The 72,089-nt window shown below is 40.7% G+C and overlaps 3 protein-coding genes and 3 pseudogenes across 3 annotated transcripts; all 6 read left to right on the top strand.

Moving 5' to 3' along the window:
* Positions 1–19,462: 19,462 nt before the first annotated feature.
* Positions 19,463–20,422, top strand: LOC104018598 (olfactory receptor 6B1-like; annotated as a pseudogene).
* Positions 20,423–29,918: 9,496 nt separating this feature from the next.
* On the top strand, positions 29,919–30,887 carry LOC104018587 (olfactory receptor 6B1). The gene is given in 1 exon segment (XM_009471742.2): positions 29,919–30,887. A coding segment is annotated over 1 exon segment (969 nt).
* A 9,245-nt stretch (positions 30,888–40,132) lies between these two features.
* LOC104018597 (olfactory receptor 6P1-like) lies at positions 40,133–47,092 on the top strand (annotated as a pseudogene).
* Positions 47,093–52,684: 5,592 nt separating this feature from the next.
* Positions 52,685–53,641, top strand: LOC104018596 (olfactory receptor 6A2). The gene has a single exon (XM_009471750.1). The coding sequence runs from the start codon at positions 52,685–52,687 to the stop codon at positions 53,639–53,641; it is 957 nt and encodes a 318-aa protein (XP_009470025.1).
* A 9,085-nt stretch (positions 53,642–62,726) lies between these two features.
* On the top strand, positions 62,727–63,677 carry LOC104018595 (olfactory receptor 6Y1). The gene has a single exon (XM_009471748.1). It carries the CDS (start codon positions 62,727–62,729, stop codon positions 63,675–63,677), a length of 951 nt encoding a protein of 316 aa, XP_009470023.1.
* Positions 63,678–69,628: 5,951 nt separating this feature from the next.
* On the top strand, positions 69,629–70,562 carry LOC104018594 (olfactory receptor OR9H1-like; annotated as a pseudogene).
* The last annotated feature ends 1,527 nt before the right edge of the window (positions 70,563–72,089 follow it).

Below are 72,089 nucleotides of genomic sequence, written 5' to 3'. Positions count from 1 at the left end.
CCACAAGTGCTGAAGAGGTTGGCAGATGTAATTGCAAGGTCATTCTCAATAATTGATCAATCATAGAGATCAGAAGTGCTTGAGAACTGGAGGAAAGCATATGTCACTCCTATCTTCAAGAAGGACAAGAAGGGAACTACAGGCGAAGCAGCTTCATCTCAGTCCCTGGGAAGGTGATGGAGCAGTTAATCCTGGAAACCATTTCCAGGCACATGAAGGATAAGAAAATCATGAGACGTAGTCAGCATGGCTTCACCAAGAGGAAGTCATACTTGACCAACCCAATAAACTTCTATGATGAAATTACTTGTCTGATAGACAAGGAGAGAACAGTGGATATTGTCTACCTGGACTTCAGTAAGGCTTTCAGCACAGTCTCCCAAAAGATCCTCATAGAGAAGCTGATGATTTATGGCCTAAATGAGCAGTCAGTGAGGTGGACTGAAAACTCGATGAATTGCCAGGCCCAGAGGGTGGTGAACAGTGGAACGAAGTCAAGCTGGAGCCCAGAAACTGGCAGTCTCCCCCACGGATCAATACTGGGTCCATTTCTTTTCAACATCTTCATTAATGATCTGGATGATGGGGCAGAGTGTACACTCAGCAAGTTTGCAGATGACACCAAACTGGGAGGAGTGCCTGGTACACCAGAGGGTTGTGCTGCCACCCAGATGGACCTCATCAGGCTGAAGAAATGGACTGACAGGAACATCATACGGTTCAACAAGGAGAAGTGCAAAGTCCTGCACCTGTGGAAGAACAATGCCAGGCACAAATATATGCTGGCGGCCACCCAGCTGGAAAATAACTTTGCAGAAAAGGCCCTAGAGGGTCCTGGTAGACACCAAGTTGAACATGAGACAGCAATGTGCCCTTGTGGCAAAGAAGGTCAATGGTGTCCTGTGCTGCATGAAGAGGAGTGTTGCCAGCAGGTCAAGGGAGGTGATGCTTCTCATTTATTCAGTGCTGGTGAGGCCACCCCTGAAGTACTGTGTCCAGTTCTGGGATCCCCAGTACAAGAGAAACATGAACATCCTGGAGAGTGTCCAGCAAAGGACCACAAGGATGATGAAGGGACTGAAGCATCTCTCCTATGAGGTAAGGCTGAGACAACTGGGACTGTGTAGCGTAGAGAAGGGAAGGCTCAGGGAGGATCTCATCAATGTATAGAAATACCTAAAGGGAAGGTGTAAAGAATCCCAGAATCCCAGAATGGTTGAGATCAGAATGGACCTCTAGAGGTCATCTTGTCCAACCCACCTGCTCAAGCAGGGTCACCTAGAGCCAGTTTCTCAGGACCGTGCTTAGATTTTTTTTTAATATCTCTAAGAAGGGAGACTCCACAACATCCCTGGGCAACCTATTCCAGTGCTTGGTCACTCACACAGTGAAAAAGTGTTTCCTGATGTTCAGACAGAACCTCCTGTGTTTCATTTTGCCTCTGATCCTGACACTGAGCACCACTGAAAAGAGCCTGGCTCTGTCCTCTTTGCACCCTCTCTTCAGGTGAAAAGAATTGCAGCTGAATTGCACCATCTAAGAAGATGTGATTAAGTCATGTTCATTCCGGATTCTTCAGTCTTTTCCTGACTTTGAAGACAGAAGGGCATCTCATGGCATGAGCCTAGTCAGTAAGGACAATTGCCCTGGAACTTTTTGGGTGCCTAAAGCAACATTCAACACCTGTCTTTGGGCATCTGAATTACTTCCGTTTATTCTGTTATGCATTTGGATGGCTGGAAACATATCCCGTGCCCCATGCCACCGCCTCAAACACGCTCCTGGGCCTTGAAAAGCAAGTCCTATGGCGACAGGGCACCCCAGAAAGAATTGAGTCGGACAATGGGACTTATTTCCAAAACAACCTCATAGACACCTGGCCCAATGAGCATGGCGCTGAGTGGGTATATCACATTATCTACCATGCACCAGCCTCTGGGAAAATTGAATGATACAATGGACTCTTAAAGACTACACAGAGACCAATGGGTGGTGGGACATTCAAACATTGGGATACACATTTAGCAAAGGCCACCTGGTTAGTCAACACTACAGGATCTACCAGTTGAGCTGCCCATGCCCAGTCAAAACTTTTACATACTGCAGAAGGGGATACAGTCCCTGTAGTGCACATCATAAACAATATGCTGGGTGTCCTGGTTTCAGCTGGGATAGAGTTAATTTTCTTCCCAGTAGCTGGTATAGTGCTGTGTTTTGGATTTAGGATGGGAATAATGTTGATAACACACTGATGTTTCAGTTGTTGCTAAGTAGCGTTTATACTGGTCAAGGACTTTTCAGCTTCCCATGCTCTGCCAGGTACACAAGAAGCTGGGAGGGAGCTCAGCCAGGGCAGCTGACCCAGACTGGCCAAAGGGCTATTCCATACCATATGATGTCATGCTCAGTGTATAAACTGGGGGAAGTTGGCTGGGGGGCAGCAATTGCTGCTCAGGGACGGGCTGGGCATTGGTCGGTGGGTGGTGAACAATTGCATTGTGCATCAGTTTTGTATATTCTTTTATCATTATTAGTAGTAGTATTATTTCCTCTTCCTTTGCTGTCTCATTAAAACTGTCTTTATCTCAACCCACAAGTTTTGCTTTTTTTTTCCCAATTCTTTCCCCCATCCCACTGTGGGGAGGGAGGTTGAGCAAGTGGCTCTGTGGTGCTTAGTTGCCAACTGGGGTTAAACCACAACACTGCAGAATGTTTCACCCTTATTCTTCACTGACATCTTCCAACCTCTGGACAGCAGCAGTAGTAAATTCTTCAGGTTTGGCCCACCAATATTAATTCTTTATTCCGTCTGCATAAAGAAACCAGGGTGTAGCAAAGGGTGTGGAGTACAGTAAAACTTCTTTGAATTTCCAGATGAAAGAACTTGATCCATGGAAATATCAGCCCTTGGGAGTATAATTTGTGCCCATTCTCCTATCTCACCAATTTTCAAAAGTAAATTCAGAATGTCCCCTCATCTATCCACAGATGAATGGGGAAATTTCTAGTACCAGCAGTCAATAATGTGTATGTTACCTGACACATGTTGCAGCTGATTCTTCTAGAAACAGTGATCTAGGATGTGCCACAGTTGCTGTTCTTGAAAGGAGACAGGAAGGTAATTATCAGCCCTCCTACTAAGCCCTCTGCTAGGCTCTTGGAGTGAGTTACTTCTCCATCTTACCACTGAGTACCATAGGAACGATAAACTCTTTTCACATGATTTGGCCATAGTACTTCTACAGGAGTGATGGACTGATATTTCAACCAGCAATCTGGTACACGAGCTTCTCACAAATATTTTGGTACCTGCAAATTCCTTGGGCTTTTATGCCCTTGTTCACACTTCAGATTGAACTTTTCCAATTTAGAGAGAGGGAACAAAGCTGTTTCAGTCAGTATGACCCTATGTCTGCTTTTTAATGTTCCAAAGAAAAGTACCTGTATAGGTGTAAGCTGGGTCCTAGAATAGAAGCCTTCCTTGGATGATTTTGGTATTTGCCACTGTGGTGCTGAACCTAGTGGTACTGGTGAGGGGAGAACTCTTCCACCTATACCAAGATAAAGGGAGGATGGAACTCCATCTGCTGCCACCGATGTGATAGAAAACAGATGTCACAGGGGCAGGCCCTTGCTAAGTCACAGAGTTAACAGGCCATTGAACCATGTCTGGTACTAACTACTACTGGAAGAACAGATTTGAAGTTCGTATACAACCTGGCCTGAAAAAGAGCTGGGAGCAAAAGTCTGAATTGTGCAAGGAACAATGGTATCAGAATTTCTTAATTCACTGGTATAACGAGTTTGTACTACCTTGCACCCTGCCTTGATATGTTGAACCTTCTTTGGAGCAGTTTAATTTAATGTTCTATCTCCATGTCTTCTGTGTTATCCCATTACCACCTCTCTGGCCTGATTCACTCAAGTTAACATACTGCCCTGGCTTAGCTGCTCATGCTGACTCAGCACAGGTAGACCACATACAGCTACAATCCATTCTACTCTTGATAACCCATCATCTTAGCCTGCTCAATCCATTATAACCAGCTGATTTTGACTAAGCCACCTAAGGTAACTATTCTTTTGATTTGTTCCTTTTTCTCCAGGACATTTATCTGTATCAATCTCTACCTCAGTTTTGATAGACTTTCCTCCAGAAACCTGGAGATTTAAATAAGTCTCAAAAATTGTAATACTGCATTCAGTTCAGCCACCTTCATCTCATTTGACGAGCATTGGTAACAGCTGGCACTTTGGATAACACCATCAGAAGTCCAAGCTCTGGCTGTGCCTGGCTCACAGAAGAGGTGAGGAGAGGAGAGGACAACTGTGGATCCTTTTGTTTTTAGTCCAGGCCTTATCTTACTTCTGATATTTCAAGGAGAAAAATTCTCACCAGCCCCATGGGAGCTGGGCTGGCTGGCAGCCCAGATCCTGTGATAGTTGGTTACTAATGGAAACAGGAGCTCTGTAAACTGAGTTCAGCACAGATAAACCAAACATGACTTTAACAATCCTACTAGTTACCAGGTACTTCTCCATTGCCTTTCCTCAGAACTCAGTCTAGCAATTGAGTTCAAAGTCTTTGTTAATTGACGCTGTCTATTCAAAGCAGAGGTGTCATTATTGATTGTGTCAAGTCAGGCTATTCCATACTTACTAAAGTTAAAGTACAGGCAAACCTATAACAGTCTAGTTTTATAGAATTAAGAGGTATGATTTTACTTAGAGCAAAGGAATTCTTCTCATTAAAGCAAACATATTAAAGTTCATAGAAAGTGTGAAAATGTGTTCATTGATAGCATATGTGTACCTGGCCCTTGCTTGCTCTCACTGGGCCGTGCTGATGTACTCCTGAAACCGAATCATAAAATCAAAGAATAATAAATTTACAAGGTGGGGGGAGGAGTGTGTGTAGGATCCTGTTCAGCCCTTAATAGGGCTACAATTCCCAGGGAATCTTACACATAAGAAAAATGGTTATGCAGTGGGGAATCTTACACATAAGAAAAATGGTTATGCAGTGAGGATAGCCAAAGGCTAGAATAGCTTGTCCAGAAAGGAGTGGAGTCTCCATCCTTGGAGACCCAGCTGCATATGGTCCTGAGCAACCATCTCTAGTTGACCCACTTTAAGGAGGGAGGAGTGAACTAGATGACCAGAGATCCCATCCAACTCTACCCATTCTGTGATTCTATGATAGCCTTTGAAGATGTTTTCAAGGCCCTGATCACTTCTCATGAATAAAGTTATGTTCATATAATAGCACATACACTTTGCTCAACTGATCCACTCCTGTGAAAGCTCCAATATTTCCCTGTCCAATGAAAGACAGGGACTAGAAGAGATAATTATGGTCAAGCGACTTGAAATGCAGAGTGGAAATGCCTGACCTGGAGTCAGTGTAATCCTTGTCTGAAGGTATTTAGGGTTCCCTTCCCAAATCACCTGTCCATATCTATTTTTTACCCACATTACATCTGAAACTCCTTTCATCGTGTAAGGGGAATTTCATCTCCAGCCACTGAAGCTGCAGCTTGCAGGTATAGCTTGTGAATGATGGCCAATAGCTAGTATGGAGCCATGATCTGCAGCTGTTAGAGGTGTTGAAATAAAGTAGGGTCTTTATAGAATCAGGGGTGTCTGTTGCTTTCTTTAGGAATGCCTTGTGCTATGTCCCTGGAGTAACTAACTTGCAGGCTGGCCTGTTGAGGTTCACACATTTGGCCAGTGTTCTGGCCTTGTCCAGAGAGGAGCAGTGTCCTGGAAAGAGCTATAACTGGCTATCATGGATGTGAGATATATATTAGTCTCCAGAGCTGCCGTTCCAAAATAGGAGTTTCATGGGGGAAAGAGGTGATCAGTGCTCTCTAACAAAGCCTGCTGCAAGCTGCAAGAGTTCAGTGACCTGGCTGTCACTCAGGCTGCAGTCAGTTCTCTTCAATACGAAAACAAAGAGCAGTGAGCAGAAGAGGGTGGAGACTGCAAACGCCAACTGAATCCCATCTTACTGCTGCTGCTTTATTATAGACATGTGATCTTGGTGAAAGCAGCTGAGCTAATCCTTAGCACTTTATGCTGGCATCTCAGTTCATGGGATTAATGATAACTAATAGACCATGGTCTTCTAGCCCTCTTTTCCTTTCTGAGACCACAGTGATGTATTCATATCGCATCTTGATTTAGCTGTGCTGTGTACATTTATATAGTAGATTCACAGCAACAAAATTGTCTAGTTTTACAGTGTTGCCATATCCTTGACACGATTGTCTTCCAAAAACAGCTAGAGCTAGGTAGTCCTCCCAGTTCCTGAGTATTGTTCAGAACATAGTACTGCCTAGGAATCATTCTCAATAGCTCACCTGCATTTAGTGAATTATTTTTACAAAGTAAAAGAAAGTAATGTCATGACTGGCCTGTACCATCTTCAGCTGAGGAAGTCTGCCATTCTTTAATTGTTATGAATTGACAGTCTCTCAGAAGCGTGAGTCCACTTTCCCTTTGAATTTAGGATGCTATTTCCAATTTTCAGGGCTACAAATAAGTTTTTATTGCTATTGAATAGTCTCCAAAAGTGATTAAAGAAAAAGGGATAGAAAAGTCAGATTGGTTTTCTGAGTGCACTTTGAAACCTGGGCTGAGAACCTTTGGTCTAGTGGAAGGTGTCTCTGCCCATGGCAGAGGAGGGTTGGAACCAGATGATCGTTAAGGTCCCTTCCAACCCAAACCTTTCTATTATTATATGATAAGTCTTACCTTGCTTAAGTCCAGCCCTAAGGACAATTTTTCTGTATCTCTTTCTCCTCTCACAGCTAGGCTATGATACTGCTAACTATGACATAAAAAAGAATTTTCTCCTCCACCCCTGCAAGCAGCCTGTGTTGCAGTGGTTGCCATGGAGATAAGAGATTTTCCAGCTGCTCAAGCTTTATCCTCAGTACTAGATATTACAAGGAAATACAGTTCTTGTCACTGTGCATGAGGCCACTGCTAATCACAATAGCCTGCAGATTTAAAACTGTTTTAGCACCAATTGTCAGCAGGAAAAAAAAAAAAAACACAAACATGTTTGAAGGCAGTAGAGGTCATAACACTGATCTGCTAACCAGGATACAGTCCTTTCAAAATCAGCAGTCATTATATTTACCAGAAAAGAGAAGGAATGCACCTTATACCTGATAACATATTCCTCGTATTAGTTGTCATAGGAGTAAAGACAATCTAGAACACTGATACACAGAACTGTGTATTTGTACAGGAAGGCAAGAATTTCTAAGAGAGACTAGGGGAATGAGAACATGCTTTCTGCTTGGATTTGTGCATCTATTTCCTTGAACACCATAACAATACTTAAGCCCTTCCGTGGTACCTCCATCAGTATCTTCCGTGTCCCCTAAGTCAAGAATTTCATTTCTCACTCCATGATAAACCACTTCTACTGACCTCACCCTGTGGCACAGATTGCTCTAGCCCAGGATATTATGTGGAACCACTGACCAAGGATAGAAAACCACTCTGGGACAGGAGGTAATTGTGAACTGAGCACAGCAGGAAGGAGGTTTTCTCTTCAAAGTTATATTGCCTGGGCTTTTATGCCAGACTGAGCTTATTGCCTACACTTCAGCACATGCTTTGGCTCCATTGTCATAGGATCTAAGTGACAGAGATTTGCAAGGGTCAGGGCCTTCATCCCACTGAAAGTTACAAAGCACTTACCCTACTGTACTGGACCTGGCTAGGATAGAATAGGAGCTCATATGGTGCTGTGTTTTAGATGTTTGATCAAAACAGTACTGCTAACACATTAATGTTCTAGCTTTTGCTGAGCAATGTTTGCATAGCATCAAAGCCTTCTCTGTTTCTCACTCTGCCCCCATCCCCACCCCTCCCAGGGAATGGGGGCTACACAATAGGCTGGGAGTGGACACAACTGAGCAGATAATGCAAAGTAACCAAAGAGATATTCCGTACTATATAATGTCATGCTCAGACATAAAAGGGGAAAGAGAATGGTTGGTTTAGGGGGCGTTAGCCATCTTTTACTCAGAAATTGGCTGGGCATTGGTCTACCCACAGGAGGTGGTGAGTGATTGCCTTTGCATCACTTGTTTTATCTTGTTTTCTTCCCTCTTCTTCCACTCATCCTTCACTTATTAATTATTATCTATCATCTTGTTTATTTGTTTATTTGTTTTAACTTGACCCCCACGTTTTCTTGCTTTTAATCTCCATTTCTGCTTTCCCCATCCCAACGGTGTCCTGGTTTCAGCTGGGATAGAGTTAATTTTCTTCTTAGTAGCTGGTAGAGTGCTGTGGTTTGGGTTTAGGATGAGAATAATGTTGATAACACAGTAATGTTTTGGTTCTTGCTGATTAGAGTTTACACTAGTCAAGGACTTTTCAGCTTCTCGTGCTCTGCCAGGTGCACAAGAAGCTGGGAGGGAGCATAGTCAGGACAGCTGACCCAGACTGGTCAAAGAGCTATTCCATACCATATGACGTCATGCTCAGTATATAAAGCTGGGGGAAGAAGAAGGAAGGGGGGGACATTCGGAGTGATGGTGTTTGTCTTCCTGAGTCACTGTTACACGTGGTGGAGCCCTGGGGATGGCTGAACACCTGCCTGCCAATGGGAAGTAGTGAATTAATTCCTTGCTTTTCTTTGCTTATGCGTGTGGCTTTTGCTTTACCTATTAAACTGTCTTTATCTCAACCCATGAGTTTTCTCACTTTTACTCCTCCGATTCTCTCCCCCATCCCACCGGGGGGGAGTGAGCAAGCAGCTGTGTGGTGCTTAGTTGCTGGCTGGGGTTAAACCACGACAAACAGGCATGATGGAGGGGAAGTGAGTGAGTATGTGGTGCTTATCTGCTCACCACAACACTCACCAATAAAAATAAGACAAACTTCTAGCTAGCTCTACTTGAACAGTAGTAATTTACACCATGGGATATTGTGGTGGCAGAAATGCCAAAGGAGCAATATACATTCACCTAGCTAGTACTGAGGCCCCAAAAATCCTGATCATGCATTCAGATTTGTGCTCTCACAGTTTATATTCAGTTTATTAATATCAGTACATTCTGAGGCAAGGAAGTGATTTGTTGTATCAGAAAACAAGGATTACTGAAGGTGTACAAGGGAAATGGAGTCAAAGTTTCAGCCCATTTTGCTTGAGTTTTTTCTGAAAATTCTACTTGAGCTGTCTTATCCAGGTCAGGCCTGCCTACTAGTTGAGGGAAGACCATATGGGATTCACTTTGTTTACAGCTTTGATCAGCTGCTTTTGCTTCCACACAGTGTTTGTCTGTAGTCCCCAAAGGAAAGGAGCCCAGCAGTCTATGATTGCTCCTTCTGTGAAGATTAGATGGAAGATATTCCAGCTGTGAGAAATGCCACTTCTTACTGGAGAGCCCAGGGAGAAGGGGTATGGGTGTGAGGGTGGATGTGTGTACAGGGACATCCATTTACAGGCTATTGAACTTAAAAGACAATACAGTAGATAGGAGAAGTAATAAATTAGACACAGACATATGCCTACTATAATGAACAGCAGATAATGGATATAATAACAAAGCTCAAAAATAAACAGTAATAATTCAAGTGTAGCCTTGAAGACATTCAAACAGTAACTTTGTAATTCATAAGAAGGAAACAAGATTATCGCATGATTAGAATGGGTCTCACTGGTAAATGACAATTTAGTATGGGATGTTTAAAAGTTATGGGATGTTTTAGAGGATTGTGGGAATGCATGAAATTCATTGTAGGAGGTTCCGGGGAATTATCAAAGGTCAGGAGAGGCCAAGTTGAGGTGAACTGAGGAAGAAAAGTGTGTGAAGATGAAGAGAATTAAGAGAAGGATGGATAGAAAGGGCTAATAGTGTCTAAGCAGGCTGCTGGTCAGTGTACTTGCTTGGCCAGCCTTTTCCCCAGTCACTAAAATCTTTTCGAAGTACTTCTTGTATGTGTGTGAGTTTGCGGCCTAGCTTGTTTGTATGCATGTTTTTATGTGTATAAGTGACTGTTCTGCTAGTGAATTTTCAGTTGGACTAACTGGGAGGTAGGAAACTTGAATGCGAAAAGACTCAGAGCCTGTGCTGAAGACTGGATAAAAGGCCCGGGGTCTGGGACAGATATTGGAGGGACTTGAAGTCTCGGCTAGAGATCAAGAGATATCCATGTATAGAAGTATATGTGTAAGTTAAGTGAATTAGGGTATATGTATAGTCCAACAGCATATTTTAAGCTTGATTAGCAGGAAGAAGATCAGGCTTTCTCTGTTGTTCATGTTTATATGAGTGCTGCTTGTGTTTGTGTGAGTACCAGTAAAGGTAGTGTCCTCACTGTTTTGATCAATGTAGCAGCCATGCCTGTACTCAGTTTTTCTGTGCCAGTGCTCACATTTGCTATATGTGCTCTGTCGCTACTGGCTGGACCTGTGAGCAGGAAAAAGCAGCAGCCTTCTTTCTAGCAGGATGGCATAAGAGGATTTCCCGAAGTCCTTTGATCCACCAGATAAGAATATGCTTAACAGAGTGGGTGTGTGCAGTGAGAGGAGGATCGCTGTCCACCAAGATCTCCTGCTAAGCTTCAGGAGTGTGTGACTTCTGATACTAAGACTCCTCTTGTGTCAGCATTCATGATCTAAACAGGTTTGAATGTGACTTGAAACCACTCCATCAGCAGGAGAAAGCAGAAGGTGGATCCCTTATCCCACTGCAATGGCATGGCTAGTCTAGTTAGATCACTGCCCTCACTGCTCATTCCTATCTGCTCTAGCTCTCTTCACCAGAGCTTGCTTGTTGTTCACTGCCCTCTTGTGGCTCACACAGCTTTGCCAGTGCTTTTCTCAATCATCACCTGAACTGTTTCATCCACGCAGCATTTTCTGCTTTTTTTCCTGTTAAAATCACAGTCCTGGATGTGATGGACCTCACTCAGCCTATCTATCCACTTTAGCTGTACCCTAGCCCCTATATTCCCATTAAGCCTCAGCCTAGGCAGCAAGTTCAAACCTGCCCTTTTTTTCCTGCTTCGCCCTAGTTCACCCCATTATTAATTCCTCTGTTTTATGTTTTTTTTGATGGCACATTGTTCTGGACTATTTTACTCATGCTAAAAGTATATGAGCTATTTATGAGTTTGGCTTCACTCACACCATCATCATCCAGCCTGCACAGGGACACGGAGAGGGGTTTGGTCTAATTCACTCATACATGCTCTCTACTCATCACTGTGAGCGAACTAAATCAAACAGGCAGACAGCTTGTGCTTATTTTAGTTTTCTCTTAACATCAAGATGGAAAGCTTTATTTTTCTGCCATCCCAGATAATTAACGCGGATCAAGAGAAGAACTGTGGAAGACTTCTTGCCCACCCATAGTACCACGCTGTCCATATCATGGTCAATCCACCTCCCATTAGAGGAAGAAATTTTATCTTTACCTCCCAGAGACAGCAGCTGAAGATACTATCTACAGGTAGAGCAGGGAGAAGAGCCCCCTACCAGATAGCTGCTCTGCTTTGGGAAGCAGGGACAGGGGGGAAGAGAGAGGGCACCATCAAAACTGAGTTGTATGGCTCTTCTGCAATAAAGGCCACTTCTCAATAGCAGGATGAGAAGCTCCCACTGCTGTGGCTTCTGTGGTGGGTGTCATAAGCTAAGATTGAATCTGATGCAGATTGAATGACTGAAAGTTCAAATGGCAGCAATGGGCTGAGTACTGTAGGGAGGAGATGCCATACAAGTCACCCTTTATTACTGCTCTATTCTAGTACAGGCATGTTTGCCTACTGTGTGTTGACAGTTCACCCATACTGACTCATGAACATCACCTGTTCCACATCTGTTAACCCATTCAATTTTGCTGCAGTATTGTCATTATTTTTCATCTCTTTATATTAACTCCTTGCTTTGGGCTAGTTCTGCTACATTGCTTTGACAATCTCTCCCAACCTTCTGAAAGAAACAAGCAAGACATGATTACTCTTTCCCCCATGGGCAGAGTATTTCAGAAAAGTATGTTAGTGTGAATGGTTCACACCAGCTACCCCAAGAACTTGGTTTCAAAGGTCTCTCCCTGGTATGAGCTGAGATTTCGGTCAGGGTGCTGGAGTTCCTTTTACTATTGACAACTCCCACATCATCTTACCTATGGAATTAAATGCAGACCACAGAACTTAGTTCCTCCTGTTAAACACCAGAGGAGGATGACTGGCCATGATGAACCTTGTACAATAACAGATAGTAAAAGCTACCAGATTTGAAGGTGGTGCAGTGTGTGACCAGGAGTACAGATGTCAAGGAGTGAGAGAGTCCTGCAGACAGCAGAAGCTATAACATTAACCTAATCTCATTACCCTTATTTAGTCCATGCCCATTCAGCTCAGTCTTGAGTTTCAGAGCCCAAAATGCACTACAGACTGTTACTGTGAAAAAGGAGACCTGCCACTGCAGGACAGAGAATTTACACAAATATACATGGCCCATACAGAACCCCTGCTAGGTTCTAGAAATGAGTCAAAGGCCACTCTGAGCTTTCTTTTGGTCTGGATGTCATGAGCTAAGCATGCCTGAAGGTGAGCCTGAATCCTGAAGCCAGCTGGCAGTGACTAATGGTAAACATTAAGGTCATCTTATTCCACCACCCTGGTGTGGTCCACCCATATTCAACTCCTTCTTGTGTTACTGAGTTAAATCTAATCTAATGTCCATCATGATGACCAGCATCAAGCCCATGTGACATCCACCCTGGCTCAGTACCTGACCTATCCTGTCATGCTTTTTCTTGTGCCTGGTCTATTCCATCCAAGCTATCCTAGTATGCCAACCTATCCAATCCACCTTAATTTACTAATCCTGCCTGCTCTGTCTGAGTTTATACTGTATCCCAGCACTCATGCTGATCTGATGCCTAAGACTCATTCACTCACACTGCAATAATGATAAAGTCTATTCTGTTCATACAGACACAGTCTATTTTACCATGACCCACTCCCATTAACCCTCTATCCTGGCCAGGTTTAACCTTAGCACAAGGAAGTAATTTGGATGGAGCTCTGATTTTTAAAGATCAGCCAAATTTTCTTACCTTAATATGATGCGGGCTGCTAAGGCAGCACATTTGGTAGTCCTTATTCATAGTTACCAACTCAGTTCTTCTTTCTGCATTGTATGTTCAATCTGGCCCCTGAAGGTGGTGGAAAACTTGTCTCCAGTCTCCAGGTGCATTGGGCAGGGAAATTACACGGAGGGAACAGGCACGGATAAGAGAGATCTTCCAGCCCTTGGATGGGATGTTGCAAGAGACTGGGACTGTAAAACCTGTGGGGGTCTTTGTTCTTCACTGAAAAGTGGGTGTAAGACACTTGCAGTGTAATGCCTCCCGAGGTGTCGAGTTTCACATGTAAAACCGGTTTGGTGGTGGCACAGAGTCTGGCTGAGAAATCAGACAGCAACAAAGGATTAAGTCTTGCAGAGGGGAAATGCTGCAGGAAGAATCTCACGTCACTCCCCTCACCTAGTTCAACACTATTATTTCTTTGCACCGTCCTGGTCTATGCTTTCTAAAGTGATTCAAATGGGTCAGTTCATACTGAGACTGACTCTCTCTAACTCTTATAACTCATTCTGTGGCCTGTTCTGTTCACCTTAAATGATTTGATTACTTTGGCCTAACTAACTATACTAACTCAATTGACCAGAATGCTTCAGCGTCACTTCCCCACTAATCTTTATCAGGAAGGTGTCAGTATCACACAGGTTCCTCTTGTCTGGCCCATCTTCAGTAACTTTTTACTGCCCACTCCTTGGACAATCCAGGCTTGAGTATGGTATTACTTTCTTGCTCTATTTTCAAATCTGGGAAATCACTCTTAAGGAACATGGTTACGATAAAATGCATAACAGCATCAGAAGGCTGGGATTACCAAACCAGATTTGCAGAGCAAAGAGCAACACATTCATAACATATTATGAAAACTCAGACAAACGGACCCTTGTGAGAGACTTTCCCACCCACCTAAACCTTCTTCATAGCCTGGCCTATTCATGTGTCCTGAGTATATGCGTCAGGTCTAGCCATGCTATCTCATGTTCTGACTTGTGCTATTGAGCTGATTGCAGAGGCTGGATTGTCATTCACCAAGAGGCTTATTCCTGGGGCAGAGCATATGGGACTTCTTTCCACAGACTCCTTTCCCTTGTTCCACACCTCACAACTCACTGTAGAACTGGCATCCTGGAACAAATAAAGTGATACACTGTGGGGAGGGTTGATGGACTAGCCTAAAGACCTACAGCCTTTGGGGAAAGATCAGAGAGTGTTTTCTTTGTCTGCGGCAAAATTTCCCATAACTCTTAGAATGACCTAGGTAATTGTGACCCCTTTGTTTTGAAACAGCTGGGTTTGAAAGTGATCATGAAAATGGTTGAGTTTTAAAGTGACCCAGAAAGCAGAGGAAGACTGAATACTTCCATAGACAAGGACAACTGAGTTCTCGCTAATTCCATGTTCTGTCTTGATCCACCTTTGTGCCTTGACAAGTCCATTTTTGACACTGTGCTGTTCCACTTTCATATACCAGTGTTAAGTCTCAATTTCAATTTGATCCTTCAAGTCTAACCTGCCTAGAATAAAGTAAGTCACTATCCTAATCTGGCTTTAATCTTCAGGCTTCACTGTGATCTGTTTCAGCCATGATGTCCCGTACTCTATCTTAATTGGGAAATTTAACCATGGTGCCAAACTGATGTATCTAACACATTGTTCCAATTTCTTCTTATCTTAATAGCCCTATGTTCACCCTCTGTCATGGCTAGGAATTAATCTTCAAGTGAACAGATTTAGCCCTGAAAGATGCAGAAAATTCAAGATACTTATCAACCCACTGACCTCCTCTTGTCCATGTATGTTTATGTCCAGCCCTTATTCACCCATCTTAACTTAGATATATACAGTGCTTCACTTATACTCACACATTAATTTCACTCAGCCCCCACAGATTGCCTTGGGTGGAGACACTCAAACAAAATGACTAACCTCTGCTATTGCATCCCAGCCCATTTGGAGCTGCCATTACCAGTAATAGGCCCCAGGCTTACAAGAATAATATGTATCATGCCTCAGAATTTGTCAGGTCTTGTCTAGATCTGAACTTATTTTTATTTACTTTTAGTTGTATATGTGAAGTTATTTAAGAAACTGGCTGTGCCTGCAACTTGCTTTTAGATCAGAGTTGTCCCAGCTGTAACAGCAGAAATGCTGAATGATCTTGTATTTATGACTAGCCAGAGGTTTTGTCTGTTTTTTTAGAGCAAATTGTCTGGTTATTCATGAACATATTTTTATTATTGTTTTATTTATTTAAGTTTTGCTTAGCTTTGTGCATTTGCATGTTTTCAGTCCAAAAGAAATAAAACCATAACTGGAGGACTATCAGACTGAAGCAATCACATAATTAAGTTTATGAACAAAATAGAAACAAGTGCTAGCAAAAAGGCTGTTTGAACCATAAAATAACCCTGCATGCACACAAAAAAAGGAAGAATAAACCCTCTCACTGGTAACACCATGCTCTTTCTTGAGGATGGAATGAAGGATGGAATAATTCAATGTTCCTTGAGTTAGCTGTTATTTGATTGAAGAGTCAGCAACGTGCCATTGCCACATAGAAGGCTAATGGTATCCTGGGCTGCATTAGGCAAAGTATTGCCAGCGGGTCAAGGGCAGTGATACTTCCCGTCTACTCAGCACTGATCAGGCCACACCTGGAGTACTGTGTCCAGTGCTGGGCTCCCCAGTACAAGAGAGACTTGCACTGTGGTACTTGGCGGTAAAGGGGGGGTCTGTGAGGGGGAAGGGGCTGAGATCACATTCAGACTCACCCCTCTGCCAGAGAGCCAGAGACACCAGGTTTGTTCACCAAAGCAGCAGGAACTTTATTTCAACCACCGTTAATTGAGACTGGGTATCTAAGGATGAAGAAGTCCATCAACTGAAAGTGAGACACCTCCTAACCCCATAAAACTGCTGAGGAGGGGGAGTTGCTCAAGCTCCTGTGGCATGCCCAGGGATTTCTCTCTGGGAGATATTTCTGAGAAGATAGCAAAGGAGAGATGAGGAGACTCTCCTATTGCTTGAAAAACTTCTCTCCCACCCCGGTTTCAGACAATAGCTCACTTGATCGTTTAACACTAATTGTACTACAACTACCCAAGAGGCAAGGAATACTCTGCAGTGAACCTGGCTGGAGTGATTTACAGCTCCCTGAAAACTATAAGAAAAATGGCTTTGGGATTTGTGACGGATATTGATTTTGATTTGTTGAAACAACAAAAGTGACCACTCCAGTGACCAGATTCTTCTGCATATATTGGGCATTCAGGGTGTCTCTGTTGAATGTGCCTTCCCAGAAAACTGGAGCCAGCCAGGGTGTCAGCACCAGTACTTCCTGCCTCCTGCAAGGAGTTTGAGAATGAAGGTAGTCTTTAGATGGCCTATAGAATTCATGAAGATAAACACAAACTTCTTCAGCACAGATGTCTACCTTTGAGTTAATCATCCCAGACTCCCTTTGAAATCACTAAGGGTCAAGAAAGTACTGTCAGTGAAATCTGAGATATGAGTCATCTTATCCTGGAGTAGACACCTAAAATGAGTCAGATGCCTCTAACATACTTGCTTCTCTACAAAGTATCTAACTGCAAAAGAACTGGAGTAAGTTTAGAACCTGTGTTCCCAGTTCAGCCTTTGGTAACAGGAAGGTTATAGCTATAAAAGACCGTATATAGCCATACCTGACCGCTAGCTCCGCTTCACAGAGCCATGTGAATCACCCTTTATGTGATTATGAGCCAGCAGCAGAGTAGAAATGCCCTGAGTTCCAGTCCAATGTCTTATCACATAGACAGCGTTGACTTTGGAGAAAGAAAACCAAGTATCAATAGTTCTACAATAGCTGGTTAGCACATAACAAATAAAAAGCAAACAAGCAAACAAAAAACCCCCAGATGATCAACCTCTTCCACGAGGTTTAGAAAAAGGAGAGGAATTTATTCCCTCTAATTTTGTTCTTAGTTCTCTTGGGCTTTGAAGGACATTATAATGTGTGATATTTTCCATCCTGGGAAATCTTTCACTCAACGGAAGCTGCAGAAAGTCTGCAGGAACTGTATGTGCTCACAGCATTTTACAATCCAGCCTGCTTTCAAACATTCAGAGAAAAACAAAGGGGTAAGGTTCTAGCTAAATGAAAGAGAGAAACAGAAGCATAGATGCTGATCTCTTTTTGGGACAGAGCATTTAATATCTTTTTCTCTAGCTTTGTTAGAGGTCTTTCTTGTTGTCTCATCTCACCAACACTCTGAGAATACTAACATAAGTTGGGAGAGTCTTGGAAATGAGTAGTTTCCAAGAGAACGAAAGTGTGAGAGAGAAGAAAGAAGGGTTGTTTGGGAAGGAAAATGGAAGTGCATATAATAGAACAAAAGATTAGAGAGATGGAACTTTCTTATTGTACTTTATGTGCTTTTAAAAATCTTGTGACCTCCGTTGAGACATGAGGGTGACAATAGCAGCAGCAATAATATATTTCAATGGTTTTTTACATTAATATTACATTTTTTCATTGTTTTTCCCTTTAAATTTAAGCAGTATTCTAGTATGAGTTAAATATAATCTTCCCCTCACCCCCTCTCCGTATTATATGCAATGGTAGTTCTTCTGAAGATAGTGAAGATATTTATGTGGTGAAAACTGGCACTTGTATTCCACTTTCAGTGTACTAGAATATAAAAAAACATTCACCATAATTTTTACCCTGAAAAATTTCACATGACTTTAACAATTCTCAAAATTAAACATGTAAGTGATCTTTATATGTCACCTGAGAGTGATCCATTATTTGAAGGCAGGTACCTGAAATACTCTAATTAATCACCCTTTCTTATTAAATTGGTTTCAGTCAATATTCTAGGGTACTATAAGGTAGTTTGGGAATTTTTAAAGTCTATATTGGAATGTGTAAACATAATTTTTATTTTCTCTTTTTGACATCTTTTTCATTCATGCACTTTTCAGCTATGGTTTGTAGTCTATAGCATGCTGAGATCACACAGGCTAGGTTTTTTTCTTGTACTGCTTAGATCTCCACCAGCTGTACTGGAAAACAAGCTACCTGCCTTACCTGTCAGCATTTGCCACAGCTTAAATTAAACGCCACAAATCTTATGGAGGGTGCCTACACCAAGTTGCTAAAATAGGGTTGAGGAGTCCCACATACAGTACAAGCTAGGAAATGTGAAAGCCACCCTTAGAGATAAAATTATATTCTATATTCTGTCGCTTTATTATTTGGCAGCAGTTACGTACTTCTAATAAAACATGTAAGTTATGTAATTAGACTAATTCTACATGGACAATCCATATGCAAAAAAAACATCAAATTTGAAACAGATATTTTGAAACTCAAAGACAAATAAATAATGAAATCAGTAAAATACATATTTGTTTTTCTGTGGAAATTTTTATAACATTTCATAACATTAATGGTTTTTTTTCTTAATGTTTTATATGAAAAACATTTTGTGAAGGACATCATTCTAGAAAGGCAGTTGATTATTGGATATGACTGTGCAGGAATAGGTCAAAAAAGCTTGTTTGAAACCTTCACTAAGAAGGGGAAAAGAAGAAGAAGAAACATCAAACTTCAGGTATATTGTGATAAATCAAGATTAATTCTATCAGGTAATGCAGAAGAAAAATGATGGATGGGTACTGTAATTACTGTAGTCTAAGACTGTATGAAAGCTGTTGTTTGTGAGAAATGACCTGTTTTAGTCAATCAATCAATATACTAGAAATGAGAGAAATTTTAAGGTGCACAGGCCCTTCCCTATTCTGAAAGAATAAAAATAAATGCATATATCCCATAACCCTAGCAGACTTAATTAAAGTACTACATTTGAGAGAACAAACACTTATTTTCTTTTGCCTATAGCCAAGAGAAAGGGACAGAGAAAGAAAACTCAAGCCAAATTTGCATGTATTCAGCCATTTACCAAGACTGTGCTTTTATCTAGGTATCTTTTGGCATTAGCAACCATCTGGGGGGTAGCTCGGAACTGAGATGAAAAGCACATTTAATAATGTTTCCTCTTCCCTTTTACTGTCTTTTAAGTGAAGATAAGGATAAGAAGGCCTGTGAGGAAATCAGTGAAGCCTAAACATTTTCTCGGAACCAAGATCTGAATCATCAATCCTACAACGCTGTAGAACACAAAAAATTTCAGGAGAAGTTAAATAAAAAAGAATGTCAATTAAATAACTGGTGTGGGATGTCTACTTAAATTAGGTATTTTCAAGTCCAGTATGGAGAGAGTGCTTGGAGGGGATGATATAAGATGTTCCTTATTTCCTTACTTTCTCCTCCTTACATGTCCCAGGTCTTCAAGGTCATCATGATACAGGAAAATGATACCCACATCCATGAGTTCATCCTCTTGGGATTCCCTACCATCATAGAGCTGCAGGCTCTATTGTTCGTAATTTTCCTCATTGTGTATTTGTTGACTGTCCTTGAAAACATAGTCATCATCACTTTAATCAGAAGAAATCACCAAGTCCACAAGCCCATGTACTTTTTCTTAGGCCACCTATCCTTTCTAGAGGCCTAGTACATCTCAGTCACTGTTCCCAAAATGCTGGTCAACTTTCTAGTGAAGAATAAGAGCATCTCCTTCACAGGTTGCATGGCCCAGCTCCACTTCTTCCTTGCCCTGGTCAGTACTGAATGTGTCCTCCTGACTGTCATGGCCTATGACCGTTATGTGGCCATCTGTAACCCCCTGCGCTACCCAGTCATCATGAACCACAGAGTCTGTATGCAGCTGGCCATGGGCTCTTGGCTGGTTGGCTTTCTGACATCGGTGCTAAAGGTTGTCTTTATTTCCCAGCTCTCTTTCTGTGGGCCCAACGTCATCAACCACTTCTACTGTGACATCAGCCCTTTGCTCAACCTCTCTTGCACTGAGCGGTTAGTTGCAGAAATGGTGGACTTTGTCTTTGCCTTGCTTATTCTGTTGATCCCCCTCTCTGTCATCATAATTTCTTACTTGTGCATCATCAGCGCCATTTTGTGCATTCCCATGACCCAGAACAGGAAGAAAGCCTTCTCCACCTGTGTTTCTCACCTGACTGTGGTCACCATCTTCTTCTCAGCCACCCTCTTCATGTATGCCCGACCCACGAGTATTCACTCCTTGGATCTCAACAAACTGGTTTCCATAATTTATACTATAGTCACTCCAATGCTAAATCCATCCATTTACTGCCTGAGGAACCATGAAGTAAAAGACGCTTTATGGAAGGTCTTGTGTGGCATGGATCCTATCTCCAGAGTTTCTGGGTCTGATCACTAATATAATACTTGGAAGATATTCTTCCGCCTGTATTTGTCTGAATCCTATGAATGTCTAATAAGACTTTTACTTTCAAAAAATGAAGATTATGTTTTTGTTTAGACATCAGTGGTTAAGGATTGCTTTTCCTGGGTCCATCCGCATGTTAAGCAAAAATTAATGAATGCTAACACTGTGTGAATGTAAAAGAAGGTGTTTCTACTGAAGACATGACACATCATTCCTGACCAGTAGAGAAAGCAATAAACATTTTTGCCTTCTCTTAATGTATTTTTTTGGTCTGCATCAAAGAACACAATTGCATTCCGACCTTGATCCAGCTTAATGTGAAACTGGGATTCAAAGAACTTGAGGCACCAAATAAATAGATATGTCAACTTTCTTCACAGGGATTAGGATGAGAACTTCAGTATTTCAAATAATATCAGTCATTTTAGATAGCTGTCAGAGGAGAACATGAACCACCACTGAGAAGTTCCTTTTTCTCTCCATTAACTTTAAATAGAACTTTGGGAAGCAGCTTGGATTTACAGAACAAACCTTTACTTTTGGGGAAGAGCGTTAATTTACATAGTTTAATTTCCATTTTAAATGCCAAATGAGCCTCCTGATTTTCAAGTGTAATTTTCCTCTGCTCCTTCTGTATCACATGAGGAGATACAAGCACTAAGAGAAGAATCAATTATCTAAACATAGGCATCTAATAGCATTTCTGATGCCATATGGTATCCGCACAGTTTGGAAATTTGACACAGGACCTATAGGAAACCCAGCCCTCTCTAAAGTAACATTCAGAAGGAGAGGGACAAGAAGAAATTTAAGCAATTCAGCAAAGACAGATACGAAATCCTGCACCTGGGAAAGAATTACCCAACACTTCAGTATAAGTTGGGCACTCACTGACTAGGCAACAGCTCTACCAAAAAGGACCTGGAGGTCCTGGCAGACAAATTAACATGAGCCAGCAGTGTTCCCCCTGCAGTGATGAAGATCAACTGTCTCCTGGGCTATATTAGCACTAATCTACCCAGCAGGCCAAAGGAAATGATCCTTCCCCTCTATTTGTCACCTGCATATATTTGTAAGACTACATCTGCAGTACTATGTTCAGTTTGGGGCCTCCTACTACAAGAAAGACAACATGGACAGAGTCTAGCAGAGGGTTACCAGTAATGATAGAGGGTTTGGACCACATGGCGTATGAAGAGAGACAGATGGAAATAAATTTTTAAGTCTGGAAAAGAGAACGTTAAGAAGGTATTTAGTTGCAGTCTGCCACTACTTGAAGGGTATTACAGAGAAGATAGAGGCAATTCTTAGTTTTGCACACCTGAAAAGACAAAAGGCAACACAAACAAGTTGCAACAAATTAAATTCAGATTAAATAGTACAAAAAAACAAACAAGCAAACAAAATCAGAGCTATTAAGCACTGCAACAGAGTCCCAGAGAGTTTATGAAATCTCAATCCTTTGAGTTTTTCAATGCTTGACTAGACAAGTCCCTGAAAAACCTGACCTGACTGAAATATGCTTTTGACAGCAGAATGAGCTAAAAACTTCCAGAAGTGAAACTCTATCCTTCCAGCCTAAGTTTTTGTATGATTCTTTATTTGGATGTCAGGTGGAAAAGCTTGTGGTGTCTCAAATTGCAATAGAAATTGATGTTTAGGCAATTGAATCTCACTGTAGCTACCTACTGAGTAGGTTTCAACATATGATTGAGCAATACATTCAATACAATTTAGGCTATACGTTCAATGGCTTATAGACACCCATTCAAACTTACGTAGACAAATGGAGCTCACTTCTGTTCTCCACTCAGAAGCGTCTAGTGCCATTTGGCATCATAGAATCATAGACTCATAGAAACGTTTTTTAGGGACCTTTGAATATCACAAAACCACAGAATGGTTGAAGTTCGAAGGGACGTCTGGAGGTCATGTGGTCCCACCCCTATGCTCAAGCAAGGAAAAGCTAGAACTGGTTGACTAGGAACATGTCAACTAGGCCGCACCTCGAGTACTGTGTTCAGTTTTGGGCCCCTCACTACAAGAAGGACATCGAGGTGCTAGAACACGTCCAAAGAAGGGCAACGAAGCTGGTGAAGGGTCTAGAGCACAAGTCTTATGAGGAGCGGCTGAGGGAGCTGGGGTTGTTTAGTCTGGAGAAGAGGAGGCTGAGGGGAGACCATATTGCTCTCTACAACTACCTGAAAGGAGGTTGTAGCGAGGTGGAGGTCGGTCTCTTCTCCCTAGTAACGAGTGATAGGATGAGAGGAAACGGCCTCAAGCTGCACCAAGGAAAGTTTAGGTTGGATATTAGGAAAAACTTCTTCAATGGAAGGGTGGTCAGCATTGGAACAGGCTGCCCAGGGAAGTGGTTGAGTCTCCATCCCTAGAGGTATTTAAAGAATGGATAGATGTGGTGCTCGAGGACATGGTATAGTGATGGACTTGGCAGTGATAGGTTAACGGTTGGACTCAATGATCTTAAGGGTCTTTTCCAACCTTAACAATTGTATGATTCTATGATTCTATGATTCTATGATTCTATGTCCAGACAGCTTTTGAATATCTCCAGGGATGGAGACTCTACAACCTCTCTGGACGACCTGTGCCAGTGCTTGGTCACCCTCTGTGATGGGTGCGCTTGACCCCTAGCCCAGACTAGTGGTGGTTTGGTGCAGGATCTGGAAGAGGTAAAGGCCTGAGCTGTAGCCAGGCCGTGAACTCCTTGTGTTTCAATCTGTTCTCTGAAAACCCAAAAAAGAGCAGAGCGACACAGTGAGCATCAGTGCATATGAGCTTGGAACACTGATCATGTGATTAACACATGAATAACAGGTGGCTTTTCCAAGACTCATTTATCAAGGAACAAAGAAAGTTATGGGTACAAGGAGTCTCCTGCATACCTTTTCCATTGCATGTAATTTGACTACAAGCCAACCACTTTATCCTATAAATATGACAGCCTAAGTGAGCCTTCTTTGAGCTGTCCCTACTAGGCAGTGTGGCTGCATGGCGGTGATCTCCCCTTGAGCTGGGACACCTCTCAAGGCTGCTCCTCGAGGCAGAGAGACCTTTTACCAAAGACAGATCTTTGGTAAGCAACCGATATCATGCATAACCTTGTAGTATGGTAACTTTGATTTTGTCTTGGCACCTTTGATTGCATGCTGAATTGATGCTAATGAAACATTACATAAACTTTGCATGTACAATCCCTTAGACATAAACTGTTGACCAAGTCTGAGACTAAGATTGGACCTAGCCGCACTTAAGCTCCATCAGGAGTTTAGAAAGCAATGGAATCTACTCTGAACCTCATGACTTAATGTGAGGGTCTTCCTTACTTTGCAACTCTGGTCTCTCTGTGAATCATTCTAACTCGAGTGTAACTCAATTTCTGTTTGTATGATTCTTCCACTCAGTAGAGTAGAACAGAGTGAACCTTGCTATCAAACTTTGTTAAGTTGCACTTTTACAACATCATATTAAGGTCACTTTTGCTAATACCTCTGTCGGCAATTCCTTAAGCATTCTAAATCACCCATTTGTGACACCCTCATGGTAAAAAAAGTGTTTCCTCATGTTCAGGGAGAACCTTCTGTGTTTCAGTTTGTTCCCATTGCCTCTTGTCCTGTCAGTGGACACCACAGAAGAGGCTGGCTGCATCTTCTTTATACTCTTCCTTCAGAAACAGCTGTATACATTAATGAGAGCCTTCCCTTCTCCAGGCTGAACAGTCCCAGCTCTCTCAGCCTTTCCTTAGAGTAAAGATGCTGTAGCCTCTTAATAATCTTAGAGGCCCTTCACTGGACTCTTTCCAGTATATCCATGTCACTCTTGGGGAGCCCAAAACTGGGTGCAGTACTCCATGTGTGAGTATATCCATAATTTGACTTTCCTTTTGTAGCACAACTCTCACTATCTCTATACTATGCCAGCTGTGGCTTGCTGTAGCTGAGAACTGAAAACCTTCAAAGACAGAGATACTATAATCCCTCTGGGTAACTTGTTTCAGTACTGTTCTGACCTCCTAGTGAAGAAACTTCTCCTAATGGCCTATTTGCAACTACTGAGTTGCAAGTCATTATCTTTGCCCCTTTTTATAGTATCAGTCATGACCAGGAATTGTTTGTCCCCATTGTCTTTATAACTGTAGGCTTCTGTTTGACCACACCATAGCCTCCTGTGAATCACATTAAACAAGCCTAGCTGTCTCAACTTCTTTTCATAGTACATGTACTCTAGGACACATCTTAACATGTTAGTAGGCCTTAGTAAGAACCGCTCTAGTTTCTCCGCATTTTTCTTGAACTGGAGGACTCCCAAAACTGGACACAATAGTCCAAGTGGAGCCTCACCAGCCCAATAGAAAGGACAACTAACCCTTTTACTCCTGGCAACACTACTCTTCATTCTCCATGCACTGACATTATTCCAAAGATGCCTTCTTCATGAGATGCCCTTAGATGTCTAAGCACGCACATAAGGCTTTGGCCAGCAGTTAGAGGTCAACCAACATACTTTAACATATATGTCAAATGTCTCTAGATTCTAATATATAGGCAAATTAAATCAAACCGTATGTCCTAAAAGCTAAATAACTTCTATAATTCCAACTCTCCTAGGTGCTAATCCTCCACTTAATCTCACTGTATGAATATGATTTTAATCTTATGCTTTTAGCTTAAGACATCTGACTCATAAAAGACCAACTGCAAAGTGGTTTTACAAAGAGCTCACTCCAGGGACTCCTTCCACTTGGCAGTATGGACAAGACCAGATCAGGTTTTGCTCTCTTTGTGATACAAAATCTTGCAACAGTACCTCAGCAGGTCTTTGATCCTCAAGTGCCATTCTGCCATGCCCCAGGATATCTAACATTTAACCTTCTTGCTATTCGGTAAAAATACACTGAGGTGACCTGCAGTACAGTCCCCATATTTTGGGGGGATATATGGAATTGAAAAATTGCCTGACAACCATATTTATTTTAGCAGACATTTACATGAGGCAGATAAATGAAAGAAGTTATTTTAGAATCTCTATAATGAAATGGAATAATTTCATTTAGCTCTAGGGGTGGGTTTAGCTATTACACCTAATCTGTAAATATCTACTTAAGAGTTCAACTATCTCAGCATTGGCAGTTAATATAATCTGAGGTCACTAAAGTAATAAACATACCTTCATGGGTTGACAGATTTGACACAGAACTTACCGGAAACTTATAACTTCTGGAAACCCTAGTGAAAAGTACACAAAATACCACAAAATCTGAAATTAAACACCTCTCTTTAGATAACTGAATCCCCTCCTAAGTGCCTACATTTCCATTAGGGTCATAACACTTAGCTCTAGTTTTTGATTCAGGCGAAAAAGATGGATCCAGTGTCATTCAAACTGTTCAATGGTCTTCCTCATGAATTTCAGCTGCTACTCCAGATGGGAACAGATCTGCTGTAATTCTTGTGTTGTTTCTGTTAGCCTTATTTCAATGTTTCATGTATCTGAGGCCGTTACTGTTGGACTCCCAGATATTAAGGATCTTTTCCAACCTTAATGATTCTATGATTCTATGATTATATGGCATCAGAAGCTCAACAGTACACAGCTGAAAGGAGAAACTAGTCAGAGCAGTCAGTGGACTCTAGAGATCTATTCAGCTGAGTAAATGTAGGTATGGTAAGGTGATCTGTGTAGGTGTCTGAACTCCTAAGTATACACAGAAAGCCTTCTCCATCTGTGTTTCTCACCTGACTGTGGTCACCATCTTCATAACGACCCTCTTCATGTATGCCTGATCCAGGAATATACACTCCATGGATCTCAACAAACGGGTTTCCATAATTTATACAATAGTCACTCCAATGCTAAATCCATCCATTAACCATGAGGAATTAGGAGGCAAAATATACTTTTATGAAAAAGTCTTGCTGACTGCCTCAGATGTGTATGTCTGCAGGTGACATGGTGCCCATCCACAAAGGTCAAATTTGGTGTTATCTTCCAGTATGACAGGGTGAACAACAGTGCTTAGAGATGGGAGTGAGTTGAGCTCTCAGGTGACTTTGACATACCTTAGTTGCGTATTTTAATTGTCAAATCTGGTCTTTGATAAGACTTAAATTTCCTTGAAGTCAAGAGAGGTGGAGCAGCAACAATCTAAGAGTTATTAAACTTCTGCTAAGGATAGGAGTCATATTACCTAATACAGGCATCATAAAATAAGGTAATGGTCTAGATTAATTCTGGTGATATCTGCAGTCATACATACACACACACAAAACCCACCAAATCCCATATTTTTCTATAAACAGTATGAATCTCATTGTCTCAGTAAGCAAAACAGATCTTCACCTCAAATCTGAAGAATATATTCCATAAAATTCTATGGAATTTTAAATGAATCTCAGGAATTTAGATTTTAGTTTTGAGAAAGAATTCTGGGCTGTCTATTAACTCTAGTATAGGTACAGTATTAACTACTGGATGCCTCCAGCTCTCTCCATTGATTATTATATTTTATCCAGACTGCCCTAAGTCTGTTGTCTCCTGGGATCCATCTTTGACATCCATGGTGCATGGCTTTAGCCTGATGACAGGTTACATTCACATTGCATGGCACCCCAGGCTACATGGACTCCTTGTGATTCTAAGGAGTTCATTTTCCTTGGTGTTCAATTTGAAAAACCCAAATAATGACAGACTTGTACTGAACTTTTCTTAGTTATGTTTTTCCACATGATGTTAGGTGTTGTGTATCCTGTGAAGTGGTATGAAGGAATAAAGACTGATGATACAGTGCTTGAGGAATTTGCAGGCCAGAGAAATCTTGCCCATACTATCTATAGCAAACAGTAATTAAAGGAAACTAGCCATGGAGTTACATTTTGATCTGGTCTAAAGGGGAGCTATTTGGCTCTGCTACAGCTAAAAGACAAAGAGGTTATGAACTAACAAAGAATCAGGCTCTTATACAAAGACATTCCCTTACATGGACAGAGATGTCTATTCATATTTTAGGTGTGGCAGGGTAGCCTTCCTTCTCTCCACAGAAAGGTTAAGGTCTTGCCAAAGGTCTTGAGTGAGATCTGCCACACCCATACATGTTTCTGAAATGGCCATAAAACATGAATGTGTAGAAAAATTAATTCCATTTGCAGGGTGATATGCTTTATGAAAACGCAGTTAGTTGATCATAGGCACAGTAACAGATAATTAGTCCAGTACAGATTCATATTATATAGTTATATATATATATTTATATTATATAGTTTTGGCTAGCTTCCTGAGGAACCTCTGTCTGTAGCTTGTTCACAGGAAGAATCATTATTAGCTAACTGAGGAATAGTCACCTCCAGAAAATGTTTCACAGTAGCTAACTTAGGTTATTATTTTGTTTCACAAACCGCAAGTGCTGCAGAGAGAGCCTCAGAAAGCTAGAATTAGTCTTAATGAGTTTCCTTCTTGGGTACCTCAGATATACAAAGGCAAAGTAAACACTGAAATCCCATGAGTAATTACTTATATCTTATGCAGTCTTATACCGAACTGCTTTTTTATGAACAGGTAAGAAGCAATCACATCAGTATGTTTTGCAGAAGTCCCACCACTTGTTTTTTTCAATTAAATCATGAAGAAGGGTTGTCTTCCCTAAACAGCCCATGAATGGGACCACAAGCATTGCTGAAGTGGTGTGAAGGTAAGAAGAGAAGAAAGGTTTTCACTGTTCTTCTTCTTCAGGAAGAAGAATTCCTTCCTTCCCAAGGAGGAATTAATCCACTGGCATTTCAACATCTACAGCATATGTATGAACTACATTGAGCAACACATCTAGGCTTCTGAGCTGCTTGTTGACATGCACTTATAGAGTCAAAGAAGAGAGAAATAGACATGGCTATGGAATGATCCATCTGACCTATTTTAGACCTTTTCCTCTCAATGACAGCAGTATTACCTGGAAATGCCTATATATCTATATTCCCTAGAAGGAAGACAAACTGAGTGTATTGTATATTAGATAACTAAACTGATAGCTATCTAAATTTCAGCAGGTGAATTCCAGCTTCTCAATATAGTCTTCTGACGTTAAGACAGCTCAGGTATTTACTCCAGTTCAAGTGACAGAGAAATGTAAGTATTGTATTTGACTTAGGAGAATCACTATCACTCTCTTGTAATTGATTATTTAGAGATTTGACTGATGTGCAAGATGAACAATTTGAAATTTTAAACACTCAGATATCCACAGTTTTATAGGTAGGACTAATACTGGCCAAGTCAGGAGGTACTGAACACATGTACTATGGAGACAAATTGGTTAATAATGCATTTTGTGCTGACTAAGAAAAAAAGAAAAAAGTTTTGCAGCTTCTCCTTAGACCTGTGTAATTTCTCATGGTAGTAAAAGCTAACAGTAATATGGTTACAAAGTTATATGAGTTTGAACGTTACAAGTCTTCGATCATGGTTTATATTACCACTTCTGAATCTATAAAAGGTTTTAAATGAACAATATCTGGACAGGTGTTCAGTGTCAATGACTTGTTTTATGAAGATGACTGTTCTTCCATCACTGAAAACCTAGTTTATTATATGCTTTTCTCTAATAATTCTGGGGAGGGGGGAATAGGTGGTTTGTTTCTCTGCTTTTAACATGAAATAAAATATTATACTAGTGGAGCTTTAAAACAAGATGAAAATGCATTTCTTTCTTGTCTTCGATTAGATGATGGTAAGGTTAAAGGAGAGAAATGTGCATTTTCCAGTTTGAGAGGGTTTTTTTCTTTTCAGTTTTGACCTGTAGAAATTCAGAATTATATATGAAAACTAGATCATCAAATTTTAAAAAAAGGTGGATAGATAGAGAAATGGAAAAACAGGGAATGGGAGGGGAAGAGACACAGTCAGAGAAATACATTCCTCCAAAATGTAATTCATCTTCCCTGAGAGCTTTATTTAGAATAACACATATTTCTCTCTGGAAATACTTGTTTCACTTAGCGAATATCTTGAGGCTTTCTATGCTGTGAAAATGTAGTGGGGACCAAGCTCTACTCCACAGGCAGCACAGGAATGACTTGGCTTTGCAGAACTAAGTCCAGTTGCCTAAGTCAGATATCCAGTATCCTCTGCAAGTTAAAAAGAACTGGGCATCCAGCTGTTATATGGGCATTCAACACCCATGGATTTCAGTAATAATCTAGGCCACTAATTATGAACCAGATATCAAAATATTGTATTGAATTTGTTCTTATATCTTCAAAATGGTATATGATCTGAATGTAATAATGTTCTTCCTTTTCTCCCTTTCCTCATGTTTTTCCTTTTTTATCATTACCATTATTCCTTTCTTCTTTTCAACTTGCCATTTCTTCTTTTCTTCTGCAGTTCTTCTGAATATTTCTTTTATTTTAAAAATATTCCATATTTTTTCTCTTTTATTGTCTTTATTTTTTCTCTGAAGCTTGATGCTATGCCCTTTGCCATGAAGCAGGAAAACAGCACAAAATTCCAGGAATTTATCCTCTTGGGATTTCCAACTATCATGGAACTTCAGATGTTGCTCTTTGTGATATTCCTGGTGGCCTACGTGCTGACCATCTTGGAAAATATACTCATAATTATCTTGATTAAGATGAACCATCAGCTTCACAAGCCCATGTATTTCTTTCTCAGCAACCTGTCCTTCCTAGAGGCTTGGTACATCTCAGTCACTGTCCCTAAACTGCTGATGAATTTTCTTGTGGAAAGCAAGAATATATCTTTTGGAGGGTGTATGACCCAGCTTTACTTCTTCAGTTCCTTTATCTGTACTGAGTGTGTCCTCCTTGCAGTCATGGCTTATGACCGTTATGTGGCCATCTGCAATCCCCTGCACTATGCTGCCATCATGAACCACCAACTCTGCATGCAACTAGCCACATGCTCCTGGCTCATTGGCTTCTTGGCCTCCATGCTGAAAGTATTTTTCATCTCTCAGCTGTCTTTTTGTGGCTCCAATGTCATCAACCACTTCTTCTGTGACATCAGCCCCTTGCTGAACATATCATGTGCTGACATGACAATGGCTGAAATGGTGGATTTCACCCTGGCCTTGCTTATCTTGCTGGTTCCTGTCTCTGTCACGATTATCTCCTATATATGCATCATCAGCACCATCCTACGTATCCCCACAGCCCAGGGCAGGAAGAAAGCCTTCTCCACCTGTGTTTCTCACCTCACTGTAGTCATTGTCTTCTTTTCAGCCACTCTGTTCATGTATGCCCGGCCCAAGAGAATCCACCCTTTTGACTTAAACAAGCTGGTGTCAGTTGTGTACACAATTGTAACTCCTATGCTCAATCCCTTCATTTACTGTCTGAGGAACCAGGAGGTTAAAGGGGCTTTCAAAAAAACCTTCAGTGTTAGATAGACTGCCCCCAAGGTCTCTCAATCCATTGCTGCCCACCTTTAACATAGTTCCTTATAGACGAACTGTAAGTGTGAGAGTTAGAAGGAAAGCTTTTACGATTTAGGTTGTACTTAGTCTGAACTGGAATCATCATAATGCTGGTAACTCAAGAAACTGAGGTATACATATGACCACTTATCCTCAACAAGAAATCACCTTTCTACCTATTACTTTCAAATGATCTTTCTTCTCTGATGAAGACATGCACAATGAAGTTACTGGTTTGACTCACAGGCACTTCAGGGAACAAAAAGGCATGTCTAAGGATATCATACATCAATGGCTTTGAGAACACAATTTAAATGTTCTGTTAATAGCATGTGATCCGATTCCAGGCAATATCTGACAGCTAAGGTGAGATGCATGTGCCCAACTATAGAAATATGCCGAATGTTTTAAAGACCTTGGGTATTCTGCTCGATCCACAAATGTGATGTGACAAGGAAGGTTCTCTTCTGCAGTTCCTGTATCATATCTGCCTATCCAAAAGGAGAGGTCTCAGGCACTCCACAATATTACATATTCTACAAGAAGCCTGTACTTAGGAACATGAACCAGTCCTCCTGGAAGAGAGTAACGAGCAGAAGGAAAGCAAGTGTTCACAGTGGAATGAGAGAAGCCCAACTTCTTAAGGAAGGTTGAAATAAATACTCTAAATAAATTGTAGTCACTGGTCACTGTAAATAAAATAACTTTTTTTTTCCATTTTGTAGGACATTTTCATTACTTTCTGTTCTTATAAATTCTGCTGAAGTCATTATGTGTGTTTGAATATGAATGAACATACAGTTGTTTGGGAATTTTGTGTTTTAGGAGTTGGTGGCTGCATCTCTGTTGCCTTTGTCAACATCTGCACCACTAACTTAATTTACTCTAGGGAGCAATCAGTGGCCGTTTTGCTAAACATATCACAGTGTCAGATGCTGCTAAGGTTCATGGCTAGGCCCCTTTTGACCAAGCTGGTCATGCCAATGAGCAATCCCTTGACTGCAACCTACTCCAAAGGCTTTTGCACCTGTTCACCCAGGCCTTCTGCCAGTGTGTTGTGTGTGCTTTTCACTGCCACTTCTCTGTTCCACAACAGCAATGTGATCTTCCCAGTTTCCCTCATGGATCTTACTATACACTGCTTTTACGGGCTCCTTTTTTAGAGTATTTATTTATTTACTTGTTCATTTATTTATTTAGAATGACACTGTGGTCAAAACACTTCAGATGCAACTACATTGATGTCTCATTCAGTTACAAGCAAGATTCCTGCATTTCCAAACATGATGTCTTGGGATGTTCTTGCCTTCCTGTGGCCCTTCACTGGGCTGGAAATACTGTAATATTTTTAAAAGTTAATCTAAAATTTCACATTTTTTGTAATACAACCAAGAATTACCTTACAGCCTGTGATGTTTATGCTTCTACATGATACTGAGTTTCTATGCTGCATGTAATGGATGGAGAGCAGACAAAATGAGGTAAGTAAAGATGCCAAGACTGGTGCAACAGTTTTGGAGTGTTGGGCCATGTGGATAGACCAAAAGGGAGGAGATGTTTCATTTTTGCATCCAAGTCAAATGGGCTCTAAACTGATTGGAACCACAGTACCACTGCTAGGTTTTGTTTCAGGAAAGAATCAGTTTTTCCATTGCAGGCAAATCCTAACCTACATTCACTAAATAGTCAATATAGACATTATACAGAGACAGACAGACCAATAGCACTTCATAGTGAAACACAGAGAGATCCATAATAACAATGCAGACTCAACACAGTATGGGCTCAGTATGGGCTCAGTTCAGAACCATTATCTGATTCCTGATTGCCAAGCTGTGTTTAATAAATATGAAAATGACACTTGGAGGACAAGTTCAACTTCATGCTTACCTTTAAATATGCAGATAAATAATAGGGCTATCTATGCTGGACACTGAATAGGTCTCTAAACAATATGAAACTAGTGTCTAGAGATCTGTTGAGATGATTCAGTATAAAGGCAGGATCCAGTTTCCTAAACATAGCCATCTGGAGCCATTTCAGTAGAATTTGTGTATCTCGCCTTGGCCACAGTTTACAGAGACTGTATTGCCCATAGCTTCATTGACTATAATCACCTCCTAGGTACTTAAGATGGGAATTTACTCTAAAGGAGTGATCCACTACGAGCCATGTGGATATATAACATTCTAGTCCGTTAGTTCAGGGGAATAGAGATTAATCCCCAAGACAGGTCACAAAGTGCTTAAGAAGCATTATAAGCATTATAATGCTTATATATTAATGATTTATAATGCTTATAAAGCTTATTATGTCAAGTAACTTTGGCTTGTTCCTGTATCACACATACCTTAAGAACGTAAACTCATTTGTAGGCTCCCTTTTGGAACTAAGTAATTCTCTCTCAGCCAAAACTCATTAGGGTCTGCCCTGCATAGAACAGATAAAACTATTTTAATTTTGGCTCCTTCCTCTGTGGAACAACTGTGGAGTTTTTCAAAAGTTTCTGGGTATGACATGCTCTCAATTTCATACCATGAAACACCATTCTGGAAGGCTGCAGTAAAGCCTTCATATTTTTTTGAACACTTTGAACTAAGCACATTCAGGCAAAATGTAAAAATATTACTATCTTCAGAGTTCAGAGAAGAACAGTGGCTTCTTCTCAGAGGGATTTAGATCTACACCTAGCTACCCAAACTGTACTTATTCCTTTACTGATACCCTCCCTAATCCCCTGTGTTATTGCTTACTTGCCCTAATTTGCATTGGTTATACTAATTTATTCTCAAAATTTCCCAGCATACCTTCTGCCATTCCTCGTCCACTTCACAGGTAAGAGTCAAGCATGTCTGCATGTGTATGTGAATGTTTGCTAACTTCAGAATCACGGAATCATAAAACAATTTAGGTTCAAAAGGACCTCTGGAATCCTAACATCTTTTTCAAAGGAGGGCGATTTTTGAAGATCATTCAGCTTATTCAGTGTCATATGAGGTTTAATTTTTATTATCTCCAAGGAGATGAATATCTCATTGGGGATTCCACCACCAATCTGGGCCCAAGTTCCATCCTTACTGTGAAAAGAGAATTTCCTTATATCTAATTCCTGTTTCCCATGTTCCATCTTGTTCTTTATTGCCTCTAGTCCTGCCACTGAGTACCTCCAAGAAGAGGCTGTCTCCAACTTCCATACCCCTGCCCTCTCCTCCCAACTAGGGATCTGTAGACAATGAGAATTCCCTGGGACTTGACTTCTTAAGGATAAACAAGCCCTGCTCTCTCAGCCTCTCCCTGTATGTCTTGTTCTCCAGACCCTTAGCCAGCTTGGTAGTCCTTCACTAGACTCACTCTGCTCCATGTGTCACTGTCTTTTTTATCCTGGGGAAACTTAGACTGGACACAATACTGAAGACTGAGGTCTTATAAGTGTTTAATATAGAAGAAGAATCTCTTCCACCATCCCACTTGTTACAGTCTTAGAAATATAGCCCATGATGTCATTGGTTGCTTTTGCTGCTAGGGCACACTACTGACTCCTGTTCAGTTTGCTGTCAACCAGGATCCCCAGATGCTTTTCTGTAAGGTTGATTCATAGGCAGTCAGGCACCAGCCTGTCTTGTTGCAGGAAGTTTTTTTTTGTCCAGACGTAGGACGTTGCGTTTTTGTTTGCCGAACTTCCTGAGGTTCCTGTCAGCCCATTTCCCCAGCCTGTTGAAGTCCCTCTGAATAGCAGCTGTGCCATGCAACATATCCAAAACTCTCCTGATTTTATATAACCTGTGAACTAGCTGAGGGTTCATTGCATGCAATTGTCCAGGTTTTCAGTGAAAACACTAAAGTTTCAGTCAAAGGATCAGTTTCTGTGGAATGAAACTGGTTGCCAGTTGAACTTTGTACTGTTTATCACCATCTGCAGAATTCTGCAGTCTAGTCAGTTTTTCAGCCAATTTATAATTTACGTCTCCAAGATTTATCTTTCCTATGACAGGCTATGGTGAAACTTTTCTTAAAGTTAAGGTAAAAATAATGCACTGAGCTCAGCTCATTCAAGGAGCTAGTCATCCCATCACAGGCAGCTATCAGATTACTCAGGCATGCTTTGCCGTTTGGTAAATCCATGATGGCTGCTCACGGTTTTTTTGTCTTTCCTATGCCTCTGTATGCTTTCCAGGAGAATTTGCATTATAATCTCAATGTGCCAGTGGAGCTCTGTTCTGTCTTGAAATGTCTTTGTGGCTGTAGCCAGTGAAAGTATAGTGAAGATCTGGGAATGATGAAGTATAACTTGCACACAGAAGGTGAAACTTTATGCATATGCTTTTTACAGGGAGGTGAATTGGGTTAGATGTCTATTTTTCAGTCACTGAATTGGAAAAAGCATGATAGTTTGATAATGGAGGTTAGACTATATGTGCTTACAGGGAGTAGCTATGTAGAGGAAAACACTTATTGCATGTACCTACATTGCATGAGGGTGTAACCTAAGGACATAGTCAAGCTGAACGATTCCTGTGTCCAGATAATTTATAAAAACTTTAAAGAACACTGGTCCTAAAATTGAGTCCTGGGTAACCCTAGTGGTGATTGGCCACCAGCCTGATGTAACCCCATTTACTGTGACTCTTTGAGCCCAACCCATCAGCCAATTGCTCACCCAAGGTATTATGGACTTGCCTAGCTGTGCTGAACATTTTGTCCAGAAGGATACTGTGAGAGACAGTATCAAAAGCTTTGCTAAAATCCAAAACCAATCAACTGGCCTCCCTTGGCCAACTAGATGGGTGACCTTGTCATAAAAGGAAATTAAGTTGGTTAAGCAGGAATTTCCCCTCGTGAACCTGTGCTGGCTATGACCAATGACTGTTGTCGCTCAAGTGTTTTTCAATAACTCCCAGAATAACCTTCTCCATAATTTTACCATGCACTGAAGTGAGACTGACGGGCCTGTAATTACTAGGGTGTTTCTTCTTACCCTTCTTGAAAATTGAGACATTTGCCAGCTTCCAGTCAACTGTGACCTCTCCAGACTCCCAGGACCATTGAAAAATAATGGAGAGAGGTCCCACAGTAACATCAGCCAGCTCTTTCAGTACCCTGGGATGAATCCCATTGGGCCCCATAGACTTATGTGCATCCAGCTGGAGCAGCAAGTCTCAAACAAGTTCAGAGTCAGCTGGGAGTTTATCATCCTCACAGTCATGGTCTTCCAGCAGAAGGCTCTGGGGGTCCCAGGGCCCATTATTGGTGTTGAAGGCAGACGCGAAGGTGGCCTTAAACGTCTCTGTTTTGTCTACGTCCCTATTTGTGAGGTAATCAACCTCATCAAGTAATGGACCAATGTTATCTCTGATTCTCCTTTTGCTGTTAACACATTTTATAAAAGCCCTTTTTGTTGTCCTTCACAGTGCTGGCCAGCTTGAACTCTAATTGAGCTTTGGCTGCATGATTTTCTCCCTGTAGTGGTGAACAGCAACTCCGTAGTCCTCCTGTGTCACCTGTCCTTGCTTCCAATGTCCATACACTTTCCTTTTGCACCTAAGTTCTAGAAAATCCCTGCTCACCCAAGCCGGCCTTCTGCCCTGCTTGCTTGACTTCCCACGCTTTGGAATTGCCTACTCCTGCACTCTTAAGAGATGGCTCCTAAAAAGTGACCAGCATTCAAGGACACCAATACCTTAAAAAGCAGATTCCCAGGGGACCTTGCTAACTAGCTCCTTCAGCAGCCCAAAGTCTGCTCTCCCTATATCCAGGGTCGAAGTTTTGCTGGCAATTTTTCTCCTATTGCAACAATTTTAAACTCAACTACTTCATGGTCACTGTGACCAAGTCAGCCACAAATCACCACTTCACCCACAGTCCCGCTCTATTTACAAACAACAAATCTAGGAAAGCACCTTTCCTAGCCAGCTCTCTTAGTACCTGCACCAAGAAGTTATCTTCAGCATGCTTCAGGAATTTCCTGGACCTGTTTCTGTCTGCTGTATGATATTCCCAGTTGACGTCTGGGAAGTTAAAATCACCCATAAGGACAAGGGCAGTTGATCTAGAGATATTCCTTAATTCCTTGTTGAATAATTCATCGGTGTCATTGTCCTGGCTGGGTGGTCGATAGCAAACTCCCACAACAACATCAGCTTTATTTGCTTTCCCCTTCATCCTTACCAGAGGCTCTCAGCCATGTCATTGTCAACTTCAAGCACCATACAATCAAACCCGTCCCTTAAATACAGCACCACCCCCCTGCCTCGTCTGCCCTGCCTATCCCTCCCGAAGTGCCTGTAACTGTCCATCACGGCACACCAGTCACAGGACTCATCCCACCAGGTTTCACTTATCAACAGAATCATTACTGAGGGAGCTGGCAGAGGAGCTTGCCAAGCCACTCTCCATCATTTATCAGCAGTCCTGGTCAACCAGGGAGGTCCCAGGTGACTGGAAGTTAGCAAATATGATGGCCCTCTACAAGAAGGGTCGGAAGGAGGATCTGGGGAGCTACAGGCCTGTCATCCTGACCTTGGTGTCGGGGAAGGTCATGGAACAAATCATCTTGAGTGCCATTACGGAGCATGTGTGGGACAACCGGGGGATAAGGCTCAGCCAGCATGGGTTTATGAAAGGGAGATCCTGTTTCACTAACCTGGTCTCCTTCTATGACAAGGTGACCTGCTTAGTGGATGAGGGGAAGGCTGTGGATGTTGTCTACTTGGACTTTAGTAAGGCCTTTGACACTGTCTCCCACAGCATTCTCCTGGAGAAGCTGGCTGCTCACGGCTTGGATAAGTGCACTCTGCGCTCAGTTAAAAACTGGCTGGACGGCTGAGCCCAGAGAGTGGTGGTGAATGGAATCAAATCCAGTCGGCGGCTTGTCACGCATGGTGTTCCCCAGGGCTCAGTGTTGGGGCCAGTCCTGTTCAATATCTTCATTGATGATCTGGATGAGGGGATTGAGTGCACCCTCAGTAAGTTTGCAGATGGCACCAAGTTGGGTGGAAGTGTCAATCTGCTGGAGGGTAGGAAGGCCCTGCAGAGGGACCTGGACAGGCTGGATCGATGGCCAACTGTATGAGATTCAACAAGGCTCAGTGCTGGCTCCTGCGCTTTGGTCACAACAACGCCATGCAACGCTACAGGCTTGGGGAGGAGTTGCTGGAGAGCTGCCTGGCAGAAAAGGACGTGGGGATGTTGGTTGACAGCCGCCTGAACATGAGCCAGCAGTGTGCCCAGGTGGCCAAGAGGGCCAATGGCATCCTGGCTTGTATCAGGAATAGTGCGGCCAGCAGGACCAGGGAGGGGATAGTGCCCCTGTACTGGGCACTGGTGAGGCCGCACCTCAAGTACTGTGTTCAGTTTTGGGCCCCTCACTCCAAGAAGGGCATTGAGGTGCTGGAGCGTGTCCAGAGAAGGGCAATGAAGCTGGTGAAGGGTCTAGAGCACAAGTCTTATGAGGAGCGGCTGAGGGAGCTGGGGTTGTTTAGTCTGGAGAGTCTGAGTGAGGGGAGACCTTATTGCTCTCTACAACTACCTGAAAGGAGGTTGTAGCGAGGTGGGGGTCAGTCTCTTCTCCCTAGTAACAAGCGATAGGACGAGAGGAAATGGCCTCAAGCTGCGCCAGGGGAAGTTTAGGTTGGATATTAGGAAAAACTTCTTCACCGAAAGGGTATCCAGGCATTGGAATAGGCTGCCCAGGGAAGTGGTTGCGTCTCCATCCCTGGAGGTATTTCAAAGAAGGGTAGACATGGTGCTTAGGGACATGATTTAGTGGTGGACTTGGCAGTGATAGGTTAACGGTTGGACTCAATGATCTTAAGGGTCTTTTCCAACCTTAACAATTCTATGATTCTATGATTCTGTTGAGGCTGAGGGAGTAAATCCTGTGTTAGGAGTGCTAACAGAATGAGTACAGCTATAAGCGTATCTTTATTTGTGGTATCAGCTATCAGTGAAGTGGCATCAGATATCAATGATGGGAAGCTAGTTCCAGGCAAGCGTATCCTACATCTGTTCTTCTTGCATTATGGGGAGCAATGGGTTATATATAGCAGACTACTGCAGTCTCCCTTTCTACTGGGCATCAGTAATGCGGCTTCTCAGTGCTACATGTATCCCTTCTCTGCAAGTATCTTCTGTGAAGGCTATAATTTCCAGGGCATCCTTTCTCAGATTTGAGTAGCATTCAGGCGTACTATTATTTTAGGTGTTGTAGGCTATCTCACCTCGCTTCCATATACTATTTAAGAAGGAAATCCCATAAGTCCTGTACCACATCTTCCAGCGCTGTGCAGAGCTTTGAAATACATAAAGTATTTTAAATGCCATTAAGCTATTGGAGTATAATAATCACTCCCCCCAAGGCCCCTCTAAAAAACACAGATTTTGTCAGTAAGCATAATTTTTCCCATGGAAGTAATTACTTAATTATAATCCATCCTATTTTTCCAGATCAAAGAACCCTATAAACACTAGCCACCAGATCAATCCATCTGAGGTGAGAATACTATGAGGGTTGTAACGTACACAGAAGTCCATCAATGGAGCCCACACTGGAGTTGCTATTAGAATTTGAGATTGTTTGTTTCATGTCCTCTTTTAGTCTCTGGATCATATGTCAAATTTCTGATTGAAATCTTAAAAAGTGCAGACACTTCCTGGTGGGATTTGAAATTAAAAATGCAAACATACTGTGATCTGATCTCATTCCTTCTGGAGGAGGATAGGAATCACATGCATATTCATACAAAAATCTCATGAGTTTTTTAAAAAGCAGTATCTTCTCAGTATTACCATCATTGTTTACTAATGAAGCTTTTTACCTAGTATCTTTCCTTTTCACCAAATGGAATCAAAGAGTCTGCAGGCAACATCAAGCTGTTCAAGATTCAGCATGCCAGCTGGAGGTTAGTGCCTTCTCAGTGTGTATGTTGAACGGGGATTTTCAAGAGAACAGTTATGCACTAAATTGTCTTTGAAATCAACAGACTTTGGTCATTACATTTCTGTAACTTCCTGGGAAGAACCACACTCAGATGTTTCCGCTGCTAAAAGAGAATATGAGAAAGAAAATGACAAAGAAGCTACAAGATTTGTAAGCCCCCCTCAAAAGAACAAAATACCAGCTTAAATGCATAGACTTTTGCTCACTATACTTGGAAGGAAGTGATGAGAATAAGCCTACCCCTAACCTTTCATTGGGATCTTGCTGTCTCAGATGATACTAAGCATTTTGGAAATACAAATTATGCATTTTTTTCTGAGCCAGTATGAGGTAGGGCTTTGGTCACTAAAATGGAAGGACTTCTTGCATATTAGAATCCTGTCTCTTTAGACAGGATTCATCCATCTCAACTTCAGACATCTGAAATATATCTAAACTGAGCTACTCATGTTGAGATCCAGTATGAAATTTTTCTTTCATACATGCCTGTTAGTGAATGTCTCTTTTTCTTCAGTATAAGAACACAGGGTGCCTATCTCAGCTCTAGATAACAGAAATGCCTATGCCTATGCTAACTACTAATGCCAGGGTAGTTTTCCAGCTGCATGAAAAATCTTGTCCCTCACCTCCTTTCTTCTTGTCTCTGTCTTTCTTTATTTTTAAATGAGTGCAGTTAATTACATTGATCAAGATTACTTGGAGGATATATAATTGACATTGGGTATAGATTTATTATATGTTATACATATACATAATACATTTTATATATAATAGAATATAATAGATATCATATATCATATTGTTTCTATAATATATTTTTATATCTTCATATTATTTATAATCATTTACGTATAACTAATCTCCAGATTTATTCCACTGTAATCCACTGTACAGCACATGAGTCTAGTAGGGATATTTCTCCTATCTTTAGACATCTATATGTCACTGAAGATTTCCATCACACTCAATGGAGAGAAATAAATGCTTCTAGAATGTGATTCATCTTATGTCCTGGTTTCAGCTGGGATAGAGTTAATTTTCTTCCTAGTAGCTGCTATAGTGCTGTGTTTTGGATTTAGGATGAGAATAATGTTGATAACACACTGATGTTTCAGTTGTTGCTATGTAGTGCTAAGCTGTTGCTAAGTAGTGCTTACGTTGGTCAAGGACTTTTCAGCTTCCCATGCTCTGCCAGGTGCACAAGAAGCTGGGAGGGAGCACAGGCAGGACAGCTGACCCAGACTGGCCAAAGGGCTATTCCATACCGTATGATGTCATGCTCAGTATATAGAGCTGGGGGAAGAAGGAAGGGGGGGACGTTCAGCAATGGCGTTTGTCTTCCCCAGTAACAATTACGCGTGATGGAGCCCTGCTTTTCTGGAGATGGCTGAACACCTGCCTGCTGATGGGAAGTAGTGAATGAATTCCTTGTTTTGCTTTGTTTGCTTGTGCAGCTTTTGCTTTACCTATTTAACTGCTCTATTTTTATTTTACTTCAATTATTAAACTGTTCTTATCTCAACCCATGAGTTTTCTCCCTTTTACCCTTCCGATTCTCTCCCCCGTCCCACCGGGGGAGGGGAGTGAGCGAGCAGCTGTGTGGTGCTTAGTTGCTAGCTGGGGTTAAACCATGACATCTTGTCATATGACCAATAATTAAAATAAATAAGATGAATCATGTTTTATAAGTGCCTGTTTCTCACTTTTATAAGGACAACCCACTTTTACTAAGTCACATGCACGTTACCTACACCGCAAATGTTTAAAAAGATATCATTTGGGGGGGGGAAGGTTGTTCATTTGTTTTCTAAATTTACTCTCACCTCCCATATAGCTGTTATCTCCACATAAATTTTGAGAAAATCTAGACAATTAGTTTAGACCTAGACACTTAGATGAACATGGGTAGGGTCATCCAGGGAGTTGAATGACAATGCTTATATATATTCCACTAACTACTGTAACCTTAGATTCATCTATTGCTTCCCCTGCTGGCATTAATTTATTGGATTTTTATGACATTGATGAAATATAACTACAAGACTTCCCTCAGGATGTTACAGTAATGGAGACCCTTTCATGTTTTTCTTTTTGTTTTTTTTTGTTAATTCTTGTCCCTCTGGTATTTAAAGCAATCTATTTTGCCTGCCCCTTCAGTCTTTGCTATCAGAACACAAAGGGTCTCATTTTACAGAACAGGTAAGTTTTTGAATCTCCAGGTCCATATTTCTGAGTGCTCAGGCCTTCCCTGGACTATCATTATACACGCAGATGAAAACAGAATGTCATTGATTGACACAAGATTTTTTGCAAACACAGTCCAGCAAGGAAGTTGACTTGACTCTCTAATTGTTTTGATAGTCAAGCTGTTTCTTTCTTTGTATCTCATTTGCAGCCTGGAAAACAGGTATAACGGGTGAACTGTAATGGAGGTCTTTGGTTTGAACGAAGAGGAGAACAACTTAAGTGAATTAGCTGGTAACCACTAATTCATGTGCCTATAGGTGAAGGTGAGCAAAAGAAATAATGAAAATGAAACATTATGGTTATCAGATGAAGAAAATACCATAGGATTGGAGCAGCTGGGTAGAAAGAAGCAAGAGAATATGCGTTCAGGTGGAAAGGGCAGGGAAAGAGAACCTGTATCAATAGAATCATAGGATCAGAGAATGCTTTGGGATGGAAGGTACCTCTAAAGGTCATCTAGTCCATCCCCCCTGCAATTGGCAGGGACATCTTCATCTAGACCAGGTTGCTCAGAGCCCCATCCAGCCTGTTCTTGAATGTTTCCAAGGATGGGGCATCTATCACCTCTCTGGGCAACCTGTTCCAGTGTTTCACCACCCTCATTGTAAAAAATTTTTGCCTTGTGTTTAGTCTGAATCTACCCTCTTTTAGTTTAAAACCCTTACCCCTTGTCCTGTTGACGCAGACCTTGCTAACAAGACTATCTCCATCTTCCTTGTAGGCCCCATTTAAGTATTGAAAGACTGCAATAATGTTTCCCCGCAGCCTTCTCTTCTCCAGGCTGAACAACCCCAGGTCTTTCAGGCTTTCCTCATAGCAGAGGTGTTCCATCCCCCTGATTGTTTTTGTGGCCCTCCTCTGGACCCGCACCAACAGGTCCGTGTTCTTCCTGTGCTGACAACTCCAGAGCTAGATGCAGTACTCTAGGTGGGGTCTCACCAGAGCAGAGTAGAGGGGCAGAATCACCTCCCTCAACCTGCTGGCCACGATGCTTTTGATGCAGCCAAGGATACGGTTGGTTTTCTGGGCTGCAAGAGCACATTGCCAGCTCATGTCCAGTCTCTCAGTACCTCCAAGTCCTTCTCCACAGGGCTGCTTTCAATCCCTTCATCCCGCAGCCTATACTGATACTGCGGGTTGCCCCGAACCAGGTGCAGGAGCCTGCACATGGCCTTGTTGAACCTCATGAGGTTCACACAGGCCCACTTCTCAAGCTTGTCCAGGTCTGTCTGGATGGCATCCCATCCCTCAGGTGTGTCGACTGCACCACTCAGCTTGGCGTCATCTGCAAACTTGCTGAGGGTGCACTCGATCCCGCCGTCTATGTCATTGATGAAGATATTAAACAGTACTGGTACCCACTACGGACCCCTGAGGGACACCACTCATCACTGATCTCCATCTGGACATCGAGCCATGCGACCATCCAGCCAGTTTGCTATCCATCGAACAGTCCGCCCATCAAATCCATACCCTTCCAATTTAAAGAGAAGGATATTGTGGAGGACCGTGTCAAAGGCCTTACAGAAGTCCAGATAGATGACAACCGTAGCTCTTCCCTCATCCACTAATGCAGCCACTCCATCATAGAAGGCCACTAAGTTGATCAGGCAAGACTTGCCCTTGGTGAAGCCATGCTGGCTGTCTTGAATCACCTCCCTGTCCTCCATGTGCTTTAGCGTAGCTTCTCGGAGGCTCTGTTCCATGATCTTCCCAGGCACAGAGGTGAGGCTGACAGGTCGGTAGTTCCCAGGGTCCTCCTTTTTACTTTTTTAAAAATGGCTGCAAAAAATGGCCATTTTTCCAATCACCAGGGACTTCACCTGACTGCCATGACTTTTCAAATATCATGGAGAGTGGCGTGGCAACTACATCAGCCAATTTCCTCAGGACTCTCGGATGCATCTCATCGGGACCCATAGACTTACGTATGTTCAGGTTTCTCAGGTGGTTGCGAACCTGATCTTCACTTAAATTGGGAGGACCTTTGCCACCCTGATCCCCGTCAAATGGCACATTGACTCGTGAGATGTGAGAAGAGAGGTTGCCAGTGAAGACTGAGGCAAAAAAGTTGTTGAGTACCTCAGCCTTCTCCTCATGTATTGTTACCAGCTCGCTACTTTTGCTCATCAGAGGGGGTACTCTTTCTTTAACCTTCCTTTTCTGGTTGATGTACCTGTAGAAGCCACAGCATAGCAACAGGAATTGAATGATTTACCTCATTTACTCCAATTATCTAGTTATTTGATTTATATTAGGTATACAAAGGCTTCAACTATAGTCAAAAAAGGAAAGCAGGGATGTTAGCATCATATTCATCCTTGTCTTAGACTGCCATCTTATGACATAAGATTCCTCTCACTCAGTTTTAGCCATTTAAAATTAGTTGTTTCACCCTAAGCCACTAGTAATCAGAGGATACAAATAGCCAAATATGAAGGATGGCTCCTTTCTTAAGCAAGATGGTTTAGATGGTTTGGGGAACACATCTTCTGGAGAATTCCACAAATGAAATTTCTGATTTGATACATAGCAGAATAGTTGTGTGAAGGATCTTTCATATGTCTTGATCTTTATTTTTCCCTAAATTTAGTATATTAAATGATATGGTATTAGATACTATATCTACAGTTAAGATCAGTCATTATTGAAATTAACACGTGGCTAGAGCCATGAAATGAGCTCAGATTTCCTTTGTGTGATTCATCTACCTAATTTTAGGGACAGGACTCAGTTGCATAGTCATCTAGTGTCATCTTAACTCTGAGAGAGAGCTCCAGCTCCAGTTGAAGAAATGTACAGTGATATCTGCCAGCCCTATGAAAATATTTTGAAACAGAGACATATAAGACACTAGAAAGAAACATTTATACAACTAAATCTTGCACTAGATGTTAGCAAATGTATCTGTCATCATCACAACTACAAGTCTAAATTTTCATTAGAGTCAGTGGAGATGAAATCAATAATCAATTAAGTTTAAAGAATGATTAATCTGAACAAATGTAGTAGATAATTTAGTTGCTTGGAAATAGGAATTTCGTGTCATTTGAGATGCAGTAGATCATCCAGATGCACTCCACAAGGGTATAGGCATCCTCTAGGTTGTGTAACAAATCTTCCAGTTTCATGTGGAAGCCCTAGGTATTATCAGGAAACCCAAACAGTACCAGTTTGGGAAACTGAAATGAGTCCAGGATAGACATCTTCTTTTTGATGAGACAAATGACTCTATAGACTCCACTGATGGCACTGACCAGGCTTCAGCTGACTATAACAGGCACTGAGACTACTACATGTTCACCTCTACTGTAGATACCTAGAATGGTACTCAAGTGACTAGTGTAGCTTTGGATGATCTTGGGTAATTTGTTGACCTACAGCTGTCAAGCTAGGAAGATATGTGTCTTCTAAAGGTCTTGTATTATATGGCAGTCTCACACAGATGTCTCGTATCAACTTGGGTGCCTTGGGCTCCAGGCATTAAATTTTAAGTATTTAAATGCTCTACTAAAATTAAACGTGATGAATTCTCACTGTCTTAGTCTGAACTACTGATTCTAGGTTCGCTTTGTGGCTGGTGCAGATAAATAGTTATTTCCAGGACATATTCCATCTCATACTAAAGTATTTACATATTATAGACGAGACAGAACAGAACAGAACAGAAGAATCACATTTTGGTGGTGCCTCTCCCTGTCTACTTGAGTGCAAAGGGAATCTAAATGATTTTCTGAGATGTAGACCTCTATATTGTGGATGCCTAAAGTTAGATGAACCGAATCCAAAGCCAGGTCTCCTCAATATTCAGGATATTGTTAAAACTACCCTCTTGGTACATAATGCAAATTGCTCTAATATTTGCTTAATTCCTTTTGTGAGAATAAACTGAAAGTTCTTGTGTCAGTTTTGCATATCTACTCTAATACCATTACTTATAATAAATAATGATATAATATAATGTAATTGTAACAGAATAATATACTGATAATATTTTTTTTTAACAATAGAAATTAAAAAATAAAATTCAAGTGCTCAAGAATTTGTCCTCCAGGGATTCTCCACTGTTCTCAGAGAACTGCAAGTCCTACTTGTCATCACCTTCATCACTGTCTATGTATTCACACTAGCAGAGAATATGGTCATCATTATAACAATCCATATTAGCTACTGCCTCTATACCCCTATGTATTTCTTAAGCAACCTCTCTTTTCTGGAGATGTGGTATATTACAGTTATTGTGCCTAAAATGCTTAGCAGCTTATTGACAGGATGCAAGATCAGCTCTTTTGCAGGGTGCACGTCCCAGATTTTCATTGCCTTGGCCTGCACTGAGTGTCTGCTTCTGGCTGTAAAGGCTTATGACTGCTTTGTGGCTATTTGCAGCCCCTACTCTATCCAACCATCATGACTTATGAGCTCTGCTTTCTTTTAGTTGCTGGTTCTTGGATGGGAGGTTTTACCATTTCCATACTCAAGGTAGTCTCAACACACGAATTTCTGTGACTCAGTCACCAACCATTTCTTCTGTGATATATCACCCCTGTTCAACCTTGCCTGCGAGGATATGTCAATGGCAGAGACAGTGGATTTCATTCTGGCATTGATTATAATTTCTTGTACCATTGCTTGTGCTGGTAGCCTCTTACTTCTGCATAGCAGCTACTATAATGAGGATCCCTACAGCTCAGGGTAGGTGGAAAGCTATCTCAACCTGCGCTTCTCACCTGGTAGATGTTATCTTCTACCTTTTTACTCTGTTTACCTATGCCCAGCCTAAGGCTATGGGTGCCTTTGACTCCAACAAGATGGTATCAGTTCTATATACAGTTTAGTACCTTTCTGCAACCCTGTCATTTACTACCTGAGGAGCCAAGATGTCAAAGAACTACTAAGAAAAATAATAAATGGCAGAAATGTATTTAACAATAGGAATCCTGTGTCCTTAATAGAAAGGATTCATAAACCAGATGTTAATGGCACTCACAGGAGCCTTTCAGATTACCTTAGTATTGGATGCGCAGCATATAAAGTCTAAGTTTAAGGTAATTATTGAGGCTCCTTCTCCAATCAAATCTTCATGGTGGTTTCACGGTCTCCAAAGATAGGTGTGTAGAATAGATGGGGTAAATTCTCCTCAGAAATATATTTTTCTCCACATTTACTGATACAGAGGACTTGATAGTCAGGATAACTAAGGTACCTAATCATAAGCATCCGTGCTATTTTTAGATACTATAAAGTACATTGCCTGGCTTTTGTCTGCCACCATAAAAGGATGTGGGTCTCTGGTAAATCCTTCTTATATATGCTAGCCCTGTGCAGATATTTTAGATAACCTACAGCATCTGAAATGGCAGAGAATATAATTCGTTAGCTAGCTGAATTTCTCCCCTAAGTTTTATCACCTGAGACAAAATGAGTTAGCAGGTGAAAATATTCCTATTACATAACTTCTCCTTATTTCCTCTATGAGACATACTGTTTTAACTATTTTATACAGTCGTTCCCTGGGGCTGTTTTTTTCTGTTCATTGTCTATACTGGGATGCTAGGATGATTACACTCCTAATTCCCAATTATGAGATTACATGAAGTGGAATAACCTGGAGCCACTCTCTTTTGGGCTAGAAAATTGAGGTTTATCTTTGCTGTATTTATGCATCCAGAACTGAAATGTCTATAGCTAATAAATATATGGGTCTAGACTGTCTTTGAAGCAATTGACAGCAAATGAGAGCCCCCAAGGCTACAGATTTGAAAATGGAGCATTTGCCAGATGGAGCATACTGTGGAAGTGTTAATTTCTCTCTATCGAATGTTAAAGGAGGCTAGACTACTTGATTTCAAATAGATACCTATACTGTGCAATTTTATTTATGATAAATCCAGGCTATAGATGGGATTTATCTTACCTTGCTTCAGATGTCTAAAATTACCCAAGTCTAGACACTCTGAAACATTATTGAAGAAAAATAGGCAGCTCCCATGTGTGATTTACTCCATCCTTCAACAGGTATTTAAGATAAATTAGATGAATTTACCTTTGAACACTTTTGTCTCTCCCTTTTACCACACAGGAAACACAGCTGACCAGTTCAGACAACTACCTTTTAGATATCTAAATGGAGGTGAAATGAATTCCACTTTATTTGACCCTGTTTTATACAAATATAATATATACCCCCCAGTAAGCTTGGAAATCTCAAATTCCTCTCATAAATATCTATTATAATAGAGTAAAAATCATCTGGAAGTAGTGAACAATGTCAGTCTCTGTACTAGGTTGAATGGTTCTCATTATTTGTTTTCAGGGGAGGGAAGGTCCCTCTGCTCCATTTCAGTCCACTCCACCCAGTAGAAAAAAATCATGAACCATCTTAAAACTTTTTTTTTTTTTTTTTTTTGCAGAAGACCAGTTTATTTTCACTTTAATCTTCTTTGTTGACTCAGTTTTCACAGCTGTTTGACAACTCCTGCTTATTTGGATTACTCTTTCCAATGATAAAATAGTTAGCAATTTTTCCACTGTGCCTTAAACTTCAATTAAGTTCATGGGACAAGCAGTTAATACTAAACAGTAGAGTAGAGTATGCGGCAGCACCAAACAACTTCTACTACAAAATGTGTACTGTAAATTAAATATGAATCTCCATTTATTTTTCCAAATTTCTTAAATAAATATGAGAATATAGTCAAATATTAACAATGTAGATTTTTTCTCTATTTTGAAAATCATAGAATAGCATGAATACATGTATATAGAAAGCATTGAAAAAACTAATATCCTGATCACATGTACTCAGATAAAGTAACAACAACAACAACAAAGGATGTGAGTCATCAGAATATTTTTAGATGGAGGAAAAGTTCCTCACAGACAGAGCTGTCTAAGTCTAAGCTATTCATCTGGGCTGTCTCTGGAGTGCTTGTGGGAGAAAAACTCTCTTCTGTAATGATACATGTTATTCTAACAGAAGTATTTAAGTATTACTATACATTATCAATAACTTAAACACCACTTCATTCCTACATTGTGATTCCCAACTGTGATCCCAAGTCACTGCATGTATGTTTATTCGTATCTGGACAATCTTTTGGAGTGATCTAAACATTTCCAGATCTAGGGATTATGTATTTAAAAGTGCCCTCCTTTTAGGCAATGTAAATGAAAATGTGCTGGTTTGGTTTCCATTAAACTAGACTAAATTCCAGCCCTATTCCAGCAGACCTGATACCCTCAAATATCCCTACATGCAATGCATGCTATTCACATCATGCTGTAAGAAACAATATCCTGGTTGGATGAAACACAATTCTGTAATTATTTCAGGCAACTTGAGGTGGGAGAAAAGAAAGGTAATAATAAGGAAGGACTTTTTCTGAAATCCTTGGGGCATCAGAGAGTTTTAAAAGGAGATCTAGATAAAATGCTATGCACAATTTTCCTGGACATTTCATTCTAAGGGGGATTAGTCTTGAGCAAAATGAATGTAAATCCCTCTACACTCCTTGGCCTGTTTTTTGGGAATCAATCCCTTTAGAAGTGTAGAAGTAGCTAAAATTGAGCAGAATGAATGACCTATGAAGATGTTAATATCTCATTGCTGACATGTAAGATCAGTGACTAAATTCTTAACTAGGCAGCTCAGCTAAGCTTCTGAAATCTGTAGTCAGGGTTGGGATTCATCTCATCCAGCACTAACAGTACCTAACATTTATCTCCATTTGAGCTAATTGTACAACATTGTTTTGTAATGGGTCGATCCTTTCCAGACCACAAGTCAAGTAATTTGTGTCTTAACTGTTTTCTTTGGGATAAGATAAATCCCACCCAATGCTTATTTCTCTCCACTGTTTAAGACAACTAGCTTATACAGATACAATCTTATGACAGGTCTTTAGATGTGGGATAATGAATATTTTCCTTGTCATACCTGCAGTCTCAAGAAAGACAAATCCTACCAATGGCGTGTGAAGCCCCAAATCCCTTTTTCTCTGCTGAGTAAGAGAGACCTTTTTGTTATATGCCTTACATTGATTAGAAGAGAAGCCTTTGAGAAGACCTGTTTAATGAGCAGTTGTACACCTTGTTCAGCAATTTCATCAGTTTTAGTCACAAAGGTTTGAAAAAATAATTCATCAAAATCAGAAATGTTGCTTATTTGCTTAATCTAGTTCTGGCTACTGGAAGATTACCAGATGTTCTGTTTTCAGGATTGAGGTATTTTTTTTAAGCTCCATGACATATACTATTGCTAGGCTAGGGAAGAGAGAAGAAATAATTTGTTTCTTTGATTGGTCCCTTTGGAAGAACAAACCAAATGCACAGATGAAGTCTTCAGGAAAGTGAAGAAATAATAAACAGATGTTGCAGCACAGTCTCTCTGAACTTCAAACAGTCCATTCAACTTCGGTGCAAGGACTCAAATTTGTAAGTGAAATAGAAGTCTTTACTAATCTAGTATTTCTTATCACAAATATTAATAACACTTTCTTTAAGTCTGCTGAGTAGTATATTGGCTAATGAAGCTAGTAAAAAAAAATTATGGCAGAAAAGATGGGGGGTTAATTAAATCTTTTCAGTGAGAAGCCACACAGTAAATCTTATTTCTCACAGAATCTGTGAATTTTCGTGCAAAGAAAAAAAAAGTGAAGCAGTATCTTTCAACTGAAGATAATTTTTGTCAGTCTCATGCCCCTTCCCTTCCCTTCCCTTCCCTTCCCTTCCCTTCCCTTCCCTTCCCTTCCCTTCCCTTCCCTTCCCTTCCCTTCCCTTCCCTTCCCTTCCCTTCCCTTCCCTTCCCTTCCCTTCCCTTCTGAAATATAATGATTCATTCAAATTACTTTAAGAAAAAGGACCTACAGTTAAAGAAGACACTATTGCAGGCCTCTATAGTTAGACACTCAAGAATGAAATGCATTGTTAATGTTAATAGACTAGAAGAATAGGGAGTTTTGAAACATTTTTTAAGAAATTATTCATGGTATTACTGGTACAATTTTATTTCATTAACAAAAAATTTGTTCTTCAAAGCCTTTAAAAATTAAACATCAAAGTTTGGGAAATCCAACCCTGGCTTTCTTATAGTTAATAGAGAAAAACATGAAAGAACCTCAAGGTTGTTCATCCAGGTACATAATATGTCATCTGAATTTCATTTTGCTGGTGTCTCTTTTTCCCCATTGATTAGACAGCAGTGATGTGATTCAGCTCTCAGATTAAGAGTTCTTAATTTTTGTGTCTACATGTAGAAGTGTGAGATAGGAGTTAAGATTCAATTGCCTAAGTGTAGCTGTCTAGTACCCCTTGAGGTATCCTAGGTGACATCCTCCAAATATTGTTTCAGAAGGTCGTGTGCCAACTGACAAGGCACATCTTGGATAGCTTAGGCTATCTCAAATAACAGTAAATAACGATATTTAGACAACTGCATCAGTCTGCAAGCCTCTGAACTTCTACTGTTAGTGAACAGGATTGCATCAGTATTCACAAGAAAGTCAGATACAAATTTAATGTAACAAAATGGACTTGAATAAGTTGTCTCTTTTGAGATGCCCAGAAATATCTTGCCTAGCCTCCAGTTGTCATTTCAGAAGGCCAGAGGTCCCCTATAGAACCTGTGTTATGTCTACCTGAAATTAATTGATAATTCCAGTACCACATGGTATCTCAACTGGTAGTAGGCAACTATTTATGGGCAAGTGAGTCAATCCCTTAACACACAATTCAATTACTTGAAATAAGACTTAGCTCTTAGCTATCCCACCTGGCCTCCAGCTGCTATTCCAGAAGTGCACAGGGCTACTGTAAATCTTGTGTCATATCCTTCATATCCATTTGTACAGCTCAGATATCATGGGGTTTCTTAAGTGGTATTACATATCTATGCGTATCCAACTGAATCTTGCCCTTATCATAGGAAAGAGAACTTCAACACTCATTAGTTATTCAGGCTTGAACGCTGCTTATACAAGAACTGGAATATGTTATACAAAATGGAAACAAGCTGGCAAATTTCTCACAATTCTTGGAAAATATGTAGGAAGTTTTCAAATTGGATTTTGGATTAAGACCACAATTTCTGGACACATGGGCTATGGAGCAGAAAAGCTTTATTTATGCTTATTATTTTAATTATGCTAAAGTTACAGCTTGAATTCTGACCTTTATTTAAGTTTCAGCTTTACAAAATAATAATGCATTGGGCATTATTATGTAAATACTGCTATAGATGTTGATAATATTTTGTGATTTTAGAAGCATCTATGGTGACTGATTTTCTGGCAACTCTGTTCACAAATTCAAAAATAAGTTCATTGTACAATTTAGAAGATTGCAAGACATAATAACAGATAATTCCCTCTAGAAGGTCAAGGAGAAGTTAGACATTATGTCACTGAGAGAATTCAGAATTATTGTTATTTTGTTCTAAACACCATGTCTCTGAATACTTTAATAATTAATAAAACTAGTATTTACAGGAGTATCAACACTAATATTAGTTTGATAGCAGTGTGCAAGAAATGTAAAACAACTGTAGAATGAGAGAGAGAGAGAGAGAAAGGTATTCTAATGTATTATAATCACTAATAAGAAGTCACTGATGTCATTGTCTTTACAGAGGTGGATGGGAGACATGGAGGTGAGCAATCACAGCATGGTCAAAGAATTCATTCTCCTTGGATTTCCCATTGCTCCTCGCTTGCAGATTCCCTTCTTTGCAATATTTCTCATTGCATATCTCTTGGTTCTAGCAGAAAACACTATCATCATCCTGACTGTCTGGACAAACTATAAACTCCACTCTCCCATGTATTTCTTTCTGAGTAATTTGTCCTTCCTGGAGATCTGGTATGTGACAGTCACACTCCCCAAGACAATGCTGAGCTTTGTGTCAGTGAAAAAGCAAATCTCCTTCATGGGATGCATGACACAGCTGTACTTCTTCCTTAGCCTGGGCAACACTGAGTGCCTCCTCCTGGCTGTCATGGCATATGATCGCTATGTTGCCATTTGCAAGCCTTTCCATTATTCAACTATCATGAGACACACTGTCTGTGTCTACCTTACTATGGGATCTTGGTTGACTGGTTTCTTAATTTCTGGATGCAAAGTATTTTTTATCTCTCAGCTAACATACTGTGGACCCAATATAATCAACCATTTCTTCTGTGATGTTTCTCCTCTCTTGAACTTAGCCTGCACAAATATGGAAAGAGCTGCTCTTATGGATTTTGTCGCTGCCTTATTTATTCTCCTGATGCCTCTCTCTGTAGTAATCCTATCCTATACCTATATTGTTTTCACTGTTGTTCACATTTCATCTGTACAAGGTTGCCAAAAAGCCTTCTCCACCTGTGCCACCCACCTTATAGTGGTCATTGTCTTCTATACGACAAGTATTTTCATCTATGTGAGGCCGAAAACACTTCCAGTTCATGACACAAACAAAATTGTGTCTGCTCTCTACGCTGTTGTTGTTCCTCTCTTCAATCCTATCATTTACTGCCTGAGGAACCAGGAAATCAAGGATGCTTTCCAAAAGATCTTGTTCAGAAAAAGAGTGTCCTTGCAGAAACATTAGCAGGTTTAATGACAGAAAGAAGAGATTGTATAGGTAAGAAAACCATATAGAAATAGTTGCATTTTATGATTAAATCACTTAATGAAAAGCTCTGGTTTGTGCTTCAGAAGCTGAAGCAAGATAGTCCAAACGTTTTTTTCTTGAAATTCAGAAATTACTGGGAACTGATTGATACCAGTGAAACAGTCTTATGCATGATCTTCTGTCATTTTGAGCCCCACCAGTGACTTGTTTTAAGGAAAGACAAAGTTAAACGTTGTTTTAAGGGCAGGGGAGATGACCTTAGCTTTGCTTTAGCAGTCAGATCTCCTATATAATCAATAGATAAAAGTTTATACAGAAAGACAAAGTTAGGCAAGATTATCTGAATTTTTCTCTGGAGGACCTTGCATTCCTTCACTGAATATATGAGGAAACCATTCCCATTTTGTCTAGTCTAGGGTGAGAGCTATCCTAACTTTAGGAATAGAGTTACCTACATAAAGACAGAAGGAGCAAGGCCAGATTGCTATAAATTATGTGAATATGCTGTCCAAATGATATCTCCCTAGCCCAACCTGAAGCAATTGCTTCTGGGAAAAGAGGTCTCAGCTCAGATTTGAAATTCAAAGGGAGGATGCAGCACTTCAGGTCTCCAGGAATTCCTACTGTCTCTTCATGAAGCTGGAAGATGTTGTTCGTGCCTGTCAGAGGTGTATGCTGGTTGAGGATCTTTGTCAACAAATTAAGGAGGAAGTCAGCAAACTGTATGAAATCAGAAACAATAATAAAATCGATTGACAGGATCTTCTGAGACCCTGCAGATACAAGAGCATGAACCCCCAAATGCACGGAAGGAGGGAGAGCCATAGTGAGTCCATATCAGGCTGGGTAATGGAAACTTGGGTAATGGAAGCACCATGACAGTGAAGGCTGGAAGCTTGTGACTTCTGGCAAGAGAAGGAAGGCTCTTCTTCTCCCTGCAGCTACAGAATTGTTTCAGTGCCCTCAAAGTAGACAGGTGGCTGAATGCTCTATTGAGAGAAGAATCAGTGCCATCTGAGCCTGAATCACACAGCAGTACCAGAAGGATGTGGCAAGCCACAGTAATAGGGGGAAACCCGTCTGTGGGGCATAAAGGCCTGACCTGTCAACCTGAGGGGCTCTCTAGAAAGATTTGCTGCTTGCGAGTGGCTCAGTTCAGAGGATGATTTGGAGAGACTGCTTTGGTGGTTTAACCTTGGCTGGCTGCCAGATGCCCACCAAACCACTCTCTCACTCCCCGTCCTCAGCAAGACAGGGGGAGAAAATAAGATGAAAAAGTTCATGAGTTGAGGTAAAGGACAGGGAGATCGTTTACCAGCTACCCTCATGGGCAAAGCAGGCTCAACTTAGGGAAAATTAATTTAATTTATTACTAATAAAAATAGAATAGGATGGTGAGAAACAAAGACAAAACTGAAAACACTTTCTCTCTACCCCTCTTCTTCCCAAGCTCAACTTCACATCTTAATTTATGACTCTTCTACTTCCTGCTTTCCAAGTGGTGCAGTGAGATGGAGAATGGGGTTGCAGTCTGTTCATAATACTGACTCTGCCGCTCCTTCCTCATACTTTTCCCCTACTCTAGCATGGGATCCCTCCCACTAGATACAGCTCTTCACAAACTGCTCCAGCATGGGTCTTCTGCACAGTGTACAGTCCATCCGGAACAGACTGCTCCAACATGGGTCCACCATTGGCTGCAGTTCCTGCCAGGAGCTGGCTCCAGCACAGGCTCTCCGTGGGTTGCAGCTTTCTTCAGGGCACTTCCACCTGCTGCAGCCTGGGGTCCTCCATGGGCTGCAGTGTAGTTATCTGCTCCAGCATGGTCCTCCATGTGCTGCACGGGGACAACACGCTTCACCATTGTCTTCTCCATGGGTGGCAGGAGAATGCAGGTGCATGCAGCACCTCCTCCCCCTCTTTCTTCACTGACTTTAGTGTCTGCAGGGTTGTTTCCTCACATTTTTCTCACTCCTCTCTCTCAAATCTGCCACACAGTGTTTTTACCCTTTCTTAAATACATTATCACAGAGGTGCCACCAGCTTCACTGACTGGCTCAGTTTTGGGCAGCAGGGGGCCTGTTTTGGAGCTGACTGAAACTGGCTCTCTTTGACATGGGGCAGCCCCTGATGTCTTCTCACAGAAGCCACCCTGCAGGCTCCCCCACTACCAAAACCTTGCCATGTAGACCCAGCAACTGCCAAGCTTGCCCAGACTTTCCAACCTCAACAGTTCTATGATGCTATGATTCTGCAACCTCAGATACACTCCTCTCTTTAAGTGAAGTAAAAATTTAGTTTAAAATTCTTTTAATAAAAAGTTCATCTTTATTTTGACTATTTGACAACATTTGACTCTCAAGTATTGCAGATTGTGATTCTCTTCTCCCTGCTAGGTGGCCCAGAATGCCTAGATTTCATACTGCTCATCGCTCATCCTTTTTAGATTGGTCAGGCTTTGCCTGCATTGTATTTCAGGAGTTATGCTGCAAGGTCTCCCTTTGCTTTTTGTTTCATATCCCCTTCTTTTCCTTTCTTCTCCATGGGTCATTTAGCTGTGTGGAAACCTCTCTCTTTACTGCCCTCACTTGAGTTCTATGTCAAAAGGAAGCCTCCCCAATATACCAGCTGTCAAAGAGTTTTTCCTAAACAAGACAGTCCTTACTTAAATAAACACAACATAATTAGAAAAAAGTAAGCATAGAAAATAAATGTCATTTATTACATCAGAATACCAAAGTCACCACATGAATGATGGTGCTAAGATGAAGTTATTTCATCTGAGTCAAGGCCTTTTCTACTTTTCACACCACCCCACCCATGAGTGGTCTGGGGGTGCACAAGAAGTTGGGAGAGGACACAGCCAGGTAGGGATTATATATTTAGTTAATTATTTATTTTATGTTAGATGAAAATTTAAAGAAGTAGGAATTATTTACATGGTTTGGATAATGATCTTTATTCCAGGACTGACTGACTATTCTCATTTAAAAGATATTCTGGTTATGATGATATAAGAAACAGCATCAATCTTTCATCAGTATCCCAGTAGGTCTTTGATCTGCCACACTATCATGCCATGCTAGTGTCTTAAGCAGACATCTAAAACAGATCAGGTGAACTGCACTCAGAAGCTGACTTACTGTCTAGATCTACTGTATACATACCTTTTGTCTATTAGAAGAATTGAGATATAGGTAGCTCAAACACGCATGAGAAGTAGTTCTGACATAAAAGGAGCAGATGAGTTTATCTCAACATAGACTCATAGAATCATAGAATGTCCTGAGTTGGAAGGGACTCACAAGGATCATCGAGTCCAACTCCTGTACAACCAACATAGGACAACCCCAAAATCCACACCATATGTCTGAGGGCATTGTCCAAATGCTTCCTAAATATTGTCAGGCTTGGTGCCGTGACTGCATCCCAGGGGAGCCTGTTCCAGTGCTCCACCAGCCTCTGGGTGAAGAACCTTTTCCCAATATCCAACCTAAACCTCCATGGCATATCTTCCTGCCATTCCCTCAGGTTCTATCATTGGTCGCCAGGAAGAAGAGATCAGCACCTGCCCCTTCTCTTCCCCTTGTGAGGAAGCTGTAGACCACGACGAGGTCTCCCCTCAGTCTCCTCTTCTCCAGGCTGAACAGACCAAGTGACTTCAGCCGCTCCTCATACGGCTTCCCCTCTAAACCCTTCACCATCTTTGTGCCTCTCCTCTGGACACTCTCTAGGAGCTTCATATCCTTCTTATACTGTGGTGCTCAAAACTGCACACAGTACTCAAGGTGAGGCCGCACCAGTGCCGAGTAGAGCAGGACAATCACCTCCCTCGACCACCAATACAGTGCTTAATGCACCCCAGGGCATGGTTGGCCCTCCTGGCTGCCAGGGCACACTGTTGGCTCATGTTCAACTTGCTGTCAATGAGAACTCCCAGATTCCTCTCTGCAGGGCTGCTCTCCAGCCTCTCGTTCCCCAGTCTGTACGTACATCCAGGGTTGCCATGTCCCAGGTGCAAAATCCGGCACTTGCCATGGTTAAACTTCATACGGTTGGTGATTGCCCAGTGCTCTGATTTGTCCAGATCTCTCTGCAGGGCCTCTCTGCCCTCAAGAGTGTCAACGGCTCCTCCCAGTTTTGTGTCATCGGCAAACTTTGATAGCAAACCTTCAAGTCCTTCATCCAAGTCATTTATGAAGACATTGAAGAGCACTGGCCCTAAGATGGATCCCTGCGGAACCCCGCTAGTGACTGGTCGCCAGCCCACTGTAACCCCATTTACTATAATGCTCTGAGCCCGATCCGTCAGCAAATTGCCCACCCATTGCATTATGTGTTTATCCAGCTGTATGCTGGACATTTTGTCCAGGAGGATACTGTGAGAGACAGTATGGAAGGCTTTACTGAAATCCAAAAAGATTACATTGACTGGCTTCCCTTGGTCAACTAGGTGGGTAATCTTGTCATAGAAGGAAATCAAGTTTGTCAAGCAGGGCTTTCCCCTCGTGGACCCGTGCTGGCTGGGACCAATGACTGCGTTGTCTTCGAGGTGTTTTTCAATAACTCCCAGAATAATCTTCTGCATAATTTTGCCAGGCACAGAGGTGAGACTGACAGGCCTGTAGTTACCGGGGTCATCCTTGTTGCCCTTCTTGAAGACTGGGACAACATCTGCCAGCTTCCAGTCAACTGGGACCTCCTCAGATTCCCAAGAGCATTGAAAAATCATTGAGACGTCTCGCTATGACATCAGCCAGCTCTTTAAGCACCCTTGGATGAATCCCATTGGGACCCATTGACTTATAGGGATCCAGCTGGAGCAGCAAATCCCACACAAGTTTGGAATTCGTTGGGAGTTTGTCATTCTCACAGTCATGGTTTTCTAGCCCAGGGCTCTGAGGGTCCCAGGGCCCATCATCAGTGTTGAAGACCGAGGTGAAGAAAGCATTAAACATCTCTGCTTTGTCTATGTCCCTGTTTGTGAGGTGACCATGCTCGTCAAGTAATGGGCGAATGTTATTTCTGGCCTGCCTTTTGCTATTTACATATTTAAAAAGCCCTTTTTATTGTCCTTCCCAGTACTGGCCAGCTTCAGCTGTAGTTGAGCTTTGGCCATGTGTATTTCCTCCCTACAGTGGCGAACGGCATCTCTGTAGTCCTCCCATGTTGCCTGACCTTTCTTCCACTGGTCATACATTTTCTTTTTTCGTCTTAGTTCTAGCATAAGATCCCTACTCAGCCAAGCTGGCCTTCTACCTCGCCTGCTTGACTTCCGACATTTTGGAATTGCCTGCTCCTGTGCTCTTAGGAGGTGGTACTTAAAAACATAAAGAGCTATTGCCGTTTTAAATTCTTGGAATATCTCACCTGGCTACCAGCAGCCACTCAAGCAGGGAACAGGCCCCTTTAACAAACTTTTCACTTTGCTGGCACCATATAATATCTGAGATAGCCCTAGGAACATAAAATGGCAGTGGACATGCAATGCTCAGGTAACAAAGCCCATCTAGAAATGAACCTTGAAATTTAAGTTAGCACACACAAACCAGGGAGAAGTTCAGAATGAGAATAATCAAATAAATTGGCTACTGCAGAGAGGTTTGCAACACGCCACTGATCTGCACACATAGTATCTGTGTGTTTAAACATGAGTCAGAATAAAGACAAGAGACAGTCTTCTGTCACTAATGAAGAGATACATAGAAAGAAGGAATCCTGTTCCACCACCGAAAGTTTGTCATGTAAAGGTGGTTCTTGTCTCCTCTTCTTCCTTATGATGTAGTGTGATTACTGGTTTACTAGATTTGCTGTATGCATGTCTCTTCTTTTATTTTGTGAATACTAGATGCATTCAGCAGGGGACAGACGGTAACCTGCCCAGTTTAACTAAAATGATGTTTCCTTTTGACTTGCTTACATGGGGCTTTAAGATTTTCTTTGTATTCAGCCCAGTGTAGAAGGCAAATATTTAATAAGCTGAGTCAAAACCAGCTGCCTTCTGTTCCCTTTATAGTCCAGGTCATAAATAGGTACTTACCGAGGGAAATTCCTCTCATCATGAGGCAGGCATCTGCTTTAAAAGCAGTGTATTCTCCAGAAGTGCTGAGTTGCTCTCACTGACTGTAAAGGTACAACAGGGCAAGCTGCTTTTATGAAGTTGCCTATGTTGCAGACAGATGAAAGCAGATGAGATCAATCCTATGACAATCTCAGAGACTGCAGAGAGCATAACTGGTAACGTGTAGATCAATCAGTTGGAACTGCATGTGTGTCGGGATTCTGGCTTCAACTCTTGCTTATGTATAAGGATCTAGAACCATTTGAGATCACAGAACAAAAACCCTGCAAGTATAGACATTCAGCCACTCTCCAGATATGATCTTGCCAAACACTGCATTTCCCTCTGTGTAAAAAAGTTTCTCCTGATGCTCCCTGCTAAGTTACAGTTTGTGGCTTTTGCCCTATGTTAGTCTTTCTGTCACAACTGAGAAGTTCACTTTGTCATCCTTGTAACTCCCCTTCAAGTTGTTGCAGGCTGCTATTAGAGCACCTCTTAGCCTTCTCCTCACCAGACAAAACAAGACCAGCCCTGTTCTTAGTATCTGCACTCTAGACCACCGTTGGCCATATTGGTAGGCCTCTGCTGGACTCTCTCCAGTTTCTCTCAGCCCAACCTGAGCCACGGTGCTCAAAACTGAACACGGTATTCCAGGCATGACTATGTGAGAGTTGCATAGTGGGCGATCTTTACATCCTTCAATCTGCTAGCCATACTACTTTTATGGTAGTCCAGAATACAGTTTGCCTTATTTACAATAAGAGTGACTGCTGCTTGTTATTTGGTTTGGCATCCAAAATAACTCTCAGGTCTTTTTTAGGCTGCCACAATGGATTCTCAGCCTAACTGAAGTATGTGGTTATTTTGGCTTAGGTACAGAACTTTGTATTTTCCATTCTGAAAATTCTGTATTTCTATATAAGGTTTCCTTTGCCCCAGTCCTGCATATATGCTACATGCTTTATAGCATCCTTTTTGGTTTCCAGCTGCTGCTCCAAAAAGGCATCGGCCTTCTGTAGGTCTTGCAGAGTATTTGCCAGCCCATCGGAGATGATTTGGATACAATAGGGCATCCAGAATGCCACTAGACAGCAACGTATACTTACCTAATCCAGGGCTTTCACTGTACTGATGATAGGAGCAGGATTAGTTTAACCTAATTTGAGGGGTCTACCATGTAGATGCAGATACTGTGCATGTTTACATGTGTGCTGAGGGTTTTGGTTGTGGTTGTCGAGCACAATCCAACTCAGTACAAAGAAGAGAGTCCAAATAGCTATCCAGCTGAGCAAATAAATGAACTGCCTACCAAAACTGCTTTCTGGACTTCTTTGTCTCTACTGTTTGGAACTCCTTTAAGTGGAAGCCAGTAAGAATTGAGAGCATCCCAAATGGCACTAGACTGCTGTGTTTAGGCAGCTGAACTCAGTCTTAAATATTTACATATTAAGTGTTTAAATTGGGATGAATGCATCCTATATCTAACATAAACCTAAATACAAATATATGCATAAAACTCCATTTTGAAGCTGAGATTTTCATTGCTAATTATTGTACATGACTGTGAATACTTAAATCAGGCATGCAGGTATTGAACAGAGTTTCCATATGTCAATGTGATCAATGGAGATAGATAGATAGATCAGGCAACACAAGAAACTGATTCAGTCTATCTAATAGAGGTATTTCACACTTGGAGGAATCATTTCAACATAATATTTGTACTGTACTATTCAGAAAATACATAGCATGGCTATTCATAGACCTGAAGGTTATGAAAGTAACTCCAGTGTAGGAGAAAATACTTACTGCAAAAGTGATTACCAGTTAAGGCTCTGGATTTAGATTTAGGGCACTAAAACCTTGTTCTAGTTTAGCCTTCGTTAAATGACTGCCATATCCTCTGCTTCAGGGCTTTGTGGTTTTGGTTCTTCGGTGGTTTTTTTTTTTTCCTCTGCCCTATAAAAATCAGTAGACATCAGCTGGTGTTATTTCATTGTTCAGTGTCTCAGACAAAATCTTAGACATTTTCGAAGTTTCTTACTTCTACTGTGTATGGAATCACAGAGGAAACAATAGCATCCCTCCTCTTTCTGTGATTGCTTCCACTGGGAGGCTATCTATAATTTCTAGGTCAAATCTCATGAGGCACTGAAGGTAAATGAAGGGGTTGATTTATCTGTATTGCTATAAATCATGCAACTGACACTACAGTCTACACTTCATCTGTTCCTTATTGATCGTATTCTCCAGGATCAACTAAGGCGGTGGATTCCACTTGAATTTCCACTACAGAAGGTTGAGAACAGTTTTGTTTTTAATAGCAGAGGATGAGTCATTCTTATTTTTGAAGGAACAATCTGTTAGCTACAAACAAATCAGATCCAGAACTATAATTAGCTTGCAATTATGCATATATCTGGGATGCTATGTGTACCTCTGTATCTCAATAAGCTTTATGTAGATATAAGTCTCTTTAGAGCTAGCCACAGAAACTTCTAATGGGGTCCTTCAGATGTGTATGGAGATTTTTTAAATCAGATTATATATATCCTTGTGGTACTTTGCATTTTCCTCACAGTTCATGGGATAGTTCATAGTATAACTTTAGAAATGTATAGATGTAGAAACTAAAACATCGGCAATGTAAATGTCTATCCATAAGCTCATAACCTAACATTTCTTTATACTGGATGGAAAATACGATAGAATGATTCATCTGGCTTATTTCAGACCTATCTGAGATGAGATAGGACTGGTAATGCCTATTTATCTCCATGAAGTACAAAGTAAAAAGCATGCTTACATTTTTACAATGAAGATTTCTGAATTGAGTACATGAATTTCACACAATTTCTAGAAACCCAGCAACAAAGCATCTGAACTTTTACAGTGTCTTAAGTGGTGGTGTAACATATTGATATGAATTTAAGCCTGTCTGGTTAGGTTTCATTGTATTAATTTATTGCAGGTGGATAAGGTCCATCTTTCCGCTACAGAATGGGTGGAAGGAATGAAACCAATGTCATGTATTTCATTCTCCTGGGTTTTCCCACCACTGCTGAACTCCAGCTGCTTCTCTTCTCTGCTTTACTTCTGGCTTATTTATTAACTGTGTTGGAAAATTTCCTTATCATTCTCATCATCCGAAGTAATCACAGTCTGCAAAAACCCATGTATTTTTTCCTAGGAAATCTGTCTGTCTTAGAGATTTGGTATGTTTCTGTCATTGAGCCAAAGATGCTCATAGATTTCCTCTCTCAAGACAAACATATCTCATTCCAGGGGTGCATGACACAGTTATATTTCTTTGTGACTTTTGTTTGTACTGAGTATATTCTGTTAGCTGTTATGGCCTATGACCGTTTCTTGGCCATATGCAAACCTCTCCGATATTCACTCATCATGAATCATCAGTTCTGTGCTCAGCTGACAGCTGGCTGTTGGATGTGTGGTTTGATCACTTCTTCCATCAAGCTAAGCTTTATAGCCCAGCTATCGTTCTGTGATGTAGACAAAATCAATCACTATTTCTGTGATATTTCACCCCTACTGAGTATCTCCTGCAGCGATTCCTCTTCGGCTGAGCTAGTGGACTTCATCCTGGCTCTGATCGTCATCATGGTGCCTCTGTGTACTGTGGTCACCTCCTATATTTGCATCATATTCACTGTGTTGAAGATCCCTTCTTCTCAGGGAAGGCAAAAGGCCTTTTCCACCTGCAGCTCCCACTTGACTGTAGTGATATTGTTCTACTCCACCACTCTTTTCACTTATGCTCACCCTAAGGTCATGTATACCTACAGTGCTAACAAGTTGGTATCAGTCTTGTACACAGTAGTTGTGCCACTTCTGAATCCTCTCATATATTGTCTTAGAAACAAAGAAGTCAGGTTTGCCCTGAAGAAGACCTTTACTTGCACAAGACCTAAGAAGGGGCCTTGCTCATAAAGATCCATTGGCGGTGCTGATGAACTAAAGTCGGGAGGTCCAGACCTTAATCCACGCTGAAGGGAAACTCTCCTATTCGTGCACCCAGTAACCATATTTATTGAGCTAGACCTTGATAAATCTAAGTTTGACCTAGGTATATACTGTGGTTTTGGGTTCCAAGGGGTTTTTTTGCTTGTTTGTTTTCCCCCTATGCTTCTATGCTGCCCGCCTTCTTAGAAGTCTTCAGCTGAATGACTACTCCAGTTTTAAAAAGAAGGTTTGGCAATGCTAGAAACTGAACCCCAGATTTTGTTTGCCCTAGACAGGTTACTAGGTCTAGAAAACATTGGGTGGGCTTGTAAAAAGCATGTAAAATGCAGATATCTACATCTGATCTATTTACTCTGAGATTCTGTTATTGTCCCTGGAACGAAATAGGCAGTGGAAAAGGATGAGTGATCTTAACTTTCTTAAATGCCTGATTTAGGATGAAATGAATCATCCTCTGAATGAGACAACTTTTCTAATATAGCAATGGAGGGAGTATCATGTGAGTAGCTCATGCTGTGATATAATTACAGTGGCACATGGACTCAGTCTCTGGTTCATGCCAGGGCCCTGGTACCCTGAATAACCTTATTGTACCCAGGGCACACCAAATAATTCACTCGAAGGAGAAATTCAGGCACAACTGACAGGACAGATCACTTCAATGTTTTCTTCAGGCTGCATGAGCCTCAGACCCAACAGTATTCCAGCAGGAGTCTCTGACTCACAGGCTACAGTCCAAATCTTCCCATTGAATATGAAGGAGTCTAGAGACATAGCTGATGCATCTGAGTTAAATACTGATTATCCATGAGAAAATCTGATTATCAGTTAGAAGCCTCTCTAGGTAAAAAAGTGCCTCTAAGAAATCTACTCCATGCTCAGAATATCACAGTGATTCAAAATGTTTAATACTCTGCAACAAACAAATAAAAAAAGATAAAAAACTGTCAGCTGAGTGCATATCTATATGACCATGTTAAATGTGGGTTTGAGTTTATAATTAAGACCATAGTTTCTGATTTTCTGTGCTCTGTATGAGCAGACAGCCTTTTCAGATTTTGTAGTTAATGAAACACCTAGCTTTCCAGGGAGGACACCTTAAGACAATTGCTGGAAGAACTTGTTCTGTGTATATTATTGCCATGGATACAATGGATCCAAACAAGACTTTTTGAGGACTTGAGCACAATTTTAAGGAGAGGTGTCAAAAACAGCTTCAAGTTAAACACACCAGGAAGCTATCACCAGAAATATAAGGTGCTGGCTGTGTTCCAGGTATTAGCAGAAAATCTGCTATGAGAGGATAGGTAATTGATACCATATGAATATACAATACCATATAAAACATGGCATTGGAAAGGAGCCAAACAAAAAAAAAATCCAGTAGTTCTTTAGTTTTACATTTCAGATCAAGAGCCACAGAGATAATTAGACATATAAGCATGGATTCCTTCAAAACTACCTAAAAATTGGACATCTAAGTCTAATGTATGATTAGACATGTAAGTAAACTACCTTAGGCTCCTTTACTATTTACATGGATTATCACCCCCAGAGGATATTTATTCTACTTATCTTTAACAAATGCCTTTAACATATAGATGTTATGAATCATTCTCCAAAGGTGCCTATTTCTCTCACAGATTTTAAAGATAGCCTGTAATGCCTAGATCAGACTTGTGTGTTAGTTGTGGTTTAACCGCAGCAGGCAGCTAAGCCCCAAAAAGTCATTCACTCACTCCCCCCTCAGTGGGATGGAGGAGAGAATGAGAAGGGTAAAAGTGAGAAAACTCGTGGGTTGAGATGAAGACAGTTTAATAGATAAAGCAAAAGCTGTGCACACACGCAGAGCAAAATAAGGAATCCATTCACTACTTCTGATCAGCAGGCAGATGCTTACCCATCTCCAGGAAAGCAGAGCTTCATTATGTGTAACGGTTTCTTGGGAAGGCAAACACCATAACTGCAGGTGTCCCCCATTCCTCCTTCTTTCCCCCAGCTTTTATTGCTGAGCATGAATTCATATGGTAACTCAGCAATAACTAAAACATCCCCGTGTTTTCAACACTGTTTTCAGCACAAATCCAAAACATAGCCCCATACAAGCTACTATGAAGAAATTTAACTCTATCCCAGCCAAAATCAGTACAGTGTCAAGCCCAATTTTATTCCTATTACAGTATATTAAAGCATTTATACACCAATGATCACCTAACCTATTTCTCCCCTTATTTCAGTTTTTCATATGTAAAGTAAACCATAGCATTTCAGTACTCCTTAGTGAGCTTTCCATTGAAATACTATATTTTGCAAGGTATGCAGCTCCTCTGACACTGTGATTTGGCTACACATGTAGACTGGTTTTAAAGCACTGATCTGAAGATGATTGCTTTGAAATTACATCACAAAAATCCTTCAAATATACTGTGAAGAGGATTATCTTCCAATTGGTTTGGTTTTTTATATCCACTAATAATGATGTAGTTAGATAACCTGGACCACATAATTGATTACCTATTCAACAGGGGTCCAAGTGCTCTTAGGGAAGGAGAGAACACAGCCAAGACTACACAAACACAAACCTTCTGAGAATGCAAGTCCTCTCTTGTATCTAAAAGTTTATTTCTGGAAGCTTTCCTAATGAACACTTTTGTAAATTCAAGGTTAGGTGCCTTTAGAATATTGCAAATAAATCACCTTCCACAAGTAGTGTAAATAAGTCTAGGAGTCCAATCTTAGCTCTTGAGAACCTTACCATCTCTCTTACGCTTACTGTCTGCCTCTGAGAGCTGGTGAGAATGTCTGCAAAAGTAAAATAGTCTGGTTGTAGAAGGTATTGATCTATCATGAGTCACAAAATTTGGGAAGCTTTTATATCAAGAAGAGAAACAGCTATTTCATGTAGATTTATTTAAAACCACCCTTCAAAACAATGATAATTTATTATAGTCTACTGTAACTAAATGTGATGTTCCTGTGCTGAAAAGAATACAAGTTTGGTTGTTGAAAAATAAAAGCGTGTCCTAGGGTGTCTGAGATACCCACACAGGAGTTGTGAGATGTTTTTTTCTTCCTGAAGTGGTTGCTGGAATCCAGGCTAGTTTTCCCTTAGAGGCTGCACCCTCAGTTTCATCCACGTGAATCACGTGTCTAAGCTTAGGAGGTGAGTACTGTCTCTCTGCCAGTCAGAGAAGAGAGCACATTTAGTGAAAACTTGGTTTTGTTTAGGGAAGGGAAACACACTGGTTGGGGAAAAAGGCACTAGTGTCTGTTCCATTTTGATATTCTGGAAGGAAGCAGATTCTAATGGCTAATAGGGTTTTGATTAGGTCCACAGTGTTTTGCTTATTAGAAAGAAATCTAAAAGGGGCAGGAAGAGTGCTGTGTAAGAAACAATGAAAAAAGTAGGGATAAAAGACACACAGAAGCAGCATTACACTTTATTGTTTGGGTTTTCTTCTCGGGTTCTCTACTTTTGCAGGTAAAGGCAAATAGCACAAGGGAAAAACACCTCATTTGAGGTTCGGATGTCTGCTGTGAAGATCTAAGACTCTAGAACCTGAATCCCTAGTGTTTTTATGCACACCTATTAAAGTATATATAAGCAACATGCTAAGGAGAATGCCCTCACAACCAGCAAGATGAAAGGCTAGTGATTTATTGATTGACAAGAGACTATTGAAAAATCACTTGAGTCAAAAAAATGTTCCATGTTTTTGGCAATGTGTTCAAGAAATCTGAATTCCATAAAACACACCTGCCTTTAATCACAATACTACAAGGTATGTGTATTGTGGTTTGTGAAGCCTGAGCTTTGTTTTGCTAAGTTTAGTGATAGAACTGGATTAAAAATAATTGTGTCTTTATTCTGATTCCATAGCACTTAGAGTAAACAGGGCTTATGAATGCAGTTAGTTCTTCTGGAAAGTAAGTCCATTAACAGGAAGCCAGTATTTAATGGGTCTACATTAGTCATCCTGCACTTTCTGTTTGATCAACAGAGACAGACAATTCCAGAGACTTCTTCAGATCTCAGGTGAATCAAAAATCTTCTTAAAGCGCCCCTCTCACTGCCTATAAAAGCATCTCCAGCAGCTTCATTCTTAGCTTAGGTTTCTGTTAACCTGTTTAAAAAAGCCGTTTACTTAAAGCAGTAGTAATTTGTATTTCAACAAAATTTTTTTAATAGGATACCTTTCCATTGAAAAGTTTTATTATTATGAATTTTTTTCATAAGTTTGTATCTGTTGCATTTAAATTATTGATGGTTACATATAAAACCAGAATAAAAATAAAGATCTAAAAATAAGAACAATTAGGTCAGACAAGACTACACATCCATGAAATGGTTGACCATACTGAGATACAATTTTGACATTTTCCTTTATATTGTTATATTTGTTAAGGTATCTCTTTTTTTTCTCTTTTTTTTTTTTCTAGCTTGATTCCTTTTCTATTGAAGATCGATACCTCTAAGGGACTGCTTTTCCCCCATGTTTTAAACAGATATGTTAGGACTAGAAGAATCATACTGTGAATGCAGCTATTTCTATCTTTTGACAATAGAGGAAGCTTTGATAATAGAAGAAACTATAGAAAATAGGCTTAGACTGGATGCTTAACCTTTACTGTCTAAACACTAGGTTCTCTCTACACAAAAATCCCAAAGGAAATTAGCCAAAATATTTGATGAGCAAGGTTATGCAAAGAGAAGTTCTTTCTCCAAAGTTATCTCCTTTTCTAAGAACAAAAAAAGAACAAGGAAGAAGTAAATAGGGCTTCTGAGGGTACATTTCAAGGATTATAAAGAGATGGCTGAAGTAATGTATTAAAAATTAATTAAATGTTTTAAAAAGATTATGATAATAAGGGTTATGATAATGTATCTAATGGAAATTACAACACAGCAAATAGAATATCAGTAACTGGATGGGGATTCATATCACTCAGCTTTATACTTCTATATACATTTTTATACGTATCAAATAGATGGATATGACTGAGCTGTACTTCCCTTTAGGTCAATGGAGAGAAACAGAAAATCCTAGAACGTGATTCATACCTTCTATGGTAAATATTCTAAAGTGGGAGTATTTATTTCTATCCACTGAATTTAAAGGTAATCTAAATTATTAGTTCTAATATAAGCATCAACCTACTGTACATATCCAAGCCTAGGTAAGATGACACCTAACTTATGAAAACAAAATGACTAAACATAATTGAAAAGGAGTCACCTGAAATATTCTGTCAATTAATATTATCTTGAACATCCTGTGTGAAGTAAACATTTTAATAGAGAAAATTTATTTAAGAAATCTCAACATTTGAGGGTTTTGATCCAAGTGCTTTTAAAAAAGAAAAAACTCAGTTTGTCACATAAAGAAGTGTTTCATTTTTTCTTAATAATAGGCTTTTTTTTACAATTATCCACACTTTTTTCATTCATTTCTTGGCTCATATATTTTCCAAATTGTTTTGCATCAACTGAAGAAGCATATTCACTTGTTCTTTTGTTTTGGGGAAGGCAGTCTTTTCTAGGTTAGCTGCAATCTTAGGGTGAGATTTTTCTGCCCAGTTACATCTGAAATAATTATTTAGACTAACTTTAGAATGAAATGCTTGTTTCTTGATTGATTATAAAGTAGACCTTTAAACTAGGTTGGATGAGCTACATGCAGAGTATGTATTTACACTGAAGAGAGTATAACAGGCCAATTGGTTCATCTGTAAATGAATATATTAGAAAAATCTTCAATGATAGATTAATTTGCCATTGTTTTCCATCTGTCTCTCTATTTTTCATATTTCTTATGTTTCATATATATTATTGTTTCTCTTATTCTTCTAATTGCTTCTCCAGACAAAGTGTCTAAAGTCCATTGCATCCTAATTTCTTATTTGAACATCTTCTGAAACGAAACATGGAAAACCACACCAAGGCAACTGAGTTCATTTTGGTTGGGTTCAAATCATTGAGGATCGCAAGTACTTCTTTCTGTTCTCTTCTCAACAATGTATGTTGTCACTGTGGTAGGAAACGCCTGCATGGTCCTCATCATTAGAATGGACTCCAAGCTGCCCACTTCCATGTACTTTTTCCTAAAGAACTTGTCCATCTTGGACATCTGCTATTCCTCTGTCATCACTCCCAAAGCAGCACTGACATTCTCACTGGGCAGAAGAATCATTTCCTACAATGGCCGTGCATCTCAAGTGTTCTTCTTCTCTCTCTTTGGCACAACAGAAGCCTTCTTTCTTGCTGTGATGGCTTATGATCACTTCACTGCCATCTGCAATCCACTGCTGTACAAAATCATAATGAATAAAAGACTTTGTGTTTTCATGGTGGTGGGCTCTTATCTGTCAGGCTGTATCAACTACATCATCTAGACAGGCTTTACATTCAGTTTGTCCTTTTGTGGGCCCAAAGAAATAAACCACTTCTTTTGTGATGTTCCTGCAGTGACGCATGCCTCCAGCTCAGACATGCTTGTCAACGGAATAGTAATGCTGGTTCTATGTGGATCAATTATTGTGGGCACTGCCTTGGTGGTTTTTATCTCCTATGGTTATATAATCATCACTATTGTCCAAATTACTTCAGCTGAGAGCAGGCGCAAGGACTTCTCCACTTGCTCTTCTCACGTGCTGGCCATCAGCTTGTTCTTTGGAACTGTTTTCTTCATGTATGCTCAGCCTGGGGCCACATCTTCACCTGACAAAAGCAACACCATCTCTACCCTCTATACTATTGTTATTCCCATGTTAAACCCTTTCATCTACACCCTCCAAAACAAGGAGGTAAAAAGGTCTCTGAAAAAACAGTCAAGAAGGAAAGGCTTTTTTTAGTACCTTTACTAAGGATGAGAATGACCACAGTGTCCAATTTGCTACAGACAGATGTTTAGAATGCAAAACAAGGGACATCAAGGGACATCAGGGCTTGCTTTCAAGTCTTTTGTGATTATAGATGGTCAGTGTTATGGATAAAAGCAGGAGGTATAAAAGAAATCTAGGAGAATTAGATCAGATGAAGGTGTGAATTCATTTAACCAGATTTAGACAGCTACAATCTGCCTGAGCTGTAATATAGAGTCCTTTTATAACCATTCAAAAGGCACAAGCATTTTAAACCCATAATTAATCCAACTGTGTATTAGACGTCTAAAATAGGACATAAAACTCAGACTCTGGCAGCACCTTATTTCTATGCATTGGAACACAGCCAGTTCAGGTGGAGACATTCTCACTGTAAACATCCAAAGATAAATTAAGTCAGTCAATCAAGAGTGAATTGAATGATTTATTTGTCCTGGACTCCTCTACTTTTTTAACTATTTTTTTTCTCAATTTTGCTTTTAATCACTTCTCTTAGAAATGAGTGGAACCACTGAAATTCAGGTTCCAACCATCAAGCATTGGTGGGCAATTGAAATCTTGAGTCTGAAGTGCTCTCTCACAACAACAACAAAAAAAGTAATATATAGCTAAATTCTGGTTCCATGTGTTTGTGTGCATGCTTGCATGAGTGTAACAGGACAGGTGCTATTTCTCTGTGACAGATAAGCTTGTAACAACACAACCTGACATAGTATGGAGATAATATGTGTAAGTTCAAATTCACAGCTGCTTGCAGTGTTCAAAATTCTGGTAAAAAAATGCACATTTCAAAAAATACCAACTTGAAACATTTGCATGAAGTGTCTGAAGCGTAACCTCTTGAGTTATGATGTAAGCACTATCCTACGAGAAGACTGCTCAGTTCTCATATTACAACATAAGATAAATGCTAGGGCTGATTAGAAATCAGAAATTACCTTTCAGAGAAAGTAATTCTTTAAATTAATTATTTGTTTACTTCCTACTCAAAAGAAATAATACCGCTTTAAAATAAATTAATCACTAAATCAGTCCATAGTTACCTCTTTCTCTTTTTTGATAAAAAAGGAATCTATACTATAAGCTGAAATGCAGATGCCTATATTCCCATGCATTTGGTGCAGCTAAATGACGGAGTTTAACCTGCTGCATATTACGATTATATGAACCAGGGAGACTTCTCTATAAAAAGGAGTCATGTATCAAAGAAACTTCACGGATTACTCCACTAAGATTCGGAAGGCCTTCACCTTTTGATCTATCAGAAGTCTTCTTGGCAAAGGCAGGTTCCTCCCATGTGGTCATGAACAGCTGCTCTACCTTTAGTTACCTAAATGATATATGAATCTAACCTCACCATTAGGACTCTCTTCACAGTGAACGGAAAGAGACAGTTTGTCATGAGAGTGAGTCACTTACATCATCAAATGTATCTAGAAACAGTTGCTAGAGTGTAGAGGACTTTTTTTTTCTCTCAGATCTGATGATGTAAACCTT

This window comes from Nipponia nippon, unplaced genomic scaffold (assembly GCF_047370975.1).
Source record: "Nipponia nippon isolate SJK-2023a ecotype South Korea unplaced genomic scaffold, ASM4737097v1 scaffold_53, whole genome shotgun sequence".
Taxonomy (NCBI): domain Eukaryota; kingdom Metazoa; phylum Chordata; class Aves; order Pelecaniformes; family Threskiornithidae; genus Nipponia; species Nipponia nippon.
Note: the sequence above shows the minus strand (reverse complement) of the source record. Positions and strands in the feature narration are given on the sequence as shown.

Excerpts from the sequence above, each read along its gene's own strand:
- LOC104018596 (XM_009471750.1), top strand. The coding sequence starts at position 52,685 with ATGGGAGACATGGAGGTGAGCAATCACAGCATGGTCAAAGAATTCATT.
- LOC104018595 (XM_009471748.1), top strand. The coding sequence starts at position 62,727 with ATGGGTGGAAGGAATGAAACCAATGTCATGTATTTCATTCTCCTGGGT.